The sequence below is a fragment of the Balaenoptera physalus genome (genome assembly GCF_965194825.1).
Source record: "Balaenoptera physalus genome assembly, chromosome: 12".
NCBI lineage: Eukaryota > Metazoa > Chordata > Mammalia > Artiodactyla > Balaenopteridae > Balaenoptera > Balaenoptera physalus.
Genome location: NC_138897.1, coordinates 17,863,234 through 17,935,322, shown reverse-complemented (window position 1 = coordinate 17,935,322; position 72,089 = coordinate 17,863,234). Strand labels below are relative to the sequence as shown.

General features: G+C 43.9%; 1 protein-coding gene across 1 annotated transcript; it reads left to right on the top strand.

The window, feature by feature from the left end:
- The first annotated feature begins 29,410 nt into the window (after window positions 1-29,410).
- Window positions 29,411-71,124, top strand: ST8SIA3 (ST8 alpha-N-acetyl-neuraminide alpha-2,8-sialyltransferase 3). The gene is made up of 4 exons (XM_082417758.1): window positions 29,411-54,844; window positions 56,250-56,369; window positions 58,783-59,340; window positions 61,868-71,124. Exons 1-4 carry the CDS (start codon window positions 54,666-54,668, stop codon window positions 62,148-62,150), a joined length of 1,140 nt encoding a protein of 379 aa, XP_082273884.1. The 5' UTR covers window positions 29,411-54,665; the 3' UTR covers window positions 62,151-71,124.
- The last annotated feature ends 965 nt before the right edge of the window (window positions 71,125-72,089 follow it).

The following is a 72,089-nucleotide window of genomic DNA, read 5'->3' as shown; positions in this document are numbered from 1 at the left end:
TGGATTGCAATCACCAGCTCAGTGCTGGTGTCCACTAAATGCTACTTAAATGGAATAGCAGTGGCTAAGCAGAAAAATATTTCAATGCTCTCTGCCCTTCAGTCTGCCCTCACCTTGGCGATTTTGCTGGTATCGAGCCAGGCCATTGTGTGACACACACATAATTACAATACACCCCTGAGGGTCTCTGGTTAAATAAATGTGAATGCCATCATCAGACTCCCTACTCCTAAATATACTATCCCATACTTTGGTGGCAAAGCAACGTGATGACCCAATGTGAAGTCAGGTTTTTCCTGTTGTTTGGAATTCCTGCTAATATCCATGGCTGAGAACAACATTCCTAGTCTAGAAAACACACAGCTGTTGGGTCCTTCTTCCACAGGTGACTGAGGGGTGCCATTTTAAAACCTGCCCTATCACCCCCATCACTGAAGAAAGGGTACTGCAGTATAAGAAGAGGTCAGAAAGGGGTGAAGGGGATCAAAGGAATAAACTTCCAGTTATAAAATAAGTCACAGGGATTAGCGTACTGCATGGCAACCACAGTTAATAATACTGTCTTGCATATGTGAAAGTTGCTAAAAGACTAGACCTTGAACGTTCCCATCACAATAAAAAAAAATCTGTAACGATGTATGGTGACAGATGTTAACTAGATTTACTGTGGTGATTATTTCACAGTATATACAAATATTGAATGAGTATGTCATACCCCTGAAAGTAATATAATGTTGTATGTCAATCATACCTCAGTTTTTTTAAAAGGGTCAGCATTTGGGCAAGGGCATCCTTTCTAAGCTACTCATTGGGAAAGGAAAATGAAATGCTTCCCCTCCCTGATCCAAGGGAGGCAACTGCATGAAACTTCCTTATGAAAACTGAGGTGTCTGTAGGAAGAAGAGAACGTCTTTACATAAGTCAGGTCTGAGAAACAATCTCTGCAAAACCTCCTGAAAATAAGGTCCCCATGTCTCTCCAGACAATCCATGTGGTCCTCCCTCTCCTCTACTTCCTTGGCTGTGAACTTGAGTGCCTTTGACCGTGACCTGGCCTCCCTCAAGACTCTGTGAAGCCAAACTGGCAGTGATATTCTTCATAGCCAACAGTTACATGGCACTTCACACTTTTCAAAGGCTTCCACGTACAGTTGCTCATTGAAATCTCAGAGGAAATGTAACTCACCCTAGACCAGACAGCCAGTTTGAGGTGGAACCAACTAGAAGCCAGTCATCCTAGCTCCCGGATCAGTGAGGGCGCTTCCATTGGAACACAGGCCTGGTACTCTCTTTGCCCAGGCAGCCAGCATGAACACACGACTGACACCTGGGCTTTTTGCACACGACTGGTTGGTGCAGAACCATCATTTCCCATCATTACTCTTCCTTCAACCAAATCAGGAGAATTTTTATTTAAAAAAATGGCATTTCTATAGGCAGGGTGAGTGGCCTACACAATCACAACAACTTACACTAACAAGCATCAGCCTCGTTCCAGGCGCTGGGCTGAGCCCATGATATCCGTTATCTCTAATCTTCTTCAACCCTGAATAGTAGATATCACCATCTGTCCTTCATAAACAAAGAAACCGAGGCTCAGAGAGGTTAAGCCACAAGCCTGAGTACTCCCAGCTAGGATGCGGTAGGACCTCCCACCTGGAATCAAGATAGCTCTACTTTGAGGTCAACACACTTCCCCTAACACTGGATGTGCTGTGATTACAGGGGACATACTTGTCAGGTGGTCTAAAACCTCTCCCTGTAGGCCACTCCTTTGGGCCACACCGTTACCTTCTGGAGGCTACTGTTCAAGTAAAACCTAGTTTACCTGCAGTAACATGACACAGACAAGTAGGGGTGAGGAAGGCCTTGAGGAGCTGGAACGTTGGGCAGATGCATCGTGACAGAGGAAGAAGGCTGATGGAAGGTGTCGGGGTTTGGCCAGGTACACTAAGATTCCACCACGGGACCAGGATCCCAGGGGTTAACGAGAGACATCTGGAAACAGAACATAGTATGGGGACTGGGAAGGAACAGATGCAGGCAGCTTCCACTGCTTCAGGTTTGCCTTCAGTCAGCCTTCTTTCTCAGCATCAACCTTTGGACAATTTCAAACCTATGGCTACAACATGGCTCCTCCCACTTCTAACAGGCTCTAAGAGCCGCTAGCTCAGAAGTAAGAGGAATCTTCTTCCTCAGTGGATCCATGACCAGCGTCCCTGAAGAATGTCCTGGACGCGTTGCAAGCAGCGAGTGGTTTAAACAGTCATTGCATTCACACGCAGCCCTCTTCCATCGTCATCTTTTATGCGGCATTAATTATTTTTCCTTTTCTTTCATTGAAAAAGCTTTCAACCAGGGAGAATCCTAATTAATTTGAGGCAAGAATAATTTTTCCTACATCTTGTTGCTTCCAGCCCGTGATTAAAAGGAGCAATTTCAAAGTGGGCATCTTCAAACCTCGCATGTAATATTGAGTGGTTCTGCTAAATAGCTTTCAGATGTGCTGTTCACGTGTTATTTTGATGAGAGCTGGGGATGGTGTTAATTTCTGATAGAACACTATAGAATGCTGGCTTCTCTTTCTGACTAATAGATGTCTTGGTGCCAAGGGAAGAACTCCAGCACCTCATTCAGTCAGATTCAGTTTTTTTTTTCCATAATATTGCTCATGGCCTCTCCTCTTCTGTAAATTCCTTCACAGCTTGCCTTGGGATGTATTGTTTCACATACACATAATTGATCTTTCCAACTGAATTGCAGCCTTCTTCAGAGTGAGGCCAAGCTTTTCCCTAACATTATACGTTGCATTATCTTGATGAAAAGTACCAAGTATTCTGCTTGCTTGAATAGAAAAAAGAGATGATTTGATTTTAAGCAGAATCATGTATGTTTCACAGCCTTCATAGGGCCCTGGCACCAGAAATGGAAAGCCATTCTGACCCCGAGGTGAGCATGCAGGTTCATGCCGTGATTCAAATTTGGGTATCAATTGGCACTTAGAGGGTTATGAGAGCCAAGGGTATAAATGAAATTGCCTTAGGGAGGGAACATAATGTGAGACAGGAATGAGAGCCTTGGATGGTTCTTGAACAATACCATTTAGTGACTCGATGAGCCCCCGAAAGGACAAGAAGAAAGGCTAAGACAAGGAGAAAGAACACAATAGCCTACTGCATTGGAGAAAGTGTGATCCAAAATAGCTCAACTCTGTTAAATGCTGCCGAGGAGTTAAGAGAAGGAAAGATGTCTGTTAGACCTAGCTGCACAGAGACCTTAGTGAGAAACATTTCTGTGGAGTGATGGGGGTGGAAGCCAGGAGTGGGTGAGGTATGAGCGCCAGGTAAAGAACCAAAGATAGCAAATATGATCGAGGAGAAGTTTGTCTGTGAAAGGGAGGAAAGAACAGGGTGACAGATGAAGGGGACACAGGATCTGGAGAGGTGTCTCTCCCAGTTTTCAAATGATTCCATCATAGAAGTGGGAAAGTTCAAGATGTATGATTACAGAGAACACCCACTTTAAATATGTACACTCCTCTCCCCAACCCCCCTACACACACATATACACAAGCTATAATGTAGCCATCAGTGTACGGTTTATCTGGCAGGAATATTCTCCAGATAAAAAAGTAAAATCCAAAGCTATTCCTTTGACATTGATATATCACCCAGCTATCAAGGTTGGCCTACCAATCACATAATGATGTTTGAACCCCCTCTTCTATGAAGTATAGGGGTCTCCTTCCATGGGAAACGACGACCCCAATCCCCTGATGCAAGGATTCCTAGTGTTTATATGGCCCTTGCCCTATGAAATCTCAGAGGGCTAAGTTCCACCAGGCTCCTAAGCCATGTGTTTTTTGTCTCTTACAAAAGGACCACAGTACTCCTGTGCATTTTTAAACAGTAGTTTGCACTATCTATTCTAAGTCAGACAGACAGGCCTGGGGGCAGGGAATTGTGACTTGCCATTGACAATGGCAGAATTGGGCCTGGACCCCACATTCCCCCAAGCAGGCCAGGGCCTTTCCCCAAAACAGATGGGCTGCTCCATTCTCCCCCTCCCTAGGTGACACTGGCTTCCTCCTGGACTCACAGAGAACTTTAGCTTGCAAAAAAGCTCACTAGGTTACTTTTCTGCGCCGCTGCCAGGCCCACCATTTAACAGGTGAGGAAACCAAGGCCCAGAGAGGGTAAGTGACTAAGCCAAGTGCACGCAGTTATATCTAAAACCAAATCCTCCCCGCCTCGGGCCAGCGTGCTTGTGTCTGCAACGTGAGTGCACATGTGTAACAGACAGACCTGGGTGCATCCCAGCAACGCAGCAGGAGAAGCAAAGACCTCCTTTTCTTAGAAATCTGACCGACTCCCTTCAGACCCCTCCCTGCACCAAGGACTTGACGTTGCCCCACTTAGTCCCTCTGGGAAGAGCCCTAGGTTTCCTGAGCCATAAATATTTAATCCTGAGAGATTTCCTCTCAGACTGAGGTGCAGCTAATAACGTCTAACATCTGTGCTAAGTATGACCTGAAAGGAAAGAGTTTGAACTTTCAGGCCCATCAGAGTGCGGAGATTTTTCTTGCCCCCAATCTTAATGAGCCAGCAGGGCTTTTCAAGACAGCAATCTCCACAAGTGGAAGCTGTTGGGGTGTGAGTGGTGACTTCTGATCACCACGGAAACCCCCAAATCACCACACTTATTGCTGCCACAGTGCGGAGGGCTGCCTCACCTTCTCACCCCGTTTCTCCAAAGGCGAGGTGGTCCCTGAGTCCACCAGCTTCTACCGGCCGCCCAGCATGCAGAGTCTACACCCGCCACACTGGCCCCAGCTTGCTCCCTTCATCATCTTCCCTACTGCCCCTGAGACCCACTTTTCGCCAGTCTAGAAGCTTTCAGTGGATTGATTTCTCCTTTAACCCCAACTTCGCAATGGCCTACAGCCCTCTGTTCCCTGCTGTGATCCCAATGACCTCCATCTCAAAATCCTGAAAGTCATTCTCGGTTTCCGTGGCACCCAGCAGGCTTACCTTCCAGACTCTTCCAGCTCCTCACTCCCCAACGGCGCCCCGTTCCTCGGGTCTTTGTCTAAAGCTGTGGGCGAAATGAAAGGGAAGCAGTTGGTTAGACAAGGTAATGTTACTTGTGCCCTTTAGGGCCATGGCCTCCCTTGCTTTGCTGCCTATTCTCCCTTCCTTTTGCCACTTGCCTGTCACCATCACATTAGCTGAAACTGTATTCTTTAAGGCCAAACCTCAGGTGCTTCACCTGACCACCTTGCCCTCATTTCTCTACAGCATCTGACACTTTGGACAACCCCTCCCGCCTCCAGACACACTTCCTTGAAATACCCTCTTCTGGTTTCTGTGGCTTTCTCTGCAGCCTTTCTACCACCTCTTTCTTCTACAGTCTGATGACTTCTGAACCTTTCCTCTTGGATGTTCTCAGCCTCAACATATCTACAGCTGAACTCATGGTCCCCCTTTCAAACCTACTTTCCTGTGTCTTGAACATCATTACCATCTCCCAGCCTGCCAGGCTGGGTACCAAGGTATCGTCTTCGACTCTTCTCTATACTCAGCCTGCACATTCAATTAGAACCCAACTCCTATTGAGTCTTCCTTCAGAACGTCTCCCAGGCTCGCCCTACCCCTTTCATGCCCACCCCATTCTTGCCTTACTAACTCATCCTGCTCGTCACTGAGGGATTTGCCACTTAAACACTCCCTGAGCCTTTCCAACAGCGATTCCCACTTCCCATGTGAAACTACAGTCCTTGTTCTAAACTTAAAATCCCTAAACATGCCAGCCCTATCCTGCTTAATCATCTAGAGTTCCCGTTACTCTAAAGCATGAATTCTTTGCTGCAGTCAAACTCTACTTGTTATATTTCTACTTCATGCAAATGAACATGATTGTTTGCTCTCAGGTTGCTCTCATCAACCTGCCTACAGGTTGATGGTGCTTCTTTCCACCTTAGAAACACTCTCCCTTCCCTTCCACTTGGCCTCATCTTAATCATCCCACAGGGCCCTGTTCTAGCCTCACTTCCTCCTTCATGCACCCGATGACACCTGGTCACCCTGAACTCTAGTTCTTCTTGCTCTCACTGCTGATACTTCTTCTATTAGTATATAATGTTAATTATTTTATGATGGGTGTAACTATTCAATTCAACGATGTATTCTGACCAAGTCCCCAAGCTAGAGAATACAATAGGTGAGGAGGGGATACAAAGACAATTAAGTCTGTATCACTGGCAGGCTTGAGGGCAAGGAGAAGGATTTAGTCTTCCTATAATCTCCCTCAGCCACCCCCCTCCATTCTTTAGCTTGGATAATTTATGTTTTCTCAATTTTAGGTAAAATCTATGGAGCCTATGGAGATAGAGCTTTCTCTTCCATCCAGATGGAAATTCTGGAACCTCCCTTTTTCTGTTATAGACCAAAAAGGAAAAATTGTCATCATGTAGAGTATTTTCACTGACCACAATGCAATACAGTTAGAAATCAACAACAAAAAGTTAACTACAAAAAATATTTGTACTTGTGTTAAAACAAAATAAGATGGAGACTAGACTTAAAAATCCTCCAAGCACACAAAGCCATTTAAGCCATGTAAGTAAAACTAAATCTAGCTTATTTTTTATTAACATAAGTGAAACTTAACTTACGTTATTTCTTGTAAATGTCTCTGATAAGCATAATAGAAATTTAAGTCATCTTCCAAAAAATGGTATAAGATAATCAATTTTAATCAATCTCCTGCCATCTGGAAACCCCCACTGTAATAACCAATCATTGTAAAAGTTTAACTGCTTCCTCATTTACTTATACTTTATAAGTCATCCTGTAATGTCATGCCCCTGAGTTTCACATCAATTTTGAATTTGGAAACTCCCAGTTCAAGAACTATTCATTTTTGCACAATAAACTCTTACTAAATACTATTTTACTGATCTGGTGGTTTTAATTTTGCTATTTCTGGATTTCTGACACTTAAAAATGTTAAAACATATTCTTAAGTAACTCCCAAGCTAGAGAGGAAATACAAGCAAATTACAAGCTATTTATAACTCGAAAACAAAAGCACTACTTGGCAAAATTTATGGGATGCAGCCAAAGTGGTACTGAGAAGCCAATGAATAGTAATAAACAAGTTTATCAATACAAAATATAGATTGAAGATAAAGGGACTTGACTTTCAAATCAGGAAGAAATAACAACAAAACAACAAAATAATCCAAGGGAAGTAGAAGGAAGGAAGTATGAAAGAAAAGAAGAAATTATAAATTAATCAATAAAATAAAACTGGTATATTGATGAGACCAATCTTTGGCAAGTTTGACTAAGAAAGAGAAAGTACTTGAACACATGGTACCTGAGGAAGGCATGAAGCTAAATTTCAGCCTGAATTTCAGACACAGAGCAAGGACTGTGCAGTCTCAGGCGAGTTCCTTAACTTCCTTCAGTACGGGCCCACCATCTATTAAGTGCAGATAACAAAAAATCCTGCCCCAGCAGTTGCTGTCAGAAATAGATGAGACAGCATCTGCAAAGACTCAGCACATTGCCTGGCTCAGCGAAACCGACAATAAACACTAGCTATTATGATGTCATTTTAACGTCATGGACTTAAACATATAGAGCAGTAACTCTCAGTCCTGGTTTTACATCAGGATTACTTGTGGTAATTTTAAAAAACGCTTGTTGAGTGACTATTTCTATTATTAGGGGCAATCTGATTTTCTCATTGAAGAAATAATTTTTATAATTCTCCAAATTATATTGTTGACACAACTGTGCTTCGTGTCCTCAAATTTGGGGATGTCAGATTTTGTATTCTTTTATTCTTTTTTCCCCTGGATAGTTCTTTGGTTTCTTTCCATGAAAAGCTTCAAGATTGGGAAAGTCTGAAACTGAAAATTTTTTTCAACTTTTCCTTTCTTTTCCTTTTCCACTTCCAAGAGTCCATATTTGATGGTTAGTTTGAGCAACAAAAATTTTAAAAAGGAGAAGCTGTCTTAATTTGGGTTCCCCCAGAAGCAGACCCTGAGACAAGGATTTGAGTGCAAGTGATTTATTTGGAAGGTGATCCCAGGAAGCATCAGTGGGAGTGTAGAAAACTGAGTGAAGGAAGGAAAGGAAGCCAATAAGGTAATGTTGCCACTGTGGCATGTATTTAGATGTCAAACTCCTTTTCACTATTTGCAAGTCAGGGTAACTGTAATGTCCCCACCCATCTTTTTTTTTTAAAGCTATTATTTTCTATTTATGACAATGCACTAACCAAGAAGAGAGAGGCAATCAATCACAAAACCAGCAGGATATAAACTCCTAATGAGCATCTTGGGGTTGAGACTCGCCCTTTCATTGAATAGAGCATCTCCTTGGATTCAGATAGGGGTTATCTCTGTTTTCTGAAATATAATAAGAAATGAAAGTAATAGTAATACTGTTATTTGTAGGATCCCTTTAACTTTCCAAAGGGTTGTCATATTCACTTATGCATTCATTCAACATGTTTTCACAGTGGAGTTACATTTCATAAGAAGCAGTAAGCTCTAAGAGTGTGTAAGATAAACGTGAACCTTAAAAATTTCTTATATAACCTAGAAAGTACCATATACAGGGTCTGTGCATTCACCAAGGAGTTGGTTTGCATTTGGACACTATATTGTGTTAAAAACATGCATCTTTAAACACTTGGCTGATAATCACATTTGGCACGATGAGATGCTCATTCTCAGGTGCTCAAGGGGATGAAAACTAACAAAGAACAGCAGGTTCAAGTCTATCATCTCATACTCTCTCTCTAGAGCAGGAGTCCACAAACTTTTTCTGAAGAGGGCCAGATAGTAAATTTTTTAGGCTTGGCAGTCACTGTTAAAAGTACCCAACCAATTCTGCCATTGTAGCAGGAAAGCAGCCACAGACAATATGTAAATGAATGACTGTGTTCCCATAAAATTTCATTTACAAGAACAGACAGCAAGCAGGGTATGACCCGCAATCTGTAGTTGGCAGACCCATCTTCTAGCTGTCCACCCACTGCCTGGGACTGGTAAACAAAACCACAGGCACTATTTTGATGGTTTTCTCCCTCTCTTTCTCTGTGTGGCTAAATTTACAAAAATTAAATACACAGATGATGCAAGTCTACTGGACTGAACACCTGTGTCAGGAATGATGCAGGGTGCTAAGACTAGGAAAGACAGCCTCCTACCCTCACAGAGATCTCAGGTGTGGAAGAGACAGTTAACTGTCCACCAAAGACTAAGACTCGCCCTTTCATTGAATAGAGTTGTCTCTGGTGCAGCTGCCCAGCCAAGGACTGTAGTTCCCAGCTTCCTTTGCATCTAGGTGGAACCATGTGATGATTCTCACCAATGAGATGTAAGCAGAAGTAACACGAGTCACTCATAAGCCAAGAGAGTTAAGAAGCAAGTGTGCATTCTCCTTACATTCGTCCCATGTTTTCTGGCTGGGTGTATAAGACTCCGAGGATCTAGGGGATAACAGAGCCACAAGATAGAAGGGACCTGGGTCCCTGAATTCTTACATGAAGGTGCTCATCAATCAAGTAATTGATAAATATACAACTATTGGGCTAAGGCTCTCAAACTTGAGGGTTTTATTCATCATGGTCACTAACTTTACGCTAATTCACACAACAGTCCAGCAAAGAACAGAAACTATGAAAATTGTCATTACTCAGTGTGATAAGAGCTACATTAACAGTGTGCTATAAGAGTACCAAAGAGGGAATGATGGGAGGGAAAACTTCCATTAGAAATTCAAGGGATATTTTTATCACAGAGTCAGTGGGCCCAGAAGGATTAGCCCATCTGATCTTCACCAACAGCCCTGTCATCACCGTTTGACATATTAAGACTGAGATTCAGAGCTATTGGCTTGGGCAAGGTCACCGCACCAGACTCCTGGCTCAACTCCAGTTCTCTTCCAGTGTCTCTTTGTGACACTGTCTCAAACCTCTTTTTGGAGAAGCACAAACCCATAATCTGGACAACTGATTGCACCTCCCAGGATAGGGTTTAACCAGAGCTACTTCCCCTGCTCCTCTCCACACGACCGTTCATGTCCCACTTCCAGAAGTGATCCTGCTCAGGGATTCATTAATAAGCCAACACCTTTCCTTCCTCAGGGGCCAAGCTAATCAGAACAAGCGACCTTGGGCAGTGTGAAGGGTCTTGTCCCCGGGCAGAGGTGCTCCCTGCTGCAAAGCCCACCACAGACACTGAGCGAGCCTCTCACCATCCGACAGCAGCCTGGCAGCATGGGAGTCAAAAGGCAGACAAGAGAAGGGAGCATGGCAGGGAAGAGAGAGGGGGAGATATTAACTGATTCTATTTTTTACTTTGGAAAGACATCTTTTGACACATTAAGTAAAAGAATTTTAATACATCTGCACACACTAAAAAGCCAGTTCCCGAATGCAGCTCTTCTCCGCACCTACGTTCTTCCTGGCAAGAAAAACAGCTCACACATCACCTTGCTTTTTCTTTTGCTTGAGCATCTCAAAATCAGATTTCTTTTTTTTTCCTTTTGAAGCAACCAGCTCTTGACTTGGGGGGCAGAGGGGTGGTGCGCTGTGAACTGCAAGATGAATTCACACGCCTCCCCACACACACACCACAACCCAGGGCTCTCCAGATCACAGGGCTTGTGCACATTTGAATTACGCTGAAAACAAGCCCATCTCCTTTATACTCATGCAAAGGGATGATTTCAGATGTTTGGCATCAGACAAACCTAGAATCAGACAAAAACTGGATCTAAACCCATAAGTCTGTTCTAAAGAGCAGCAGAATTCAACCAGAGCAGATTGAATTAAGATAAACAGCTTTAAAAATACATTAACTGTTTAAATTCTTTCTCCCCATCCTACTTCTCCCCTGTTTGTACCCACATACACAAACCTATTTGACTGAATAAACTTAAAACTAGCTAGAATGCTGGCGGGAGGGTACATTGGTGTGACCTTTATGGCTACAGGTATCAAACATCTTTAAAATCTACATTCCCTTTGACCTAGTAATTCCACTTCTATGAATTTATCCTAAGCTTGCATGCTTACAAGAATGTCCATCAAAGAATTTATAATAGCAAAACAAAACAAACAGAAAAACACTTAAACAATAGATGACAATAGTTTTCTGGACTACAGTGCATTTCTATAAAATGGAATAATATGAAGTCCTTTAAAATGGTACTGTTCAAGATAGAAAAATGTTCAGTAAAAACCAACTTATAAAACAGTATGTGTAGAGTATGTATATTAGACATGTCTATTTTGGCATTGGAAAGTCTGGAAAAGATGTACACCAAAATATTCAGAGTAAGTTATCTTTGACTCAGAGAAATTCACATGACATGAAAAACAATTTTTGTTTGCTTATCGATATTCTCTCATTTTTCATTAAACAAATATTACTTCCTCTACAAAAAGTAATTGAAAAAATAAATATATGAATGAAACTAAGTGTAGTGGCTCTAAAATATTTTTGATCACCATAATTCCAACTACCTGGGATGGCTGAATTCTCACTAACCTGTCAGCAGCTATAGCATTAGAGCAGAAACGGCCAGTGCGAACCACGCTGCTAACCAGTATTCAAGCCCCTAGTTCTGGGTCTGAGCTTCCAAGGCCCCTCATCGTGACACTTCCATGAGACTTTATAACATAAATATATATTTTAAAATACAGGTACAGCAATTGGAAGATACGTCTAGTCCATTCTTCCCCAGATAGGCAGAGAAAGAGAAACAAGAGCCCTAGAGAGAGGGGTCTGTTGTGGGTTGTTTGTTTAGCAAGAGGATCAAAGAGAACAAAGAATAACCTTCAGTCGACAGGTCATTGATGGATGCGCTGGCCATCTGAGAAAGGCCCGGAGTGCCTTGGATCCTGGGAAGTCAGCCAGGAACTGGCTGACAAGGAGGGCTCCGCAGCCTAGAGGCTCAGACACGGGGCTCCCCGCAGCAAAGGCTGGGTTGGTGGCGTTAAAGAAAGGCTGCAGGACCCGTCTGTTTAATCAGCGAGCTCCCAGGTGATGCCTGGAGCTTGATACGGATCACTCCAGCCTCCCTGAGATCGATCAACACGTATTGATTGAGTGCCTACTGTTTGCTGGGCTCGACGCTGGGCATTTTGGGAGATGCAGAATGAGTACAGAACAAGATCTCTGTCCTCTTCGATTAGCACTACAAGCCCATGTGTAACAAAGTGGGAAGAGCCTGAGTGTGACAATGCAAGGTACAGAAATGCAGAGGACGGGGCCCACTGAGATCAGGGGGCCAGGAGGACTTGAAGCAGAGGTGGACTTGAGCTGGAGTTAGGGGTGGAGAACATCACTGGTGGAGGGAATATGAGTATGTATTAGGGGAACACTAGCTACAGTAACAGAACACTCTGAAATATCAGGGCCTTAACACAACAGGAGTTAATTTGCTGCTAACATAAAGGCCACTGGGCAGTGGGGATGGATATGGGACTCTTCTCCATACAGTCATTCAGGGTTCCAGGCTGTGAGGGGTCCCATTATCCCCAGTACATGCCTTTCAAGGCTACTCAGAGCTTCAACATCCACCCAGCAAATGGGGAAAAGGTGGGCAAGGGTCACGTGGAAGGTTTATATAGTCCAGGGTCAAAAGGGGCTCACATCACTTCTCCCACATCCCATTGGCTTAAAGTCAGTTTACTGCCCCACCTAGACGGCGAGGGGATGAGAACTATAGTGTCAGCCACTTTCCAGCCACAACTCTCTGAAAAGGGAAACACAAAACATTAGTGGAAAGTTAGCCACGGAGGACAAAGGTCAGAGGTCGGCCCAGCACAGCAGCATGTAAAACTCAGGAGACAGTCACAGTGGAAGAGCTAGAGTCTGATATGGACTAGTGAGACCCAGGTCAGGAGGCAAGAAAGAGCAAGGTGCTTTAGGACTATTTACACAGTGATGACAGATCGTAAGCCTGGAAATCGTCATCCAGGCAGAGGCCAGCCTTGGTGACCAGCACTGTGGGGTTTGGGGACTGGAATGACTTCAGAGAGGGCCTGCACTCCTCTGATGCCACAGTGACAATCTCTTAAAGTATCTCAAACAGACCCAACACCCATCTTAGTTATATGCTTGGCCAGGAAGGCCAAGGAGTTAGCAACCCCTTCCTTAAACATTATTTGGATCTTAGAGAATGTTCATATTCCCAAAGGAAATCAAAGAGAGACCAGGGGCTTCCCTGGTGGCGCAGTGGTTGAGAATCTGCCTGCTAATGCAGGGGACACGGGTTCGAGCCCTGGTCTGGGAAGATACCACATGCCGCGGAGCAACTAGGCCCGTGAGCCACAACTACTGAGCCTGCGCGTCTGGAGCCTGTGCTCCGCAACAAGAGAGGCCGCGATAGTGAGAGGCCCGCGCACCGTGATGAAGAGTGGCTCCCACTTGCCGCAACTAGAGAAAGCCCTCGCACAGAAACGAAGACCCAACACAGCCAAAAATAAATAAAATAAATAAATTAATTAAAAAAAAAAAAAAAGAGAGCGACCAGGAGGAGCTCAGTTGGAAGAGGGGGTTCTAGGGAGTCCTTAGCTGACCTGTGAGAACCTCGTGAGTGGATTTTCAGGAAAGCCCAGAGCACCCTACCCTGAGGCTGTTGGGGGTCTCTGCTCTAAAGGCTAGCAGGGATTGAAGTCCCACCCCATCCCAGGGCAAGAGAGGGGATGAGGCACTATCCTATAACTCCATGAATTCATATAGTTATATTGTTTTCCAATGATGGCACCATGGACAGTGGCCTTAGACAAGTCACGAACCTCCCCAGACCTCAGCTCTCCAAGAGACGGATGAGTCTGACGCCATGATCTCTATTTAAAGCCCTTCCAGCTATAACATCCTGTGCACGTGAGTTCTTTCCACACAGGAAGTGACTGTGCATTAATAAGATCTTAGGAAGTTTAGAATTCAAAATTAGAAATCAAAACAGGGGGAAAGGAAAAGAAGAGGACCTTAGAGACTGATAGACTAACATTTCCCAAAACGTGTTTCAGGAATGTTAGTTCTTCAGACTCACAACAGGATGTATGTATACATGTGTGTTTGTGTGTATATATTTATCTATCTATATCTATATATTACATATAGATTATATATTAAAATTATATATAAATTTTTATATAAATTATATATTAAGATTATATTTTTAAATGATATATAAAATTTATACATAAATATATAATTATATATAATATACAGATACAGACCTATATAAAGATAAATATATCTATATCTATAACATATAGATATCTTTACAGTATATATTTCTATCTATTCATCTGTCCACCTATCTGTATGTCTATCTATTTATCTATCCATCTACAGTAAAGGCTGACGTCCATACAATAAGCCAAGCACTCTGCAAAGAGTTTTTCATGCATTGGTTTCTTCAATCCGCTCAGCAGCCCTATTATCATCATCATCCCCATGTTATCGATTTTACGATGTTTTGAGAGGCTGCGCACTGTCCAAGGTCACAACAGTTGTATAAGTGCAAAGGAAGGATGTAAACCCAGCCACGTCTGACTCTTGACTTTGTGCTTTCAGCCACCGTACTCTGATGCTTCCTGAGGGTTCTTTGGTCAAATCAGTTTGGGAATTGCTGGGTTAAACGAAGTCAAACTGGTTTGTTGCTGCAAAACTTCTCAGAGCCCTGCCTCACTATTGCGATGTGCATGGAGGGGGGCATGATGGTGTGGAGCACAGATTCGGAAGCAAGAGCCCAGCTTTGCCCCTTACCGGCTGTGTGACCTTGGGTACATCACTTAACCTCTCTGGACCGCATCGGTAAGATAAGAATAACAACAGCAGCTGCTTCACAAGGATTGAGTGAGCTAATATGTTTTGATATCAAGCCAAGCGCTATTTAAGCGTTGGCTAGAATGAGCTGTGCTGTCAGCCACACTGATCCTGGAGCCCCATCTTCACAGAGCATCTCTCAGGACAGCGGCACGATCTGGACCATCCTCATCACTTAACGATGAGGAAGCTGAGGCGATAGGCCTGGCTTAAGCTTTGAGAGCTGGTGGGGTCAGAAGTCCAGACTCAAAGCCCAGTCCAAGCTCCACAGATCCACCCAGCCTCTCCCTGGCAGACTGAGACATTTTCTACAACTCTAGCTATAGCATTGTAACTAAAGAGAAAATCACACAGCTCCAGCCTGCTTCCCCCCCTATGGTGTCCATCCAATGCCCAGGGCAGGGACTTGTTTTCACTCAGAATGAAAGGGGCCTCGCACTAAGTTTTCTGCAGCTCCTGCCTCCCAGGGGGCTGTCTCTCTTGCAGCCCCACTGCTCTGGCCTTTGAGCGACCTGAGGCAGAATGGCGCTGTCCACCAGGAGTGCTGGGCACTTGCAGCCAGCAGCACCGCCATCGCATCAGCAGCTGGGGCGGCTAGGGCAGCCCGCTCCTGTCCTAGCACCGCCCAGAGCACGCCTGGGAGCTGGGAAAGGAGGATGGAGACAAGTAATCCCTCTTGGGCTCTCAGAGGGAAGCATTTTAGAAAACAGAAAGGATTAAATGTGACAATGACCATAAATTGCAAGTAAAATCAGACAGGGGTTAGGAGGAAAATCATCCTGTTTGGATGATGCCCCTTCCATTTGTGTGATTTCTTTGTGCACCTCCGTGTGTGTGTATCTCACTGCTCTGCTCTGGCAAGTCTTCAGAGTGGTTGGGCTGTGTGTGTGTAAAGAGAGAGAGAGAGAGATCCAGAAGAGCAAGGAAGCGAGAAGGAAGGTGGGAGGGAGAGCCAGAGAGAAATCTAGGAGCTTCGGGGCCCCATCCTGTGGTCGTTCCGCAGCCCGAGGCCTTGATTCATCTGCTCCCTGCTGTTGAGCTATGCCTGTCTGGTTTCAAGGTCTGAGATCAGCACCCAACCTGCTATCCTGGCCCATCCTGACTGTCCAGGAGACAGCTCATAATTTCAGGCACAGGGCCCTCTTCTTTGTGCTGAGAACAGTGAGCAATTTCCTGGACCAAATGCTCTAGTGAGCACCGCGTCCACTTAGAGTGGAGGATTCCATGGGCTCCCCGTCCACCGAATGGCCTTGCGAAGGGTCTGCAGGCATTGGCTTGGTTAAGGGATGAGAGTTAATGGACTTCACACAGTCTGTGGGTCCCCTCAGCTACTCTTGCCCACCTTCAGGGGCACACACGTTGAGAGGGGTCTGCGAGGTGCTGAGAAGGAAATCTCTCTCTCAGTTCTGCCGACCAAATAATCACAGCCATGACAATTCAGCCTTTACGTGAGATGCTCCATATATACAAACTGACACCATTCATTAAGCATTTGCTGGCTCCTTCTCTTGATTCCAAATCAGATAGTATTTTTTATATACTAAACAAAAAAGTAACTAAATATGTACAGCTTATTCATTGTTTTCAATATACTCAGGAGGTTTTGACTGAATTAACTAGCTTTACTATTATCCCTCCTTTTACTATTTTATGCTCTGTGTAGATTCAGGCAGAGCATGAACATAGCATATGGACGAGAAAGATGAAAAACGGTAAGAACCGCTCAGCTTGCCCAAAGCAACTCGTATATCTGTTAAGTCCCCTTATTACTCGTCTCTCCCAAGAAATGTTTACGGATCAGCAGTGTCTACTGATGGTCACAGCTGCAACTGCTGAGGGTCATTTATTAAACAAGCACTTATTGAGTACTTACTAAATGCCAGATACTATGTGAGGCACGAGGGACCCAGCTACAAACAGAGGGATACAGTCAGTCTCTGCCTTCTGGAGTCGCCCTCAAGGGGCTCAGGAGCTGAGACCATAAGACCCAAACAGGACACCGAGACCCAGAGAGGAAAAGAGATTTGCCCAAAGCCATCTTGCACCTGAGTGCAGGAGCCAAAACGGAAATCCAGGTCCGCTAGCCCTAGGCCGGGCTCCCCCTCAGCGTGTGCTGTAATGTTAGAAAGTGTCCTCAGTCAGCTCCCCTGTGTCTGTGACACATGGCTGCTCATAGGACCATGACAATGGAGAGCCAGAAGAAAGTCACATTTGACGTGGCTTCTGCCCTCTGTTTGCGACCTGCACATGCAAAGCAGGTCACCAGTTTCCAAAGGGCAGCTGCCCAGGCTCGCTAATTATACATAGATATGTAAAAGAAAGAAAAGTTCTCAAACTATTCATAGAAAGAATTGCTTAAGAAAAATAATATCTTTCTCGACCAAGAGATTGGCTCTCTTTAGATCTCAAGGAGTTTACAAGTGAATTGGCCTGAGGTGGAGGTCACAGTGGACCTCAGCACAGAAGTCACTCCTTTCGAATCCCTGGTCCCTGGTCCCCCAGGCCATCAGTCTCGCCCCCTCCTCCAGCAACTCAGAGCAGGAAATTAGAGAGGGAACCAGAGGTGCGCCATAAGAAAAGAACAGATAATGACACTAGCTAATACTTATTAGGACCTTCCGTATGCCTGCAGTTTCGTTACTTTCAACATGTCATTAGGATCTCGTGACAGCCTGGGAGGTGGGTGTTAGTTCCCCCCATCTTACAAGGGAGGAAACTAACTGGGACTTTCCTCCCACTTACGCAGCCAGTAAGTAGCAGGACTTGGCTCCAAACCTGAGTCCATCTGATTCTAACGAACATCCTTTGTCTATCACACAGCAATAAAGTGGAGGAGTTTTCCTGGGAAGAGGTGATGGGAACAAGGAAGGAGCATGATTAAAGTGAAGGGTAAGGGAGAAGGCTCAGGTGGTGAATCAACAAATGTTTAATGAGCACATGCTACACACAGGCGTTCTGCCAGGTGTCTGCTGGGAGGACACAAAGGAAACCGGTCCCTCCTGGCATCTCCCACCTGGGCATGGGTCCAACGTTCACCTACTAGTCAAGCCAGGAACTGGGGCAACACTCGTGACTACCCTCTGTCCCTTACCCCCCACTTCTTGTAACTTCCGCCGTCTTGATCCTTCTGTGTACCATCTGTTTACTCTGCTCATTTGTAAAATGGGGATAGTCAGGTGCCTACTTCATTAATGCAAAAGTAGGTAAAGTAATTAGTACAGCCCAAGGCACACAGCAAGTTCTCAGTGATAGAACATAGCCAGAATAGTCATAGAAAGTTCCCAGCTCGATAATGTTAGCTGTCACTATCGTGTTTTCTTTCCCTGCACAATTGAAATGATGGCGAAAGTGACACTTGAGTCCTCAGAGAACAAGATCAAATACAGAGAAAACTAGGGGTGGGTTTGTGGCCAACAGGGCTATTCTTTTTTGCTAAATACACCTTGTGGTGTCAGGTATCTGCATTTTTCCCGTACAAGATCTTATTTTCCTCTTATCTATTCAGAGTTTATCATTTCTTCCAGATCTAAATGAAATACAAGCTTTCTAGGAATGGGCTCCCTGACAAAGTATCTTTTAAAGCAGCAATGTACAATAGAAACACAACGTGAGCACATATTTAGAAATTTTTAGTTTTATGTAGCCACATTTAAAAGATAATAATAATTATTGTAATGTAAAATTTTTATTTAACGCAATATATTCAAAATATTATCATTTCATTGTCTACTCAACATAAAAATTAATAATGAGGGATTTTACACTCTTTTGTTTGTACCAAGCCTTAAATACCTGGTGGCTATTTTAAACTCACAGCACATCTCAGTTTGGACTAGCCACATTTCCAGTGTTAATAGTCACACGTGGCCAGAGGCTACCATTTTGGACGTTGCACCTTTAGGGCAAGCTAAGACTGTTCCTTTAAAGACCAAAACATCTCCTGCATTAATTGTGGATGTGTGTGTGGATCATTAGAGTAGCAGGTGGTCTGGCTAGTCTCTCTGCCCCCAGGGATTGTGTGAAGAAGGAGCCTGTTTCTAGCCAAAGCAAATCACACAACCCATCTAAGGCCCTGATGGTAGTGCATTCATAGAGTTTCACACCCCAGCACACAAATAGGTTTTTAAAAATACCTTCAGATGTGTAACCACCCCTACCCAAAACCAGATTCACAGAGACAATACTTCTGCATCCCAATACTCCCTTTTAAATAAGCACTCAAATCTCTCACTTTCTCTAGCTCCCTGGCAAAGACACAGCTCTGAATAATTTATTCACCTTTTACAGGTTTCCTGAGCACCCACTGCTCGCTGGGCGCCACGCTAGATGAATAAGGTACGGCTCCTGGTCTCAAAACTAACTGTCAATGAGGGACACAAGTAACATTAGGACCAGCCTCTTTCTCCTGATCTTTTTTGGAATGCCAATAGGAATTATCATGAATAATGATCATTGGCTCGTTTGCTATACACTCTCTCCCCTCAGGAGCACCTAAATTAGCTGCCCTGAGCTACCTCCATTGCTTAGTTCAAGGTCACAGTATGTGTCAGTTCCCCAGGGCCATCCAGGTAACCTGGAGAAGGGATGCTTATCTAACTGTGTCTCTGACCCAGGCTGGTCTGGACCCTTGGAAGATGCAATTGCCATGTGGAGGCTGAGATGGGGAAGCCTGTGAGAGGAGCAAGTTTGGAGGTGAAGATCGGGAGTTCAGTTTTGAAGATGACAAGTGGAGGCGTTGAGATAGATGGCTACGGAATATATGAGTCTGAATTTCAGGGATGAGAACCTGGCTAGAAATAGAAATTTATGAGACATCAGCATATAGATGATATTTAAGCCCAGGAGCCTAGATAAGATGATTGAGGGAGAGAGAAGACAGAAAAGATTAGAGGTCCAAGGACTGAGCCTTGGGGCACGTGAACATTTGGGGGCTGGAGGAATGATGAGACCAGCAAAGGATTGTGAGGAAGTGTAGTTCACAAAGTAAGAAGGAAGTCGGAAGAGTGAAGTGACAAAGACCCAAGTGAAGAAAACGTGCCACAGAGGAGAGAGGGATACACTGAGCAAAGGGGATACACTTTAGTTCTGTGGCAAATAAAATGAGGACTGAGAATTGCTCAATGGTTTTAGCAACATGGAAATCATCAGCAAACCTGATGAGAGCAATATCTTTGGATTGTTGGAGGCAAAAGCCATATTATAGTGGATTCAAGGCAGAATGGAGGCTAGCTATTGAATACAGCAAGTATAGACAACCTTTCAGAGATTTTGCCATGGATGGAAGCAGAAAGATGAGGCGATGGCTAGAGACGGACAAGAGTTTTGTGTTTTAGTAAGAATGTAAGAAATTACAGCTTGTTTACATGATGATGGGAATGACCCAGTAAGGAGGGGGAATTTTAATAATGCAGGAGAGAGAAGGCTAATTTCAGGAACTATGTCCTTGAATAGAAGAGAGATGATGAGATCCAGTGTAAAAGTTGAGATTTGGGACCAAAAGGAGCATAGATTGCTCATCCATAGCAAAAGGAGGGAAAGCAGAACTTTCTGGTGTCAAAAATCAAGAAACAGCAAAATTAAAAGCACCAAATAAATAAAATAGCACTAAGAGTTTATTGTGCACGTAAGAACAGGGAGTTTCGCAACTCCCATCGCGAACTGGGAGTTTTCAAGTTCAAAACTGATATGAAACTCAGTGGCATGATGTTAGAGGGTGAGGAAGTGGTTTCAGCTTTGCAATAATTGGTTATTACAACGGAGGTTTCAAGATGACAGGGGACTGGTTAAAAGTGATTACCTTATATCACTTTAGGAAGATGACTAAAGTTTCTCTTATGATCATCAGAGACACTTACAAAAAATAATCTAGGTTATGTTCCACTTTTGTTCATTAAATAAGCTTGATTTAGTTTTGCTTAGGTGGCTTAAATGGTTTTGCATGCTAGGGAATTTTCAAGTCTGGTCTCCATTTTGTATTTAAATTTAATAATTCCCCCCTTTTGGCCATTCTCTCAGCAGGCTGAAAATATGACCAACTAGCAGGGCATTACTCTCAGTTACCACTTCCAATATAGTCAGGCCGAAGAAAAACATAATCACTGTTTCCACTAGTTGAGTCATCTGGACAGAGGGTCACGTCATCACTGTTACCATCATTGGTACGGTCACTGTTGAGTTCTTCCAGTTGTCTGATCCTGGTGTGTGAGTGGTTGCCTAAAGGCATTTAAAACCCTTGAAAGAATACAAGAATACAACTAGAGAGGTTAATATGACAACTATAAGGAGAATAATAGCCAGGGATTGGAAAGTTCCCTGGAACAGAGATTCCCAGGGGCCGATATTTAACCAATTAAATAAACCAAATAGGTTATAATCAGATTCAGGCTTTATCTTTCTAAGTCAGCCTACATTTTTTGGGGTAACGTGTAACTGGGTTTCTTTTTTTTTCTGAGTTATTTAGAGAGGAACACATGATATATGAGTAGTCACATGTCCTCAGGATTACTTGGGACAGGATAAACAGGAGAGGATATTTTATTTTAGGAGGTGATCTTACAGGTGAGCTTCCACCTAAATAAGGCCGCTATATGGTGTGGTCCATCAGGTAATTTAATAAAGGCATTTCTATGGAAATGAAAGAAAAACAAAGCTTAATAGTTGGAACAAATTATAAACTCAGTTTCTGAGTTTGGAGAGCAGCCATTTGAGAACATTTCTAGATTTGATTTCGAAGCATCTTTAGATGGTGGAATGAGGAAAGCAGTTTCAATCTGATGTATTTTCCTTCGTTGCAGTTTGACTGTCCTTGATGTGTGTGCCGGTGAACTCTCTTGAGTGGCCCACACAGCAGCAGGCATGAAGCTTGTCCATATACGATCCATTGTGGGGGTTTCTCTGAGGTTTACAGGTAGACGACAAAACCTCAAAGACAGGAACAGGACTAGAATCTGATAACAGGTACACTATAGTTTTTCTATTAAAACATAAATTTTTTCTATAGTCATCCCATTTTTTTTTTAAATATTTGATTAGCACTTAGCACAAGGCCTGGCACAGAATAAGCATTTAATACTTAGTTATTATTAATGATACTCCTTTTTTTTTTAATATTAATTAATTTATTTATTTAGGCTGTGTTGGGTCTTCGTTTCTGTGCGAGGGCTTTCTCCAGTTGCGGCAAGCGGGGGCCACTCTTCATCATGGTGCGCGGGCCTCTCACTATCGCGGCCTCTCTTGTTGCGGAGCCCAGGCTCCAGACGCGCAGGCTCAGTAGTCGTGGCTCACGAGCCTAATTGCTCCGCGGCATGTGGGATCTTCCCAGACCAGGGCTCGAACCCGTGTCCCCTGCATTGGCAGGCAGACTCCCAACCACTGCGCCACCAGGGAAGCCCAGTCATCGCATTTTTATCAAAGATAATTACAGCGAAACTAATTTGTCTGTAAAATAAGTCTAGATCTATTAAATGTGGCTTGATTATTTACATAAATGTAGCAATCATAATGATTCTACTCATATTCTCAAATATGACATTCCAGTCAAAGCTTTGGTACTAGCCAAGGAGCTTTATTGGCATAAAGTCAACCTCAGTTCCCTAAAATTGTCTGGTAATAGGGAATCTCAGATTAGATCTTAAAAAGTCTCTTTAGACTAAGAAGCCAAGTTAAGGATTTGTCTAATTGTGTCTTGTTACAAAGAGAACAGATTCTTATTGAACTTATGTAAATACATATATTGCTCTTTTATAAGATGAGAGAGCAAATCTTTTGAAATCTTCTGGAAAACCTAAGTTAGTTTGAGGTCAAAAAGAATTCAGAATTTGATTTGGGGAAGTTTGTCAAAAATGTCAAAAGATTTAAAACACTTGTTCAAATAGGATCACAGGTAACTGTGAACTAATACTCAGTTATACATTCAACCAAAGTGACAAAAGATTTCTAAGGCAAATACAGAAAGTTACATAGTCATAGAAAACAAACAAACAAACAAACAAAAACACCTAGATCATGTAAACTTGAAAAACATTTGGGTTAGTTTCTACATTTCTAAGAGTTTTAGGAATACTTAATTTATATAAGTACTTATTTTTATTCAAGCCAATTTAGTAGTGCTCTTTTTAAAATATCACATATATGTAATATACATACATAAATATATATACACAAACATATAAACAGACACAGAGACCTTATAACTTTCATTTAAAATTTTTTGCCATGTCTCAAGTACAATAATACGAAACTCAGAGGAATAGCTGGATCCAAATCGTGTTTCTGGCAGAAGGACTAAGTTAAGATTACCTGCTCAGATGCCAAAGTTTTTTACTACAGATTTTTTACTTGCATGCTGTAAGGATTTTTTTTTAAATTAGAGAAGCTATTTTTGGAGTCATTTTGTCTTTTAGAAGCTTCTGTACACCAATCCAAGAATGCATTTTCCAAAAAGCCACAAAACCCTGTCCGTATTCAGTGTACAAACAGGAAGCAGGAGTTTTTAAGGGAGGTGGAGAAAGAGTTTGGATCTGGAGGAACCCATCTTCGTCTTTAGATTCCCTAAGATGTTTTAACTAGGAGAGACCCTATTTTTCAACAGCCATTCCAAAACACAGGGAATCAGTGTTTCTTGCCTTTTGAACAGAATAGGATGACTTACCAAGAAGCTACAACAAACAAAACATAAGTATGCACAATAAAGTCGGAGCACTCAAAACGCAAAGGGAGCAAAGCTCATATCCAAGAGAGACCTGCCCCCAACTTCAGGTCGGTGAGAAAGCAGTGACCTCAGGGGCTCCGTGGGAACCAGCACCTGGTGGCCCAACGGCCTTGGAGTCGTTGGCGACCTTCTTTGACTCCTACTTCTGATGTCAGAAATTGTCAAAAATCCAGAAGTAGCAAAATTAAAAACACCAGTTCAAGAAAACCGTATGAGTAAGAGTTTATTATGCATATAAGAACAGTTCGTGAACTAGGAGCTGTCAAATTCAAAACTGGCATGAAACTCAGGGCATGATGTTACAGGGCGGCTTATAAAGTGAAAATGAGAGAGTTGCTTAACCTTTACAATATTTGGTTATTACAGTGGGGGTTTCCAGACAGCAAGGGATTGGTTAAAGGTGATTATCTCATACCACTTTAGGAAAATGGCAAGTTTCTTTACAGCATGACTTATAAAGTAAAAATGAGGAAGTTGTTTAACCTTTACAATGATAAGCCATTACAGCTGGGGTTGGGAACAGCAGGTAATTGTTTAGAAGTGAGTATCTCATACCATGTTAGGAAAATGACCAGGTTTCTTTTATGATGATCAGAGGCATTTAAAGAAATAACTTAAGTTTTGCTTGTGTCCATGAGCTAGATTTAGTTTTGCTTCTGTGGCTGAAATGGTTTTGTTTGCTTAGGGAGTTTTCAAGTCTGGTTTCCATGTTACATCTGATTTTCACACTGGGCTCAGATGCGTGTTGGTGGATGGATCTGATAGTGAGAATGTGCGCAAGCTCTCTTCCGATGGCTTCCACCTTCTCAGTGAAATAGCGAGCCAAGATCATCAACTGTAGTGTACATGGGGAAGGTTTGAGGAGAGAGAAAGTAGAAATTCATCAAATGTGAAAGTGTAAGTGGACCCAAGAGATGTAGTAGAACTGCCCACTGGAAGTTAGTGGGTGTGAGTTCAAGGCCAGGGGCTGTGTGTATTTCTCCCGTCCTGTTCAGCTGCATGAGTGCAATTACAGGGCAAGGGGACCATTGGATTTAACCAGGGTTGGAATTTTGAGAGAGAAGCTAGCAAGGGGAGCACATACGTAAGGGTGTAAATATAATTATGGGGCCACAGAACTGAAGGTGGGTAAGGAGGGAGTGAGGCCATGATGGGGGGAGATGAGGGCCAGAGAGAGGATGGGAGGCTCAATCAACTGCAGGGTCTGAGTCAGGGTTACTTCTTAGATTTGGGGAACAGACGGAGTGAAATGAGTAGATGTGATGTGAGGTCACAGAGTAAGATGACTGGGGACGAGGGGCTGGTGACTGGTAATGACAGTCAAGGGTATGACTTGGGAGGATGGTAGGGTGGAGGGTGAGATGGATTGGAAGTGGAGAGGTCAAGGAGCAGGCGGGCTAAGGTAGAAAGGATCATCTACCAAGAATTATGGCAGGAAGATCGGCAAGGGTAATGGCCAGCAGGAGGTAAAGTCTTCAAGAACGAGGGGATGTGTGCAGGGTTGGTGAATGTCAGCAACGTGGAGGGGAAGCGGGTGGTAGAGGAGGACGGCGCAAGATCAATGCCAGGACTTTAGGGGGCAACAAGCCTAACAGCCAAGCGCACAGGCCAGAGCCGGCCTGCGGGGGTTTGCATCCCAGCCCGGACGGTGATTCGCTGTGTGACTTGCCGTAAGTCATGTGACCTCTCTGAGCTTCAGTCTCCTGGTCTGTAAATTGAGGATAGTAACCAAGCTGAAACACAGTGGGGTTGTGAGGACTGAACAGACCCCAGTCCAGGGCGAGTGCCTCCCAGGTGTTTTGTCATTGTCACTATGAGGGAGGCTGTGGATATGGACGCCAAAGCACAGAGCAGCATTTATGAAGCAGTACAAGGTCATTCAGCTCGTAAGTTGTTCCAGGACCACAAACCCAGTCTGTCCAGTTCTGAAGCACTGGCGACACTACTCAGATGATAATGAAAGATAGTTACAGTCAGCACAGGTGACAGACGTGACGCTCCCCTGGCCCAACCAACTGTGAGCTGGTCCTTTGCCCCCTTCTCCCCTCTCTGTGATCAGACACCCTCTCCACGCTGCAGACCTTCCCCTCAAGGTCCTAGTGCTCTCGCTGCAGACCTTCCCCTCAAGGTCCTAGTGCTCTCGGGAAAGCACCTGACGTTCATCCCTGCTGAGATGGGAAGGACTTGAAATAGGATGCCTCTTTCCCTCAGACCTTGGCTTTGACACAAAAGGAATCAAGTACCAATGATGGATTTCCCTGACGAGAAGGGGGTGCACTGGGGATGCTGCCAGGCCTTCTATAATCCCCTCAAATCCCCACCCTGCCTTTCCTCAGGGCTTCCTCTCATGACCAACACCGGCCTTGCTGAGCAGCCTCAGTGGGCAGATGTGAAGCCCCTGATCCCAGGGTGGGTGGCAGCAGTGGGCAGTAGCCCTGGAAGGTCAAGAAATGGGGGTCAGCCATTGGAACAGCAGTGGGCAGTAGCCCTGGAAGGTCAAGAAATGGGAGTCAGCCATTGGAACAGAGATCCAGTGGCCTTACAGGAAGTCACGTGAACCCAGAGACGTGAAGCCACTAGCCTGAGGTCACACAGCTGCTTGCTGGTAGGCAAGGGCTGGAACCTAGGTCATCTGTTGCCCAGCCCTGAGGTCTTTCCACAGCCCCACACTCAGGGACAGACTCGGGAACTGACAGCCAGACAAGGACTAGGGGTGTTGTTAACCACATTTAAAACACCTTTTTAAATGAAAAGTCGTGGCAATGAGCCTTCCCCCTCACTTTGCTACACTGAGAGTTTTGTCATTGCACCATATGCCGCAAGGACCAAGTATAGATTTTTGTGACAAAATTAGCAAGGCTATTAAAGACTGTAAAGGAAATCATCAAAAAGCCAGAGTTAGAGTCAGGGCAGCTAAATAGTCCTCCTGTGCTCTGCAGCACGTCCAGACCACCCATTCAGGCCACCCATCCACCATCACTTTCCCACGCCATGCTCCCAGGTGGATGTGGCCTGGGACGGAAGAGCAGACAGAAGAGCATGATGGAGAAGGTGGGGGGAGGGGGGAGGGATGATAACAAGCACGTGTCACATGCTGCTAACTGTGTGCCAGGCGCGCTCTGCTCTCCACAGCCCTTTGAAGCAGCTATTATTATTATCCCCATTTCACAGATATGGAAACTGAGGCACAGAGAAGTAACAAGATTGAAAATAAATCAGATCCTGGCCTGGGAAGATCGAAGAAGCTTTGTCCATCACTTTCACATTTTTCCCTCCTAGCTGGTGCCGACTTCAGCACATAAACATGCTCAAGTGCCCCATTTTAATAGAAAGCTTTCCTTCACCTTGTCCACAGCATGCTACTGCTTCAAGAATTTTCTCCTTCTGCCACCAACTTGCTTGAAAGAGAAACAAATCCTCCCCGTTCCTGCTTTCTCGGCTCCTGATCCCGCGTCACTTCACGCAGGCTTCCATCCCCGCCTCACACCCTTACGATGACTCCAGTTGAACTCCTAAGGGTTGGAACCAGCGCTCCCTCCTCCCCAGTAGCCCTCGCTCTCTCCCTCTCTCTCCTGAGACGTCACTGACCACCCCTGACCTTGGCACACCCTCCTCCATCATCGGTCACACCTACATCCCCTTCTACCTCTCGGAAACAGCCTCAGTCGCCTTCATTAGCTCCTCTTCCTATGCCCACCTCCTAACTAGCTCTCCCCCAAAATCCCAAGATGGTTTTTGAGCACAAACATTTGGGCAGTGGTTCTCAGCCCTGGTGAGACATTAGAAGCATCCACCCCAATGCCAGAGGCTCTGAATTCATTGGTCTGGGATGCGCCCATCATATATATATATATATTTTAAAGTCCTCCACACAATTCTAACGTGTAGCTGGGGTGGCAATTCACTGATATAAGACACTCTCCACATCTTGGAGGAGGGGGTACTGGGGACACACTCAGGTAAGAGGAAAGGGCAGAGGAAGTCCCAAGAGGAAGGCAGAAGAGGCTGGGGAAACTTTCCCCCCACTCGAAGGGGGTGCCTGATATCCGTCCTGCTTCTGGTTCCTTAAGCCACTTCTAAATCTTTCCACTTCTAACTCTTCCCTAGTAAATCCTAGGGAAGCGCCAAGCTCAAAGCAGGCTGCTAGGAAGGAAAAAGGAGTAGAATAGACCAATTTCTCCTTGTTAAGACAGCACCATAAGAATTGTTTTATTGCTTTATTTGGAGCTTGATTTTTTTTTATAAGATCAGGCAAAAATGGTCATTAGTATTCCACACAACCACAGAGGTGACCCTTGGTATTCAAGGAAAAATAACATAAAGCAACAGACCGTTCACATTAGAATCATGTTCGATGCTACTTTTTTTCCTAACAGTCTTTTCATGATTCAAATCATTAAATGGGAGCATTAGAAGGTCCCTTCAAGGCCATCTGGCTCGGCCCCTCAGCTCATGAGGAATCAGTGAGGCTTCATTCAAGGAGCACGGACTGGCCATCAGACCGACCTGAGTTTTAGTCTCAGCTTGACCGCTTTCCAGCTGAGCCACCTTGGACATGTAACTTATATAAAGGTCACTCAGTTTACTTGTCCGTAAAACGGGGATCATGATACCCACCTCCACCACACCACAGAGAGGTCGTGAAGAATAAATGAGTCAACAATAAATGTTAGTCCTCTTAGTTGAATTTTGAATCTTGAATGTGACTTTTGACCTCGAACCCTGACTACACACTAAACATTCTGTGATAGCAGTTTGACACCATCGGTTTCTACCACTAGCACTTAGGGTGTCCTGTGGCATCAGCCTCATTTGTAGGCAGACTACGGGGCCACCTGGCAGAAGACCCATCTGCCAAAATATCTTCTCCCAGCAGTTTGTCACAGTGCCGGGAAGCCCGTCGTTACTCACGTGGCGGGACTAGAAAGCAGTGTGGTAAGGTGGGAGGGGACCCACACTGGGGTCTAAAGAATTAAACTGACCCCAGTTCTACAAATTTCTAGCTGCGTGACCTCAGGCAAACAACTTCACCTTTCTGAGCCTAAGGGTGAGGTTGATAATCCTTGCTCTGCCCACTTGCATATTATGGCGGGTCAGATGAAACTGTGTATGGCGGTAGCTCTGTCAGTGTCAGGAAGAACCATGGAGAATGTGGGGACGTTAACCTGACATCTCCATTTAGATTTTGCAAAGGCACCTCAAACCCAACATGAGTAGTACCAAATTCATGCCCATCCTGAATCCACTCCTTCTCCGTGGATCTCTGCATCTTCCAATGGCACCGCCATCCGTCCGTCCACATGGTTGCTCAGGCCAGAAACCCAGAAGTCATTAACTCTTTCCTCTCGCTCACCTTTCTCATCCAGCTTATCACCCAATACAGCCAATTTTCCCTTAAAACTATCTATGTCTATGGGCTCCATCCACTCCTCTCCACCACCACCCTAGTCCCAGCCAATACCACTGAGATCTCATGATACCCCCTCTCTCTGTTTCTCTGTTGCTCTCTCTCTCTCTCTCTCACACACACACACACACACACACACACATTAAAGCTGTTAACAAGGGCTCCAAATGCTTTTGAGATAAAGACCAAAAAAATCCTTACCCCAGCCTGGGCCCTGGCTTGACTCTCCAACTCCATTTCTTACCATTTTTCCACCTTCAGCCCTGGTCAACCAGTTGGGGCTTCTTCCCATTCTTAGAAACCACCATGCCGCAGGGCCTTCCCACATGCCTTCCTTTTTTTTCTTGGATACACTCCACTCCCTTCCCCTGATTAACTCCTGCTCTTCCTGCAGATTTTTGCTCCCAGCACCGAGTCACCACTTCCTGACCTCCCTGACCAAGTCAGTCCCCCCTGTTACCCTTCCTGTGGCCACTGTCATCTCTCCTCCATAGCACCCAGCATACTGGAAGTTTTATATTTTCTTGTAAAAGAGAATGTTCTATCTGATTTCTTGCTGACCATTATACTCACAACATAAAGCACAGTGCCTGGCACTTAGCAGGAACTTTATAAATATTTGTTGCATGAGTGAACATGGTTCACAAAGTCAAATTTGAAGTCAACTCTTAAAAGCAACAACAAACCCTCAGGTTCGTTTTTACTTTTTGTTAAATAATTTTTGAACCTCTTCTGGGCCAGGACTAGTTTGGTGCCTGATGGAATATCTTTATGCTAGAACGTCTGAAATGCTCTCCCATTCCTCTGAGCACACTTAGGCAAGCATGTCTGGTACAGAGAGAGGTTATCAGATGATTTGCCTTCCCCAGCACCCGATCCTGTTTCCCTGGATCTTCCCAGTGGCTGCTGATAAATCTGCTGACAGCTCTTCCCTCTGGCTTAAGAGCCAGACTTGCCCTACGGAGGGACTCATTTCAGGAAGCTCTCCTGAAAATTATCTGGCTGACCTCGGCTTTTCCCATTTGTAAAATCCATAACCAGTAACATAGCCAGGAACAAGGTTCTGCCCACCGAGGCCTGGGTGGCGGGTGGGGAGCCTGCCCCATCAGCTGGGAGATGATCCTTCTATCTCCTGTGAGTGGACCCCTGGGAGCCCCTGAAGGGAGCCCAGGTACTTCTCCCTGCATCCTACCCCAGGGGGCAGTGCTCAGATATGGCAATGTTTGAGAGATATATTTTTCCACAAAAAAATGAGCTTCTGACCCAATGAGATTCAAGCAGACAAAAGATGGAATGTGCTATTTTTTTCCTCCTAAGGTCCTCCACGTCACTTCCAGCAAAAATAGGTTACTCGTACTGTGGTACCTATTGTCGAAACGCTTATTTGTACAAAAGGAAATGCGGGGGTTGGGGCAGAGGCTAACTGGCAAGGAGGGGGTTGGAAAGGGAAGAAGAAATGAAGGAAGAAAGCAGAAAGAAGGGAAGAGTAGAGAGAAGATACAAAGAGAAAGAGAAATGATGGAGGGAAGGAAGCTCATTCAGGGGAATTTTTTTTATTAAATTCCAACCCAAGGAAGCTGTGTACACAGGCTCCCCGTTTTCTCCTTCTGAAGCCCGAAGGCAAACCAAGATGCTGTGTCAATTATAGAAAAAAATCAATGAAGATACTGTTCAGTAGTCCTTTTCACCATTCAGCACGGATGGTATCCTTCACTTTCTAGCACTGATTCATTTACTTTCAGCCTCTCTGGGGGCTGCTGACATATTGCTATCTCAGAAGAATCGGAAGCAAAATCACCTTTGTTTCTTCCTGCAACTCATTCCTCTGTACGCTTTGTTAGAGGAGTTATGTGACCTCGCTAGGCCTGTAGGGCTGAAGGGTGAGACCTCAGCGGATGAAGCTGAGGACTTGGGTGCCTCCTTCCACCAACCTGGCATCCCCTCTAAAGTGTCCAGGGCCCCACAAGGCCTCCAGCCTCTAGGCTTAGAACCTCTCATAGTTTCCCAGCCTGTTCCCTTCACTGTATCTGTCTGGACGCTAATAAATTAAAACCTACCCCAGTGCTAGGACCCTCCCAGCTCAATAGCATTAAGGAAGGAGCCTTCTTAGAGAAATAAAGCCATATTCCAAAGCAATGGCATTGATGAAGGAGATGTAGGCATTACAACGCGTGAAGAACATCCCAGATGCAGGCCTTGTAGGTAAGGTATGGCGGCCACCTGTGTGGCTGAAACCCACCATGACTGAGTCATTCATTTGAATTAAGTAATATTCCTCTCCTTTGGGTCTACTTTAGATTTCAAACATTTCTAGGGAGGTCAAACCTTCTGTCCCTGTACCGGTTTCCTCTTGCTGCTGTAACAAATTACCAAAAACTTATGGCTTAAAACCACACAAACTTATTCTCACAGTTCTAGCGGTCAGAAGTCTAAAGTGGGTCAGCAGGGCTGCCTTCTTTCTGGGGGCTCTAGGAAAGGATTTGTTCCTTGCTCTTTTTAGCTTCTAGAGCTGCCTGCATTCCTTGACTCATGGCCATCTTCCTCCATTTTGAAAACTGCATCATAGCATCTTCCAATCTCTGTCTCTGTCTCTTTCTGTCTCTCTGTCTCTGCCTCTGTCTCTGTCTCTCTGCTTCCATCATCACATCACCTTTTCTGACTCTGCTTCCTTTGTCTCCTTCTCTGCCTTTGACCATCTAACTTCCCTCTTATGAGGACTCTTGTCATTTCATTGGGCCCACCCCATAATCCAGGATAATCTTCCCATCTCAAAATCCTTAAATGAATTATATCTGCAAAGTTATTTCTGCCATATAAAGTAACAGATTCAAAGGGTCTGAGGATTAAGATATGGACATTTGGGGAGAGGCATTATTCTATCTACCACATCCCCCAATGTCTCATATGAGTGAATGATGCAATCATATTTCTCCTCAGCTAGGTGACAGGGGAGATCAGGGGAGACACTCAAGAGCTGGGTAAGAGAAGAACATTAGGTACTAACAGGGGGTAGAGAGTGAGGAAATGAGAGGTGGAAGTGACATAGTGTTGACTTCAATAGCTTTTTTCCTGATTTTACATGACTAATATTCAAGGATAAAAGTATTCAACAGAATGGACCCCATTGTCCCCAGATGATGCAAGAAAATAGATTTATCAAATTCTGGTATTTTTCTACAATGAAGTATTACTCTGACTAAAATAAATAAATAAATAGATAGATAGATAAATAAATAAGAATGAGCTACTGGTACATACAACATGATTGAATCTCAAAAATATTTTGAGTGAAAGAAACCACACACAAAAACTGTATTCTGCATGATTCCATTTATAAAAAGTTCAAGAATATGAAAACTAATACATGGTGGAAAAAATCAGAACAATTGTCTATGAGAGGTGGGAATTTCTTGATGGAGGCATAAAGGAATGTTCTTGGTGATGGAAATGTTCTAAGTCCTGATGGGGGTTGTGGTTATACAGGTGCATACATTTATCAAATTGTACACTTAGTGTCTATGCATTTCTCTGTATATAAATTTTACCTCAACTAAACAATTTTTTTAAATAAGAAACATAGAGAATAAATTGAAAGACTCAAATATACATGTGCTCAAACTTCTAGAAGAAGGGAACTGAGGAACTGATGGCAAGGCAATATCCAAAGAAGAAATGGCTAGGAATTGGTGAGAGATGATGAATCCTCAAATTGAGAGTATATACCAATTGCCAAGCAGAATAAACAAAGAGAAATCTCCACTTAGACACAGCATAGTGAAACTATAGGATATTAAAGACAAAATCATAAAAAGCTATCAGAGAGAGATGAAGGTAGAAAGAGAGAGAGAGAGAGAGATTACCTACAAAAATATGCTCACTAAACTGACCTCAATCTTTTCAACAGCAGCAATGGATGCCATAAGACAGCAGGACAATATCTCTCAAAGTGCTGAAGGAAAATGTAACAAAAACTATATACTCTGCTAAATGATCATGAAAGAGTAAGGGCAAAATAACATATCCTAAGTGTACAAAAGATGAATACTTTTTTTTTACCACCCACACTCCCTCTCTGCATAAATCACTTACGGGTGTCCTTCAGCAAAAAGAAAAATCAAACTAGAGGTAAGGTGTGGGCTACCCAATGAACTCAGAAATTATAGAACACATTGGCAACTTTCATTAAGTAGTAACTATAGTCAGTTAAAGAGACATTTCACTTTTATTTTAAAAGGTAAAATAATTTGAAAGTAATATAATTAGTGTTCATCGCAGAAAACTTGAAAAATACAGAAAATTATAAAGAAAGTAGAAACCACCCACAGTTCAGCATCCAGAGGATCACATCACTGTTTCCACTGACCCTGTATTTATCACTGAAGCCCTAAGCCAGTGCATATTCTTCCCCAAGAATATTTTAAATGACATACATTATTACATTGGAAGGTCATTACATAATGGATAAAACCAATCTGCCTTTTGATTTGTCTCTGTATTTTACTTTTTCCATAACATTGCTATAAAGATCCTTGTGCATATATTTTTCTATGAGTCACTTTTGGTTACGATAAATCTCTAGCAAAGACTCTTCTAGGAAATTCTGACCACTGCCTTGTTGGAGCAGATGGACCCTTTAATTACTCTCAAATGAAAGGCCTTGGAGAAGTGCAAACAGCCCTGGAATGACGATGCCAAGAATACACAATGGGAAAAGATAGTCTCTTCAACAAATGATGTTGGGATATCTGGATATCCACGTGGAAAATAATGAAATTGGACCCTGATCTAATACCATACACAAAACTCAACTCAAAACGGATTAAAGACTTAAATGTAAGACGTGAAACTACAAAACTCCTATAAGAAAATATAGGGGATGATCTTCATGACATTAATCTTAACAATAAATTCATGGATATGACACAAAGGGCACAAGCAACAAAAGGAAAAATAGACAAGTGGGATTACATCTAACTGAAAAACTTTTGCACAGCAAAGGGAACAATCAACAGAGTGGAAAGGCAACCTGCAGAATGGGAGAAAATATTTGCAAACCATATATCTGAGAAAGAGTTGATTTCCGAAATATATAAAGAACTCCTATAACTCAACAGCAAAAAAAAAAACTAATAACGTGATTTAAAAGTGGGCTAAGGGCCTGAACAGACATTTCTCCAAAAAAGGCACACAAATGGACAACAGGTATATGAAAAGATGTTCAATGTCACTAATCATCACGGAAATGTAAATAAAAACCAGAGGAAGATATCACTCACATCTGTTAGGATGGCTATTATCAAAAAAAAAAAAAAAAAAAAGACAAAAAGCGCTGTCGAGGATACAGAGAGATTAGAACCCTTGTACAGTGTGGATGGGAATGCAAACTTGTGTAGCCAGTATGGAAAACTGCATGAAGGTTCCCCCCAAATTAAAAATAAAACTACCATATGATCCAGCAATCCCACTTCTGGGTATGCATACAAAAGAACTGAAATCAGGATCTCAAAGAGATATTAGCACTCCCATGTCCATAGCAGCGCTATTCACGATGTCAAGATATAGAAACAACCTAATTGTCCATCAACAACTGAATAAAGAAACTGTGGCATGTATATTCAATGGAATACTGTTCAGCCTCTAAAAAGAAGGAAATCCTGTAATAAGTGACAACATGGATGAACCTTGAGGACATTATGCTAAGTGAAATAAGCCAGTTACAGAAGGACAGATACTATACGATTCCACGTATATGAGGTATCTAAAATAGTCAAACTCATAGAAACAAAGAAAGGAATGCTGGTTGCCAGAGGCTGGAGGGAGAGACAAGTGGGGAGTTGCTAACCCATGAGCATAAAATTTCGGTCATGCCAGATTAATAAGTTCTAGAGACCTACCGTACAATATTGTGCCTAAAGATAGCAATACTGTATTCGTACACTTAAAACTTCGTTAAGAGGATAGATCTCATATTAAGTGTTCTTATCACAATACAATTTACATTTTTTTAATTAAATAAAAAGATGTTATTGTGAATCTGCCTCGGCCACTAACCAGCCAACTGCTTCCCTGGGCTCCAGGAGGCTCCTACGTGACAATGGCGTTAGGCAGAGGATTTATCAGGTCCTCACTGCTCTGACCTTCAGTGATTCTACAGCCCAATAAGCAGCCCTGACCCTGTCTAGAAAGAACTCTCCCCTCCCCCAGAAAAGACCCTGGCTCTGACACAGTGGAAACTTCTCCCTAGTTCCAGCTCCCTGGGCAAGTGACACCAAGAAGCAAGAGCTGCTTGCAGAGAGGTGAGACTGAAACCACACGCCTGGGTGGGATCCGGTTTCCCCAGCGAAGACTGACCCTGACGCCCAGGCTCTGCTCGCAGCCTGGGCTGCTGTATGGGAGGCCAGGGCAGCTCCTCTTGAGTTCACATCCTGGGGCAGAAGGCGGCCTGTCTCCGCCTCTGACCCTTCACACCAAACAGACCCACGGGCAGATGTTCTGGTGCAGTGCTTCCCACAAGCAGATGCCAGGAGGCAAATCCTCTGGGGTCTGGGAAGAGGCATGAAAAGATCTGCAGGAAAAATCTGTTTTCACCTTTAAAACGCATGTGCTTTCTGTATTTTATTCCATACTCTTTCCATATTTATTTTAGTGTGAAAATCTTTCCCTTATTCTTCAAGTAAAATTGGTACCCCAGGAAGATGCATTTCTCTTGTGCTTTAAGTACCCCCAGCACATACGACACCTCCCATGGAGGGTACATATAGCTCAGTCAGCAAAGCAGGGGGTCGCTCAGGACTCCTCCCCCCACCCTCTGTGCTGGCTCTCAGCACCTGCTTCTGGTCCCCAGTTGTCACTCCTGCATTTACATTTGGTCGTCTCTCAGGCTCACAGCCTTGGCAGTTCCTTCAACCCAGACACCCCCCCCTTAGTTCTAAAGGACGCCCTGTTTCTGTCCTTAGACCCACAGAACCCCACTTCCCAGCACCAGTGAGGAGGGGGCATTTCTGACACCACCTCCCAAAATTCCGTGCCCAGGGGACAATGTTGGATCAGGACACCCTGGCCAGACCCCTCCCTGCAACATTTTTATGTAGATAAATCTGGCCAAAGAGAACACCTAGGGCAGCTGGAAAGATGAAAAATGGGGTAGGGTGGGGCAGAGGGTTGAGCAGAGCAACAAAAGAACAACTTACGAACTGGGATGTTGCTGGGAGAGGTGTGGTGGCAAAACCACGCGGGCAGGCAACCAGCAGCCCCGATACCTGTGCCAGCTGTCTCTCCAGGGGCACCAAGGTGTTCAGTTCCGGTGGGGAAGGGCTGGCACCTCCCACTAATGTTGGTCCAGCCAGAAGCTGACCCACCTCTCCAGAGAGAAGCCAACCCAGCTATTTGGGCCCTTGGGAAAAACCAACTATCGGCAGATTTTGCAAAAACATTTGCTCAAAGCACTGATGCCTTAGAATAATGTTTCCTTCCCCCTCTACTCCAGGAAGGGAAGCCTGGAATTTTCTTCATGGTTTCAGCCAGGAATTTCCAAAAATCAATGGTCTCCAAAGTTTTTTGATCATTCATCTCTGTTAGTAAATATGTTAGATGCACTCTTAATATATGTGTATCTAAAAACTTGTAAATTATATACAATGGTACCTATATATTTGTTCATTATAAAGCATATTCAAAAATAGGCATCTTCGAAGGATGAGTTGAAAAGTAAATACAAATAAAAGATCTAATGTTTCTTTCTCCAGCCAATTCTCTGGTACAATCCAGGTTGGAGGCCACAGCTAATAAGCAACCTCGTTGTCTGTTACTCTTTTGTTCTTTAAATTTTGTTTGAGGTGCTGTGCTTCTGTTCAGCCATTAATCTCAGACGTGAATGTCTTTGTCACCTGGATGAATGTGTCTGAGAGTGGGAAGAAGAGATGAGAGGATTAACCATCGCCCTCAACTCGAAGGACCAGCTACACATTCTGCAACAATTCCAAGTGCCTAAGTGACCACTCTGCACTGGCCCTGTGTTGGGTACGGTGGGCCAGCCCGAGCACGGAGTCTGCTCTCCAGAGCACTCCATCTCCACTGCCCTCCGCTACCCAGAACTCAGATTTGGAGCAGCCAGGAGGCAAGAGAAGTGATGGACCACAGGGCGATGACAGAAGAGCGGAGAGGTCCTGGGGTCTGAGCCAGTCTCTGAAGGAGGGGCAGGACAACGTCCACTTCGGTGCACAGTAAATATGAGTTCCCTGTAGAGAACAGCGCTGGGGGATGCCCACGGGAACAGGAGCCCCTCTGGACTGACCATTCATGAATGTGTGCCACACCTTCCTGACCAATTTGTATTTTCATTCTGGCCCATCTTAAGGCCCAGTGAGTGACCATCTGTGTTGCAGTTAAGAGCACAAAGTCAGAAAGCAGACTCCCTCAGTCCAAACCCTGCTCTCCCACGTGCTGGCCGCATGCCTGTGAACAAGCCCCAACTACCTCAGCCTGCTTCCTTATTAAATGCGGATGGATGCATTCATTCAACAAGTATTCATTTTACACCTGCTGTGCACCAGACACTATTCTGGCACATACAACAATGCTGAGGACACAGCAATGAACAAAACAGATAAAGGTCCCAGGTCTAGAGCAGAATATGTACAAGATGAGCCTGGATCATCTTGTCACCCCAGAAAACAAGGCAGCCATCCAAAGTCCTGTCAAAAGATCTTGGGACCCAAACTGAAGGGACTCCCACTAGCTGAGGAAGAGCATCGATAAGACTAACACTGGCAATGGATTGAAACGCATCACATTTGTAAAACTCCAACAGTTCATACTCATGGATATTTCTGAATGGCCACATTATGATGATGCTAGATGTATTATTCTGAAAACTGAAAAAAAATCAAGCATTTAATTCAACTTTCCTAAATGAGCTGTATCTCAAGGTAACTCAAGAGTTGATGCAGGGATGTTTCACTCTACAGGAATGTTCTGGAAAGTAAAGAAAAAAAATGATAAAATATCACCATCTTACAATGCCCACTGAGTCAATAAATCTGGGCATGATCATCAATGGCCACTCACACCCCACAAAAGAGATAACCGGACACCACGTGACTCCTGACACACAGCACCGATGAAGTACTCCTGGCAAACAGCCAAAGACCAAACCTGAATCTGAAGAAGCCTCTGGGTCTAACTACCAGCTTGCAAGAAATACAGGGGACAGAGGAACATGTTAAATGACATGATGGGAATATAACCAGCAAGATCCAAGACAAACCGCCCAGTTTCTTCAACAAAAATTACCAAGCGGGAGGGGGGAGAAAGAGGGAGGGGGAACCTCTGAACTTAAAAGAAATAATCACATGCAATCTATGGATCTTACATGTTCTGATACAAACAAACACACTAGTAAAAAATCACTTATGGGGCTTCCCTGGTGGCGCAGTGGTTGAGAATCTGCCTGCCAATGCAGGGGACACGGGTTCGAGCCCTGGTCTGGGAAGATCCCACATGCCGCGGAGCAACTAGGCCCGTGAGCCACAACTACTGAGCCTGCGCGTCTGGAGCCTGTGCTCCGCAACAAGAGAGGCCGCGACAGTGAGAGGCCCGCACACCGCGATGAAGAGTGGCCCCTGCTCGCCGCAACTAGAGAAAGCCCTCGCACAGAAACGAAGACCCAACACAGCCAAAAATAAATAAATAAATAAATAAATAATCACTTATGTGTTTAATGGGTACAGAGTTTCAGATGGGAATGATGACAAAGTTCTAGAGATGGATGAGGGTGATGGTTGCACAATGTAAATGTACTTAATACCACCGGGCTGTACACTTCAAAATTATTAAAATGGTCAATTTTATGTAATGTATATTTTTACCACAATTTAAAAAATCATTTGAGACTATTAGAGAAATTTGAACACTGACTGGATATTCAACAGTATTAAGGAATTGCTATAGTTGTATTTTATGTGTCCTTATGTCTTAGAGATACATATGGAAGTATTTATAGATTAAATGGTATGATGGCTGTAATTTGCCTCAAATTAATCCAGTGGGGTTGGAGGGATGGTGTAAATGATACAAGATTCAGCAGGAGTTGGTGATTATCGTAGCTGGATGATGGATATAAGGGATTTATTGTATAATTGAAATGTTTCATAATACAAAGTTCTAAAAAATTATCCCTTCCCTCCCAGAGTTTACATTTGACTGTGGGAAAATAAACAAATAAGTAAAATACATAAACGGTGATGAGTGTTACGGAGGAGAAATAAGCCAGGAATATAGCAGGAGGTGCAGGCTGGAAACATAAATTTGAACACTGTCAGCACATGTAGGTATTTAAGGTCATGAGACCGGTTTAGTCCATTCAGGGAATGAGTGTGCATACAAGTTAGTAGTCTGAGTTCTGAGTTCTGGGGTTCCCCGTGGTTGAGAGATTAGGACGATGAGGAGAATCCAGCAAAGAACCGAGAAAGAAAAATCAGTGAGGGAGGAGGACAACAGGAGCATGCTTCTGTATCACAGGAGCATGAAGTCCCGGAATCCAGAGACAAAAATGTTCCAAGCAGGGAGTGATCGTCTGTGTCAAAGGATGATAATGGCCCAGTAAGCTGAGGACTAAAGATGGACCATTCGATTTAGCAATAGGAAAGCCTGATTAGAGTGGGTTCTGGGGAGAATTGGAGACATCAAAACATATAACTTTTTTCAAGTATACAACACCACTGTTAACTGTAAGGTATTGTATACTTGAGAGCTGCTGAGAGTAGATCTGAAGCATTCTCACCCCAGAGAGACGGGGGCGGAAGTTGACTGTGTTAACTATGTGAGCTGGTAGGTACATCAATTATCTTGATCTTGGCAATCATTCCAAGCGTATATGTATGTCAAATCATCACGTTGTGTACTTTAAATATATACAATTATATTTGTTGATTATTCCTCAATAAAGTTTTCTAAGAAAAGAATAGACAACTCTTTTTAAGGAGTTTTGCTATAAAAGAGGACAGAAAATTGGGGTGGCAGCTGGACGAGTAAATGGAGTCAAGAGACGAATTTTTTTTTGAATTTTATTTAATTTTTGAATTTTATTTATTTCTTTATACAGCAGGTTCTTAGTAGTTATCCATTTTATACATGTTAGTGTATACATGTCAACCCCAATCTCCCAATTCATCACACCACCACCACCACCACCCCGCCGCTTTCCCCCCTTGGGGTCCATACGTTTGTTCTCTACATCTGTGAGGAGACGAATTTTTTAAAATAGGAGAAATTAAAGTGTGTTGGCAGGCTGCTGGGAGGGAACCAGCAGAGAGCAACATTTTGGTGATGCAGGAGAGGAGCAGGGCTGAACCACTGCCCTGGAGGAGGCGAGGCCAGCGACGGTCTAGTGCACAAGTTCCAGGGCTGCAGCTCATCCAAGGGAATGGATGAGAGGGAGGGTAGATGGTATCGTGTTGACGCAACATGGTGGTAGAAGACATGCAGGTGCGGAAGCTCTGTTCTGGTTGCTTTCAGTTTCTCAGAGAAGTCATCGGGTGAGAGCGAGAATGAGGAAGGTGGTGCGGAGGCTTAGGGAGAGAGGAGAAGGGGTGCCAGGCATCCACAGGAGTGGAGCAGATGAAAGGACCCGGGAAATACAGATGGACCATCCGAATAATACCCATACCTCCGGCATAAAGTTGAAAAAATTCAGTTAGATGACACATGAAAAAGTGCTTAGCTAGTGCCTGACATAATAAACACAATAAATATTAGCTTGTCATTTGTTATTACTAGGCCACTCTCCTAAATGCTCTTAATTCTTAATTCAAGAATTGTCACTATTTCTAACAGACAGGGTTGAGTGAAGTCCCACGTTGTCTCCATTTTACAGTTCTTAGGATGAAACCCTAGAAAACAGTCCCTTCACCTCAAAACCAATGGAGCCACGCCTGCTGAGGCTGTCCCCCTGCACATGCCCGGGAGGAGTCTCTCCTGGAAGGCAGCCTTCGCCGGCAGCGGGCACGGCCACAGAACACTGTGTCCCGCTTGCTGAGAGGAGAGACCATTCCGATCAGGTAGCTCCTTGGTCATTACCGTCCTTGCCTTGGAATTTCATTAGGACCTGGTGTGGCTCCTGGGCTCCCAGTTTCCAGGGGCTTAGAGTGATGTTGCCTGTGGTGCAAATACAAAATCGCAAATAGCTGCCTGGTGTGCGGACTCGGGGGATTCTGTAGTACAGGGGTCCTCTATGGTGACCTGCCAGGCATGAGGTGGGTTAACTATGAAGATGAAGATGAGCCATCCATGTGGCGACAAGAGCAGGAGATGCTGGGTACGATGGTGGGAAGTTCTGAACCAGGAGTCCCAAGGCTTCCGACATTATCCTGGCTCCGTCACGATGAATCGCATTACCTTGAACTGTTCAGGTTCCTTTTTGGGTAAATGGGAATGATGATGATGATGACGATGGTGATGATGGCTTTACTCTGATTCTAACAAAACACAGTCCCTGCCGTTCTAAAGTCAGTGCTACAAAAGGAAGGGAGGTGGGAAGGGGCAGGTTTCCTGTGTCAGCTGTCTTCTGTCTGCACCCCCACAGCCACTATTCACTCTGATCCACTCTGCTTCGTGCCCAGGGATGTGGGCCTGGACCTGGACTGCATCAGTGGGTTTACTTGCCTTCTGGCTTTAGGTCCAGCTAATGCAAGACCCCAGCTGGAGACCAGAGACTGGACATAGCATGAAGTCGGGCAGTTGTTTGCCATGAGTTGGCTACTGGAGGCCACAGCTCCTGCAGCTTGGCTTCCTCATCAGCCACCCTCTCTACACTCTGGTGGCCCCTTGCTCTCCTGCCCTTCAGGAGGGGAGTAAGAGCTCCCCACAGTCCTTAGCCCCGTGGTGCTTCACCATCCCTTACTGGTCTCCCTAATCCCTGCCCACACTTTTGTTAAACTCTCTTCAAATGCCTCGTTTGGTTTTATCTACTGTTTCCTCCTGGGACCTTGACTGAGTTCCTTTTCCAGTAAGGTCCAGACTCTCTTATCATCTCTCGACTGAGTGCAGGAATCATTGACAAACACTGACTAGTATTTATTGAACGGTTAGCACATACCAGCTTCCACTTAGGTTACAAAAAGTAAAAAGCATCACTTACTGCAAAAGACCTAAAATCTCACTTGAAAGTCAAGGCATGTGCACATCAAAAAGCACAAAATGTGCCTCACACATGCTTGATGAAGCTGAGTTCTTTCCCTCCCTACTAGAAGAAGAAACTTGCTTTCCAGTTGCTCAGCCCCTGGGCCTCTTGCCAAACTAGGTCCCCTACAAACCAGGTCCCCACAGAACCAGGAGGCGTAAGAGAGGAACAACAGGATGCCGGGTTGTAAGCTTTCCTATTGCAGCACGTACTCTATCAGAAGGTCCAGTTTGCTTACCTATGTCCCCAACCAGACAATGAGCCCTGTGAAGGCAGGGACCCCAGTCCTCTCATCAACCATCCTCTTCTCCTCCGAACCACTGTGCTGGGCTCCCAACCGTTCTCCCTGCTTCGACCTGTGTCCCTGTCCTGTTAACTATTCCTCACATGGTATCAGGAATGGCTTCCAAAATGATAAATCTAATTCTGCTGCTCCACTGCTAAGAGCACCCAAGGGCTTCCCCTGCACCCAGGATAAAGTCCAACTCCACACGCTACAGGGCCCTACGGATCTGGTGCCAACCTCACCCTCACCACGTTCCCAACCACACCAACCTTTCTGTTCCACAAACAAGCCAAGCTAAGTCTGACCCCTGGCCCACTGCACCTGCTGTTCCTTATTCCTGGAATGCCTGGCTGGCTCTTTGCTCTCCTCTAGGCCTCAGCTTAAACTCACACCCTTTATCACATCTCCTCTTACAGTTTCTACATCGCACTTAGCACCATATACTCCCACAGTATTAGCACCACGAGAGTGGGACCTTGTGCGTGTCATTCGCCACTGGATCCCCAGAACACGGAACTTGGGCAGTACGTTCTCATTAAATAAAGAGTGGGTAAAGGCCTGCTATTCAGATGAGCTCAAAGATGCTTTGGAGGAATGTATTAGGAGCATAAAATTCTTTAAGTGAAAGCAAGGGGGAAATGAACCTGACGCTTTATGTTATTTTGGCAGGTTACTGATGAGAGCTGGCTAGCCAGAAAGGAAGAGCTGAGTCCACACGTAGGGGAGGTGTTGGGCTATGCCCCTGGGGGTCCTTATAAGAAACTCTGGGGACCTTCTGTCCTTCACATAGGTTGGGTGGGGGCAGGGAGCTGTGCAGAGCCACCTCACTCTCTTCTCCCCACTCCCCTTTATTTTCCTTTCTCTCTTTCAGTCTTTCCTTCATCTCTTCCCATGGGTAATGAAATACTGGTCTCATCTAGCACTACTGCCTCTCTTTAAGACTTCAAAAGTCTCTCTTTAGGAGGTCCCAGGGACATCAGAGGAGGGACCAGATTTTTAAAAAAATAAACATCAGAGTTTAAACAATGTGGCATGGCATTATGTCAGTTAAGATGCCTTTGGTCAAATTAAACCCAGACTCAACTGGTTTAAACAGTAAAGAAGATTTATTTTCACAAATAGCTAGAGGTCCTGGCAAAGGGAAGCTGCAAGATCAGTTAAATCAATTCCCTGCAATATCCTCAAGGACCCGGTTCCTTCTGACTTTCTACCTTATCATCCCCAGTGTTAGATTTGTCCTCAGCTCTCTCCCCTCATGGTCACAAGGTGGCTGCCACCATTCCAAACCTCATGACAAACATGACAATGTCCAGGGGAAGAAGAGTGACTGTTTTTCCCTCAGGTCTCATTTTAAAACAGAGGTAATCTTTCTCAGAAACTCTCCCAGACACTTCCTTTCATGTCCCATTGGCCAGAGCAAAGCCAAATGTGGCAAGAGAATAAAATCACCATAGTGAGATTAGACTCATTGAGAATTGTTCTTGAGCAGGAGATGAAGGTTGGGGAGTTTGCCAAAGTGCCTATTCCAGGTACCAGCCAAGAATCTCACGCCATTCTGAGGTATTAGGTAGAAGGTGCACAGTTAGCCAAATTTCAATGTAATGACCATTGTGAAATGCAGAATGCAAAAGGTTGCTAGCCTATAAAATAATGGGAAAATATATCATTGATGAGAACAGAGAAAACAAGTGCCTAATTCTAACTCTTTGGTAGAGAGTGGGGAATGAACAGGAAACTGGGGATGCTTTCTCAGAGGAGATGCCAATAACAAAGCCAAGATATCTTGATATTTACTGTATGCCCAGCACAGAGCTTGGTGCGTTACATAATTAACTCATTTAATCCCTTCAATAGCCCTATGACATATGTACCACTCTTTCCCTTTTGAGGTGAGGAGACTGAGGCATGGAGAAGTTAAATAGCTTTTCCCAGGTCACCAAGTTAGTTAACTGGTCTCTGGATTCAAGTCCGGGCAGGCTGATTCCAGACCCATTCTTTTACTTAATCCCTGGACTATTCGTTCTCCTTAATCTTGAGAAAGATTTCCAAAGGGACAAGCATGAGCTCCCCATGTGTTTAAACTGAAATAGGAAGTCTAGGCAGAAGGAACAGCAAATAAGATGAGTTGAAGGAGATAAGAAGGTTCAAGTACACCTGCTAGAAAGTGATTACCTGGTTCAGGTAGGAGATGGTTAGGAATTTGGTTAGGTGGTACAAAAAGAAAGGAAGAGGCAAATTGAAAAAAAGATACAATTTTCAAAGGAAGACATACTACCACGAACACTGATATAATTGATTACGGGTATTACCAGAACAGAAGTTCATGCCAGCAGATCTTAAGAAAATGGAATGTCTATAAAGGATTCACAGGACATAGAACCAAACCTAGAAAGCCATTCAGTGTCCAAGCATGTTGGCTCCCAAAGTCACTCTGGTAGTTCCTCAATCTCTTCCAGTCAATGTTCCCCATGTTCTCCCTCCACGTTCCAAGGGAACTGAGAGCCTTTCTCCCTGGTCACCGTGTGGGCAACCAGCCAGTGGATGGGTGGACCCACTTCTGCTCCAGTTAGTGCCCAGAGCACAGCCTCAAACTGCTTCCCTACCAGAGCCACGGGCAGGGCAGTGTCAGCCAAATGGGGAGATCATGATGTAAGCCTAGGTAAAGGAGGAAGAAGATACAAGGCTGATTTACAGGATGAAAAGGATGAGGCCCTTGGGAGTGGTGAAATGGTTGGGAAACATTTAAAAGAACTAGTTTGTAGGAGGAAAGAAGATGATGTGTTCGGTTTCGAACAAGTTAGGTTTAAGAAGATGGCACATCCAAGAGATGGCATTAGAGGGACAAGACTGGAATGCAGGTCAGGACTGTATACACAGATACGAGACTCAGTCAAGTAGATGATCATCCAGTTATTGAGCATGTGTCTGTCCTAGGTTCTAGAACTGTCCTAGGTTCTAGAGCTGCAGCAGTGATGAGAATGAGGCCTCTGCTCTTGTCTGGCTTGCTTTCTAATGTTTAAGCCCTTGAAAATAAGTGACCCTTTGCACAATCCCTCACACTATTCCCTGTATCCTGTGTGACCGTGCAGAGAAAAGAGAGAGGTTGAAGTCATGTAATTTGGGAAGACAAAATAAAGATGGTGAAGAAGAAATAAGACTGGGAGGGCGCCCTCAGAGAAGAATAGGGAACCGAGAGAATGTCATTTATGGAAGGAGGAGTGAGTTTAAAGAAGAAATTAACATCCATTGGCTCCCGGCTAATAGTGAAGGAAAAGCCACTGAATTTGACAGGAGGGTTGCCACTGGGCAGCTTCTAGCAATGGTTTTTGGTCCTCACTGTGCATCAGAATCACCTGAGGCGCCTTAAAACATACAGATGCCTGGGAGCTACTGCCAAGATCCTAATGCAACTGGTTTGGGATGTGGTCTGGGCATTGGTATTAATGGCTGCTCAGGTGACTTAAATGTGCAGGGCGAGTTGAGAAACACTGCTCTAAATAAAGTGATTTCAACAGTAGAGGCTAGATTGCAGAGAATAGAAAAGGAGAGGGTTTTTTGCAGGGGAGAGACTAGCAGTCTTAACATCAGACATGGCTGTTTCGTCTCCGTCTCCTTCTGCCTTGCTGTGGGATTTAACCTCCTTGTGTCTTATCTATGAAATCAGGATAGAAATACTTGCTGTGCCCAACTCACAGTTTCCTGGGGAGGTCAAGATGGGATAATAGATGTGAGAGTACTTTGAAAAAAGATTGAAGTGCTATAAAAATGTAGGATTTATATGGTTGTCAGTTTTTTGCCCCAAAGATAGTGATTATCAATCGTAAAGACCTACGTGGAACCAGCATCCCTTTCCACTCTGAGCTCACAAAGAGAGCATCCTTTGATAAGTGCTCACAGCCACTATCTAAAGGTCTGATGCTGTCTGCAACCCTCACTTTTTCACAGCTAGCCTTACACCAGATCTATAATAGATGAAGTTTCCACAGTTTTGCAAATCCTACCTAACATTGCTAAATACACAGCCATCCAACATAAAACTAAAGAGTTGAAGGATGTTGCTGTAAAGATTAAAAAGTAAGTTTGATGTTACAAGGTCCCCATTTAGTTGTCAGTCCTAATTGTCATAGAGAATGGGGAAGGCAGAGAACAGACTGGGGGACATCTGGGAGTGCAGACAATGCTGCAGGGTCAGAAAAGCCTAATTCCCCCGGCAGATGGGGAAAGATTGTCCAAAATCTAAGCCAAAACCAGCAGAATTCAGTAACCGCCTTGGAGCCTACGTCATACCTGGATATACCTACATACGTAATATATGTCATGCCAGGTCTCCAAGAAATGAAGCAACCTTCTCAGCATTCCGCACTCTGATTGCCCTTGAGGTAGCACCTTGCCCCCAGGTGAGCAGTGGTACCTGTTGATGGTGACTAAGGTCCAATTGGGAGGCTTTCTGTAATCCTAGATGATCACAGATGAGAAAAATAGCATTACAACATGCTCTCTACTCACTTTTGTTGGATATTTTCCTTTGGGAAAAATACAAGATCAATACAATTCTTTGTGAAGGACATGGCATACATAATGGTTGAGTTTCTTTTTTCTAATGAGCAGCTTGAACTCAGAGCAAGAATAAAGCCCCTCCACGGGAATTAAGCCAGGTGTCAGATAACAGGTGTAAGCATCGGAGAGATGCTGGGGAAGATCAGGTACCTCCCTCTCGCCTCTGAGCCTGCCCTGGCTCCTTCTACTCGGGTTGCTGTTAGGGAGAAGGTGGTAATTACGTTCTCCATCTGCCTGCGAGTCTGCACCCAACCTATTCTACCTGCAAAAAAGGCTTGCATCAAAATTGCCCTCCTCCAAACACTAGTACAGACACCCAAAGCTAGACACTCCCTCATCTTACACCACCTCCAACAGGACTTAGAGTCTTTGCATGTAAAACTACCGAGCAAAATAGAATGTTGAAATAAAGATATAAAGGATTCTTCCCAAGTTTACATCGATCATCTCACCCATTGACAAGCCACTTTCCTCATGTTCAACCATCCTTGTAAAAAGCTGACCATGAGGAGAAAGGGATACAGAAGCCAAGGTGGATACTATATCCTTGGCTCCTTTTTAAATGAGAAATATTCACTTTGAGGAAGCATCTTTCATGCCCCAGTGTATAGACCCTAAGCTTCTGGCATGGAAGGCAACCAGGTTTGGTGAAAAGAGGAATAACTATGCAGTCATCCAGTCCTATATTAAAATCCCATTTTTAAAATAGCTGCTGTGAACTTGGCCAAGTAATTTAATCCCCCTTAGTCTCTTTTTCCCTTATCTACGGCAAGGAATAAAATACTATCATATAGCATTACTGTGAACATGACACAGAACGTGGAGGTCCATAGTATATAACATGATGTAGCTCAGTCTCCCCACTGCCCTACTGAGACTGAGTTTTTCAATATTGGGAAGTCCAGTGACCACTTATTCCTGTAAATTCCCTGTGAACACAATATGAGAAATCTCAGCTAGAGGCATGTGCTTATAATCAGGAGAGGGGTGGGTCCACAGACTGGGGAGGGGATACTTAGCAGTCCATCCTTCAACAATTCCTACCATTTCCTCTGTGGAAGCTGTACTCATCAATAAATCAGCACGTGGTAGTGCATTTTTTTAAAATTACATGGAAATTTTATCGCTTTTTGTTATAATAATATACAAACAAAAGTGTTTTTCCCCCTGCTCTCAAAGATATGTTGTTGACAATTACAGTTTCCGAAGCACAAGGAACAAAAAACTGCCCAAAAACTCAAGATGAAGGCTAAAATGAGATTTTTTTTAAAAACACCTCCCCTGATGGTACCTAGGAAATGTCACTGTGGCTGCTCTCGCCGTGGGTGATTTCCTGTACCCACAGTCAGTGCGATAAAGAGACACAATAGACATAAGAATAGCTTAAAGCTTAACTGTAAGATTATTTTTCAAGTAGCTTCTCCAAGTATAATACCTTAGCTTCTAGAAAAAGTAATCGCTGCAAACATTTGAAAAGTCGAAATTCTATGCAAGGACCCAGGAGATTAACACAATTGAACGTAATAGCTCTTCCCAACGATTTCCTAGGGATTGGACCGCAAAAAGCCTTAAGACGGCTTTCCAAATATATTTTATTTATTCATTGAAGAAAAGGCTATTTGAAGTTCTTGTATTCCTTTCACATAGAGATGCTTCACTGAGTTTTAAGAGAAGTCTGTAGGCGCAAAATGAGTAATTCTTCAGCTTCTGGAAAATGTAATCATTGCAAACATCTGAAGTGTTAAAATTTTATGCAAAATGTCTTTTGTAAAAGATACAGATAAAAACCTTGAAACAAAAATCATTTCAAACTGGTCTCAGCATTTATGTTTTAGAAATTAATACAGGGGACTTCCCTGGTGGCGCAGTGGTTAAGAATCTGCCTGCCAATGCAGGGGACACGGGTTTGATCCCTGGTCCAGGAAGAGTCCACATGCTGCAGAGCAACTAAGCCCGTGCGCCACAACTATTGAGCCTGAGCTCTAGAGCCCACGAGCCACAACTGCTGAGCCTGCGAGCCACAACTACTGAAGCCCGCGTGCCTAGGGTCCGTGCTCCACAACAAGAGAAGCCACCGCGATGAGAAGCCCGCACACCGCAATGAAGACCCAACGCAGCCAACGATACATAAATGAATAAATAAATTTTTTTAAAAAAATATTAAAAAGAATAAAATAAAATGAAAATTAATACATACTCAAATGCCTATGAATGCACAGAGCATCTCTGGATGGCAACAGTAGCTGTCTCTAGGGAGATAAGGGTAGGAGGGCGTTTCACTGTTCACAGTGCATACCTCCTGTGCTTTATATTTTGTATTTAATTAAACGTGTTCTCTTCAGTAAGCAAGCCAACTCGTGCATCCCATTCAAGGTGAATGATCTTTCCCTACAATCAGTACTGGAGACCGACCTTCTCCCTAACCTGCACCTCAGGTATGCTATAGAGCAGAGAAGCTCCTTGCCTTCTTTCCACACCGGGCATCAGCAGTGTTGGGTGCTGTGCTGGCACTAAAGTATACAATGAAAATAAGATGCTGTCTCCTGAATGTCCCCACGGGATGGCTGGGCACCCCCCCCACCCCTGTGCCCAGGCTCCAGCCCTACTCAGTTTTCTCCCAGCCACAGAGCAGGCCACTGCCTTTCAGATGTATCACTGTGGTCTTTTCCTTGTTGCCACGCACCGCCCCCCCAACCCTTGTGATTAAATGGCTTTTTTAAAGAGGCTAGTATGCATCCTCTTCTTCAGTAGCCCTGAGACACAATGACCAAGGGAGAAGGTTTAAAGCCCACTTCCTCTTGGCCCTGGAATACCAGTGGACACATTAAAGCCACTAGCTGTGTGACCTTGGCAAGTTGCTTAACTTCTTTGAGCCTCAGTTTCTCATTCTTGAAATGGCGGCAGTCATTATACCATCAGAGGGATGGAATGGAGATTGAATGAGATTAGTTATGTAAAATGCCTAGTATAATACCCAACACATAGCAGGTGTGCAATAAAAGTGAGATGACCAAATCATCATCATCTTCAATGGTAGTAGCATTAACTGGTTCTTACTGTCAAAGGATGATGCTTTCAAACTTCCCAGGCCTGCACACTGTCCAGCTGTCTGTCTCTGGACCTGCTTACAAGCAGTATGCAGCAGTAGAAAGGGTGGGCTTTAAAGTCAAAGAGGTTTCACCTTGAGCAAATCCTTAACATCAGTTTCTTCAGCTATAAAGTGAGGAGAATTATACCTTCCTCACCAGATGGGTGCAAAGATTACAGATAATGTATAAAAAGCACCTGGCATTTAATAAGTGCTCTATACATGTTGGCTGTTTTCACCTTACTCCAAGGGGGCTTATTTATTCACTGGCCCCAACACGCCTTTCTCTCTTCTGCCTCTGCATCTTTTTTCAGCCTCGTTGTCCCTGACTGCCCTGCCCCTGTTACCATCTCCATCTCTGGAAACTTCCATGTATCTTTCTAGTTTCATTTCCATCTGAGAGCTTTCATGAAGCTCTCTTTGACCACAATGGCTTTTCCCACCTATGAACTCATGAAGTATTTATCTTCTGTGGGGAAATAGGAGGTAGAAATCCAGAGGACCCCAAGATCTTTCCTCTGTGGCCACTGTTAGACCTAGTAGAAATGAAGGAGTCAGGCAACAGTGTACAGAAAGAACTCCATCTCATGTGGCTTGGGGACAGTCCATTGGGAAACTGCTGTTTGGGAGTTTCCCAGTGGACTGTCGTCTGGAGGGGTCACTTGCCCTTCCAAAAGTCAACTCCATGATGCCTTATTCAAGAGTGCTTCATAACAGAAAATGGTCAGTTTTTTTCATTCATCAATTGAGGCACAAAACAGGCTGGCCGGCCACTGGACACATCAGCTGACGTCCACATGAGCAGTCACTGTTTCCGTCTCTCCGTGGGCCTGACTCCAGCTGCTCCTACACCCATTCGGTTCAGATGAGATTGATCCGTTCCTCTCTACAAACTCTGGACAGTTCTGAACAGCACTGCTGAAGATACAGCATCTCATCAGGAGCTTCGTGGGCTCTTCTTTGTGGCAGTCAACTCACACCCTTGCTGTTCCCCAAGCCCACCATAATCTTCCCTGCCTCCTGTTTTCCCTCTACTTGGGACATCCTTTTTAAAGTTCTTTACCTAATGAACCCCACTCATGATTTAAAATCCAGCTCAGAGGTTGCCCTCTGTGAAGAGCCCCACCACCAACCTCTCCAGACAGAGCTTATAACCCAGTTCTCTCATCAATCCTTTATTGTTGAGCTCTTCACATAGTACTGCCAGAATGCTTACTCCTCTCTCCCCTCACAAGACCATAAGCATTATGAGGTCAAGAATAATCTTATAACCCCTGAGTCTGCCTATCAGAGTGTCTGACAACCAACACATTTGATTTAATGAATTGATGAAAGAAAACAGAAATAAATGAATGAATGATGTCATTTCTAACAAAAGACACCGTCCCTCCCAGCTGTCCCATCCAAGTGGGGCCTATAAATTATTCTTGGTAGGTATGGGTTGGTGAGGAACTACACATGGGTTGGTGAGGAACTACACAGGGCAACAGAGCCATGCTTGCAAAATGTGGGTACTTTTTGCAAACAAAAAGTGGGAAAGTACTTGTATCCAAAAATAACGACTCCCCTAGAAAATATTAAGTCAAAGGAGTCTTTCATTTCTGTATTTCTTGTATTTACCCTCCTGAACTACTATAGAGGTCTGATTTCCAAAGAAATCTGAAAAAGTGATATTTTGTAAAAGTACCCTATTTTTTAATTTACTAAGTAGCTATAATCCCAGGCCTGAAAATTACCATATTCAGTAGCTGCAGTTGCTCTTTGAAGCAGCATTCCCAAGATTTTTTCCTCTGGTAATTACAGAGCAATCCATTGTCACCTTTAGGCCTGGCATAGGATTCCTATGTGCCTGTTTATTTTCTGGCTAATTTGGTTCCTTTACATCACATGACCTTCAGTGATCCATATGCAATATGGGAATTATCCTCGTAGGACTTTCTTTAGAGGGTTCGCAGAGGTGTGCTAAGCATAAGTAATACATCAGTTTTTAAATCCAGGCAGAATGAGTCCATATTATATGTTCCAGGAAAGCCTGTAATGCTGTAAGAGAACCAAAGAGCTTCTCAATCTTTGTCATTTTCCGTAGGAAAATGCCTCACCAAGTACATCCTTTTCTATGCGCTCTGAAGCAGGATATTTATGGGGTCAGAGAAAGACACTAAAAACTTGCCCAAGCTGTTTAGCTCATATTTATTAACTGCTTAATACAAGCCAGGAGCTGTACCTAGGACTTTACATGCCTTGTTTAATTTTCCCCAAAATCCTGGGAGGTTTTTATTTCGGTTATGTAGATAAGGAGCTTGAAGCACAGAGATGCTGACAACTTATCCAAGGTCACAGAGTCAGCGTTTGAGGTCCAGTCTGCTGACTTCAGAGCCTGGAGCTGTAACCAGTACTCTGGCCTCCATGGTGTGTCCCCCTACTTCTTGTTCAAGAAGAGTTTTTCCAATCTGTGTAATTCCCAGACAGCTCTCATAAGATCTTATCCCCTTTGGCATTTTACACTATATTCATATGAGCTCTTTTTCAAAAAAAATAAAATAGTATTTATTCAAAAAATATGCTTCAAGTACTCATCATGCGCAGACATGTAAGACTTCTCTAAAATTTTTACATAGTTAAAAAGTCCCATGGGGAAAGGACTGTGTCCTCTTAACCTACATTTTTAGATTTTGATGTAAAATATCTTGAGTAGGTGAAAAATTACTAGCTCTCTGTTCCACTGGAAAAAGACAGCTGCAATCTGTGTGCTGCTCTCCACAACCAGACGTGTTTCATAGGCAGCCCATTAGGTCTTCAAACACTTATTAAGCCTGCCTCTCCATAGACAGTATGCGGGGAGTATGCGGAAACAGGGCAGAAGAAGACATGGTCCTGGATCTGCAGGAGCTTACAGCCCAGGAGCTCACTGCTTTGAAGAATTCACAGCCCACAGACAGACCATAACATCAGGTCCACCAAAGCCCATAAACCCAGAAGTTCAAGAGAGAAAGAAATCATAGCCACCTTGGAAAACATCAACTTGCTTTATTGGAAAGGCTCCTAAAGCTGATTTCTCACCTCCAGCTTCTTTCCTTAGTGCTTACTGACCATTACTGGGAGGACCAGGCCAAGGGTGAAGCTAGGGGGAAGACGTCACAAGTTACTTGCAGAGGCCAGAGCTAAAGAAACATGTAGGTTGCCCTCTGAGCATCCAACAGCATGACAGAAAATGAATTAACTTTTATTTCCAATGTATATTAAAACAGATAACATGTGCATATGCTAAAACAAATTGAAACAGCAACACAAAGTGTTAGGCAGTGAGCTTTCCTTCCACCCTCGGAGGCAGCATCTCTTACTTGGTTCTTGAGTTCCTCCAAAAGAGAGTTCTGGGTATTTATAATGGACAGAGGTTTATGATGCCCCAGCTCCTGGTCTAAGCTAAGCTAAGCTTCAGGGCAAAGTTGAGTGGCCCATCCTGAAGGCCTGGCCACAGGGATGAGTCAGAAAAGTGGGCAATGGAGAGTTTAATCAGAGGGAACTGCTCCAGTCCTGGTTACCTCTGGGGCATGCTGGTTGCCCACGTGCAGGGTGCTGGAAGTCAGACACTGGGAGGAAAGGGAGGGGGAGCCGGGCCCTCCACACTCACAGCTCACCTTACAACAACTCTGCCAGGCACCACCCGTCTTTTAGAGAGAAGCGCAGTATGCGCTGGGCACAGGAAGCAGACACGGGAGAGATTACGGAAGATTCCGAGGAGGTTTTAAGCGCTCACAAGGCCCAACCGCTATTTAGGGCTTCCTTGCTGGGGTGCTGGGGCAGGTGCTGATCCGTGGGGCCCGGGGCTGTGCTCTGTGGTGAGGAGAGAAGCTTTTAAATCTCCACTCCTAAAACCACTCTCCCTGTATCTCATAAGCACCCAGCTGTTGTGTATCCTCCAGGACAGCAACTCCAGTTATTTATCTCTATATTCCACGATTAACTTATAAAGTAATGAATTGTCCATTGAACTAAGTTTGGGCGTGTGTCTGGCCAGAGCCACCTCCTGGCCCGCACCCTCAGCTGGGAAGGCCATTGACGTGGGCTGCAGCCTTCCAGCCTCAATTCCCCTCCCTCTGCCACCTCCCCTTCATCCCTCCCTCTTCCGCCCCTCCCCCGGTTATTTGGGAGATTAGAGTTCATTAATTAAATCCTGTGCTTAGATCGAACTGTAACGTTATTCCAATCACATTTATCTTGCAGGCGGCAGAGGAGACGGCAGCCTCGCTGGAAACGCGCTGGGGAGCCTGAGCCGGCGGTCGGAGACGCACGGCGCGCAGCTACATCGCCACGCCGCCGCGCAGACCCTCCATCTTCCTGCTCAGCCTCCTGGCCCGCTCGCCCCTGCCTTGGGGGCCTGGCTTCTCTCTGGGGCTCCTGCCCGCCCCTACGCCCTGGCCCTCCGCGGCTCCCCTGCCCGGTCCCCCTCCCCACCCCCCCGGCACATACGCTGACACGCGCGCGCGAACACTCACACACACCGACACGCCAGCGAGCTGCTGGCCGCTCAATGGACCGCTTTCCCCGCTTTTCCTGATCCCAGCGCAGCCCGGGATGAGAAATTGCAAAATGGCCCGGGTCGCCAGTGTGCTGGGGCTGGTTATGCTCAGCGTCGCCCTGCTGATTTTATCGCTCATCAGCTACGTGTCCCTGAAAAAGGAGAACATCTTCACCACTCCCAAGTATGCCAACCCGGGGGCGCCCCGAATGTACATGTTCCACGCGGGATTCCGGTGAGTGCGGGCCTCTGAGCGCCCTCAGGTATCTGGTTTATGGGGGCGGGAGGTCAGAGGGGGGTGTTTTGCCTTCTCCGAGACACTTTGGGCAAGAAAACTGCGTGGTCCTTCCATTCCTCACTCTGATTCTTACACCACCACCCCTCCCGTGCTTTTTTTTTTTAACCCAAAGCCCCTAAAAGCCGTTGTCCTAATCAATGTGATTGCATTCTCGAATTCTTCTTCGGCATCCCTTCCCCCATTTCAAAAATGGGGGGAGGGTTTAAGGAGAATGATGGTGGAGGGAGAGGCCTTGTGTATTTGGGAAGGGGCATGGAGAGATGGACATGCGTTAGGTGAGTGCCTACCCCGCGCCCTTGTCCGCAGACTCCACGGCCGGGCTCCGGGCGGTCCGGGGCGATTTAATGGCGCAGGCGCCGGACTCCTCTTGCGCTCTCCTCCTTTCCTCTCCCCAACCCTTCACCCCATCAAATGATGCGCGGGTCTGTTCTCCTGAAGCCCCTGGGGTATTCGACCTCCATCCTTCCCGCCCTCCCCCGCACACCGCGCCATCGCCCCCCACCCCCACCCGCCTTTCCGGGATTTCTGCAATTCCCCCGCCCTCTGCGGGAAGCGAGCCTCCTAAGGGCCGCCTACCCTCGCCCCAGCTCCAAGTCACCAACGGGCGCAAGGCTGGACTGAGAAGGCTCCGGGCGAAGCTTGGCGCAGCTCGTCGAGAGCCTCTGCCCCAGTGTGCCCCCCTAGGAGCTCCCCCAGCAGAGCCTCTGAGGGGCGGGTAGCAAATACAGAGTGCACCCTGTGGTCCAAGCCAGGCCAGAACGCGAAACCTAGAGAAGCCCCACCTGGGCAGAGGAGTGGAGTTGGCCAGCCGCCTCCAGGGGGGTCCCCAGTCAGGGGACAGGGAGTGAAATCAGACCTAGGCGCGGGAAGGAAGAGGTTAAGGACGGAGCCACCCCCAGCCTTCCCCTGGGTCTCCGGTTCATCTGCCCTTTCTACAAAAATCAATCCGGCCGGACCGCGGGGGCGGCGCGGGTAGGGCGAGCCGTGGTGCGGCCGCTGTCCGCGGTGCTGACTCCCTGGTCCTCTCCGCGCATCAGTTTCCAGCAGAGCGCCGGGCTCCCGCCCCTGCTCTCTGTAAGACGGCCATTTTATGGTCTTTCCCGCACCCGCAGGGATGGACAATGGAGACGGATTTCCCTCGTTTTCTTCCTTCCTCCCGGGTGTGTGTGGGGAGCAGAAGCTGGACCAGATGAGAAGGGGCTCTGGGGCGGGACGTAGCCAGTACGTGTTCCAGCCGCGCCCCATCCCCGCCCCGCTCCCAACCGGCTGGACTTTAATGGCTACCTTGGCTTCCCCTAGCTGAGGCCAGCACGTTTGTCTGTGTACTCATACTCCTCTCCAGGTCACAGTTTGCGCTGAAGCTTCTAGATCCGTCCTTTGTGCCCTTTCCGCATTCTCTGACTCATGAACTCCAAGCCAGACCTAAGTGGACATTTAATCGGACAGCGTTTTTACATCAAAGGTAGGATAGGGGGAAAAGATCCAAAAGGTGTTCTGAATTCTGGAGCTCAAAAACAAAACAAAACGAAATAATACAAAACAACAAACATCTACCCCCTCCCCAACCCGAGGTGTATTTGCATTGTCTTCTTGGCCTGACTGAACAAAGGCTGATTAGTAATCTTTTTTAATTTAAACATGTAGTGCCCTCTCATAAAAAGAAAACATCAAAAACACCAATTTGAATGGAAGGGAAAAAAGATATTTCCAGTATCCTCCCTAACTTGAGCTTAATTGAGCACCATGATGTATAGTTAACATTATGGCTAATACTGCCAAAGCCATTTATTTAAAAAAAAAAAAAAAAAAAAAGTTAAGTACAAAAATACCAACCAATGCATTTTCATTCCCCGACTAGAAAAAAAATTTTTTAAATAAAGTAAAAAAGTATTGTCCCACTGAAACACAGAAGACACTACACTTCATCCCTAACAAATTACTAGTGAAAATCTCGGCCCAAATATATGCAGGTATTTTATGGTTTTGGTTTTTTACCTGTTTCTTCTCATTAAACTTTTATAGCTTTTAACGTATTGCGAAAGCTACCCAACATTGTTCTTAATTGTCTTGTAGCAGCTTCATTTATACATGAAGGAGTTTTTGTGTTATGTGTGTGGGTTTTTGTTTTGTTTTGTTTTGTTCTGGAGGTGGGGAAGAAGGATGAGATTTATACAAACGTATTTATTCTCCTCAGTGATATCTGGTCAACTCTTAGGAATCACAGATAAGTCATTTCTCCTTCCTCTTTGGTGGGATTATTATGCTGCTAAATGGAATGTGAGCCATCTAGTGTATTCATTAGGGGTATGAATACTTATTTTACGAATACTTATTTTACCACTCTATTTAGGGTGTTGTGTTTTGGTCATAGAATTTCTAGTTATTGCACTCTTTTATTTTAATCTAATGATGGAATTAAAACAAATTCAGTAGCTATCCATGGTGTCATGAAAATGTTTACATGAAAGGTTGACACACGGTCACATGATTATGATTAAAATTTTTTAAACATTAATTAGAAGTTAGTCCATGACAATAATTGATTAATTCTAAAACTCTGCAGTTTTTTTTTAACTTTTGTGGTTTTAATCCAATATTAATTTTATAGACAGCCCAGAAAATTTTCATGGGTCGAATACAGTATACCTTTTCCCCAAACATGTTTCTGACTCAATAAAAATATTCTTCCCACACTAGGCCATGTGACCCAAATAACCAGTTAGAACAATATTGCCTTCTCAAAACATCCCTCCTTTTAATCCATTTAGGTAAGCTTTAATTAACTTTCCCAGTATCACTTTAAACTTACTTTACCTTTGTAACAGTCTGTAATGAACACTGTTAGTAACTTTGGAAGTTCTGGCTTAAAGCTTTCAGTTTATGTTTCTCTGTATTTTGTCAAATGAAGTAATTTTTAAAAAATAAGATTCTAGGTAAAATGATGATATGCAAAGCATTTAGTTTCATTCCTGCTATTTTTTTTAGGCAAAAGACACAGGAGGTTCAATGTGGTTTCTTAGAACTGAAGAACCTACTAGCAGAGTAACATATGACCGGTCTCTCTTAAATATTTTAAATAGCAGAGACTAAGAGGATAGGCTTAATTACACTAAATGCTCAACATGAAAGCAACCAGAAATTAGTGCTAAGTATCACCCTTGCCTTGTTTATCCTCTGAATTCTTAGAATATACACACATTTTCAGGATTTACAATAGCTTCCTTTTCTAAGAATTAGGTTTCTCTAACTTAAACGGGTTTCTATATAATCAAGTAGAAAAATGTTCCTTTTTCATTATTTAAAGGACGTTAATGAGATTATCATCTCATTTCTATTAAATATTCAACTACACCCACTGCTATTACCATTTTCATATTTTTATAATAGATAGTATCATACTGACTCATATCTGTTTGGCTCTTATTTGGACACCAGTGATGTTTGATATTCCTTGAACGCTGCAGTCCAATAGCAAACAAGTAGTCCCTAGTTACAAACTCTTAGTCACCAATGTTTGTGCATTAATGTGAGCTCTTTGGGGCCTGTGTAAATTGTCTCCCTGTATTTTCTGACACAGTTTGGCCTATGCCTCCCCCTTGATCAAATACACTTTTCAGGTAGAGCAGAAAACCAAAGAATTGGCAGCTAAAAACCATAAATTACAACATTTACAAGCTTCAAAGGACTATACCCAGAATTTGAGAGACTAGCACATGTTTGTAAATTCTGAAGCAGTTCTTCCGTCAATTATGAATGTATAATCTTTCTTGGGTTCAGTGCCTACGGTTCTTGTCTAAATGAAATGGCGTAAGACATAAGATGGAAAATCAATTCTTTTGAATGGGATATATTTAATGAATTTCTTTTTATTTTAGGCAAGAAATTCTTCAGCATGTCGATGTAATAAAAAATTTTTCTTTGACCAAGAATAGTGTTCGGATTGGACAACTGATGCACTATGATTATTCCAGCCATAAATATGTTTTCTCTATTAGCAATAACTTCCGATCGCTGCTTCCAGATGTGTCACCCATTGTGAATAAGCATTATAATATTTGTGCTGTGGTTGGAAATAGTGGGATCCTGACAGGGAGCCGGTGTGGACAACAAATAGATAAGTCAGATTTTGTTTTCCGTTGCAATTTTGCCCCTACGGAGGCTTTCCAAAGAGATGTTGGAAGGAAAACCAACCTTACCACCTTCAACCCCAGCATCCTGGAAAAATATTACAACAATCTTTTGACCATTCAGGACCGTAACAACTTTTTTCTCAGTTTAAAAAAGCTCGATGGGGCCATTCTTTGGATCCCTGCATTCTTTTTCCACACTTCAGCAACTGTTACCAGGACACTAGTTGACTTTTTTGTTGAACACAGAGGTCAGTTAAAGGTCCAACTGGCTTGGCCTGGAAATATAATGCAACATGTCAACAGGTGTGTATATTTTATTGCCTTTAACTCATACCCTACCAGATGGCAAATCAATATTGTAATCTCTTGGGGGTGGTAGCGAACTGATTAGTTAGTTGTTGCGGTTAGCTTAGTACCTTAGAATGAACGCTTATGTTTTGTAATGAATGAATGGATCATTCTAGGTAAGAAGTTCAGTCTCCTACCCCAGCTGGTAACCAAGTGTCAAATGGAGGGACTGATGTTTCATCGGCTTCTCCTCTCCATTCCCTGTCCCCTTCCTTGGTGGTAAGCCTAACAAGCAGTCATGGAAATCACCACAAATCAATAATTTTCTTTTAATGGATAGCTGTGTCCCAATAATGCCAATGACTAAAGTGGACAAATCAATTGCTTTTTTTAAAGATGCAATTGACTTTAAATGTTCCTTTTTATTTGATATTTGGGTGTTTTTTTAGATGTCCAAGATTAGAAAACCACCTAGACAAATCAAAATTGTATAAGCTGCTTTTATAATTCGAGATTTGAGTGCCAAAACATGTGAAAAGTATTTTATCAGCTCATCGTTATCCTTTGTAATTTGAAAGACAGATTAACCAGGATGCAATATTTTCGTCTAGTCCGATGAGTCTTAACTCTGGCTGTACCTTAGAATCACTTGGAGAGATTTAAAAAATACTCTTGCCTGCGCTCTAATTCAAGAGATTCTAATGTAATTTGTCTGGTGGGGGAGGAGAGAGGCTCAGGCACTTGGTATGTCTTAATAACTCCCCAGCTGATTCTAATAAGCAGCCAGAATTGGGAGCAGGCATCTGTAAAATGCAGGGCATTTTATAAAGCAAGATTAATTGCAGAATTTTTTTCTTTAAATAATCTGAGGAAATTGCCTCAACTCTAATTTCCCCTATGAGAATAGCCCCAGTGTCCTAACGTACTGTCCAGATGTTACTGCAAGTTAGAGTGGGTTCTAGGAGGTCTGGTAAACAAGGATTGTAAAATTTTTATCCCATGGTAGATGGGTACATAGTAGTGTACCTGTAGTCCTCTAAAGTCTTCCAAATTTAAGATCTGTGTAGTTGACCTCTCATATAAGGAGGAATTATCGTGTAATCAACTGGTATGTATCTAACAGGTAGGGTGATGCCAGAATTTACAGTCCACACTGGAACCTTTTCTTTGAAAGAAAAAGGGCACTATTAAGAATTACAACAAAGACAATAGGCAAAAACTGGGACTGTTCCAGTTTCCCAGGATGTATGGTTACCTTCTTAAGAGGTAATATAACCCAACTCCTAAGTTTAAAGATGCATTAACTGAGGTACAAAGAACGAGTTATTTACCCAACGTCACTGCCCAAAATGGGCAGAACCAGAATTAGAAGCCAGGCCTCCTGCCAACCTGCCCTGTGGTCTTTTGACCTCATCGTTTTGCTCCCCTCTTGCTCTATTTAAGTACAGCTGTACCAAAAGAAACATCAGAAGCCATTCTAACTCCTTAGGTAAGAATATTAAAACAAAGACTGAACTTCTGAATTTCACCTGGAAGGGAAATGTCCACGTGTAGCCTTCAGGTAGTGAAGCAGGAACTGCATGTGACAGAACCTTCAGGAAGCAGCCTGTGTGGCCCACCTGGCCCCCAGCCTTTCAGCAGGTCGGGCTTGAACATGCTAGTTCAGGGAAAACTTGGAGGAAGTACAGTCCATGGAAACCTGATTCATGAACAGTTTGATTCTGCCTACACAGCCAGTCACAAAGGCACACGTGTGTGCGTGCACGCACACACACACACACACACACACTCCACAGCAGTCTCAGATATTTGGCAGTTTAGGTAGGAAGGCTTCAAATTACTATCTAAATATGGAAGGAACAACCATAATTTAGCCTTTTTTAAAATTCAGAAAGTGTGTAAATACTTTTCTTAGGTTCTGGCACGCCAAAGAAGGGCTTGGGAGCATTTGGTTAAGACAAAGGAACAGGGAATGTGATTTTTTTACAAGCGGGTAGAAAAAAAATAAGGCCCTACAATCTTTCCAAACCCAAGAAGACAGATTTCATCTCTAAGTTTGGATAAGGAAGTAACAGAGGAGGCCCCCTTTGATTAAGCAACCTCCTCCCCAGCACAAGGGCCCTTTATGTGTGAGAAGCACAGTCATTCTCACTGGCGGGCTTTTATGGCATCACCACTGAGTCAGAGACACCACTCTTTAGGACAACCCAGAGCAGGGATGGCTTCAAACATGTGTGACTTCTATAGTAACACACGAGCCCACGCTTAGAAAGGCCGACGCTTGGTTTAATACTCTGCTGTTGCCCTCTTGAAATTCTCAATAATTTTTGAAGTAAGGGCCCACATTTTCATTTTGCACGGGGTCTCACAAATTATGTAGCCGGTCCTGCCCTGAGGTGTTTTGTGGTCTAAAAGACAGATTCAAAGCAAGTACTGGTTAAGTTACCTGGATAAATTCACTTCCCAAACCAGTCACAGTGACCCAGCTGACCAAAACCTTCAACACTGGCCTCTGAATCCACCTGTACTTATTGTTCCACAGGTACTGGAAAAACAAACATTTGTCACCCAAACGGCTGAGCACAGGTATTCTTATGTACACCCTTGCGTCAGCAATATGTGAAGAGATCCACTTGTATGGATTTTGGCCTTTTGGATTTGACCCCAACACAAGGGAAGATCTTCCATACCATTACTATGACAAAAAAGGAACCAAATTTACTACCAAGTGGCAGGAGTCCCACCAGCTGCCTGCTGAGTTTCAGCTGCTGTACCGAATGCACGGGGAAGGGCTCACCAAGCTGACTCTGTCACGCTGTGCCTAAGAACTGCGAACAGAAAGTGCCAAATGGCTGACTTAAAAGTGCCCCAACTCACACTGAATAGTCGACAGAATAGAACCCTAGAGAATTTCTTATAAGGATTGTCTGCCACTTAAAAGGAAAGATGTCTTCTCTCCCCCTTTTGCGCTGCTCTTTTAAGGGTCTTAGCAGGACAGATGCTTGGAAGCCACCTGACTTAAACTTGATTGATAAAGGGAATGTTGCACCTGGAACTATGCTGCTAACGAAATGGTCTGAAGTATTTTCATGTTTGTATTTTAATAATAAACTGCCTCCCATTTTTTATGAGGATTAGGGCTGTAGTTTCTGCAGCTTTGCTCAGATACAGTCCTCGTAATCAGAGGCCTCTGGCCAATTTGAGCAGGATTTCAGTTTTGCCTGGGTGGGATCAGACTCTTTAAAATGATAACATAAAAGACTGGCTTGCGTATATTGTCTCTCTCTCTCTCTCTCTCTCTCCCCACACCCCCCCAACCACTCCCCTGACCCACCCCCTCACCGTGGAGTTTAATATTTTTGCTAGGAATCCTATTGAAATAGCTTTGCTTGTATGTCTTGCATCTGTAATTGATATGTTCAAGGCTCTGGGTAACTTTGATATTTCATGACAAACTGAGCAAATCATGATGGGGATCCCCTTATGATTACTTTTATAAGAAATGCCTCTTATGAAGTTCTCACTAGTCCGTGAAGTCATTCTACAGCAGCGTGGTTCCTCTCTGGCGAGACGTGTATAATACAGTGCCTCTTTCACTACCACGAAAAAAGCCTAGGTCGTGGGCGGCATCTCATCTCTTGGCGTGAGGGCTGTTATGGCAGATCATTTTGTTGCCACGTCTGCAGGGCATTGCAGCCTGGGTTTAGTGCCTCCCACAGTCCCAACCCGAGCATTGGGCTGGGAATTCTCTCAGAATATAGAGGCAAGGAGTCAGCTTAAAAACCTGGAACTTATAGGAAAAAGGAAGAAGAGGAAGGAGAATACTTAGAAGTTGTTATGGATCCCGTATCCCCTAAAGTGTTGTAACTATGATTAGGGCCTCTGAGAACCAGCAGGGTTAAAGCAGAGAAGATGCTCTGAGGCTGGCCAGGTCCCCATGTGAATAGCACTGAGGCGAGGTCATCTTGAGTATCACTGTGTCCGTCAGCACTGCTCCAGAACTTCAAGACAATCGTAGACACCAGATATTCCCTCTTGCCACGGAAATTGGATCTATACACCTACAAATTAAGCATTTTGAAAGGAAAAGCCACTGTGTAGTGGCAAGATTGGTACTAAATTAACCCTTGGAATTGGAGATGTATAGGCCTACTGCAGAGGAATTCACTAGCCGTTCTCTTTTCCATCATTTCAGCCTTAGGAGTAGAAATCACATCACTCCTGTCCCTGGCTTTTCACTGAGCAGCACTTTGTTCCTCCAGTTCAGCCCAAAGCCTGGCCAAGTTGATGTTAAATTTTAATAAGAGTTTCTTTCTTCTTTCCAAATGCCAGTCAAGCACATTTATAATACATTTAGGTGGGGTAGCTTGTTCTTTTCCAGAAATCTTCATCTAGATTGCTTGTCATGTTACAAATACTGTTTCAAATAATTACTATAGTTCAGTAATCAGCTCACTGCCCCTCCTTGAGAAGGTATCATCACGCCTAAAATCAAGCCAAATTCAGTAAGGAAAGACTCAGTCCTTATGCTCATGTTCTGCCTGGTCCTAAAGGGGGGCTGTTTTATTCTAATTTTTTTCCAGAAAGCTAATCAGAGCAGGTTACGTAGATCCAGTACTAACCAGTGAAAGAAAAATCATACAGGTTCAGACGTGTTACCAGTTGTGACACGTCTCACAATGTTGTGTGAATGGCAATCATCCAAACAGACAGGAGAAAATAGGAATAGATGTTTTGAAATGGGAAACACTAAAACAGCTTGATACTTGAAATAATTAGAAGGGGAGATATTAAAAACATTTTAAAATTCAATGGTATAATTTGATGGGCACCGAAACCACATGCTTATCCCCTATCACTTTAAAGAGGAAAGTACTACAGTTCTCATGCTGTTCTCTGTGAGGGTCACTGAGAGACGGATAACTGACAGGAGTGTTTAGTTGGCTCTTCCTAAGCACTTAGTTCATTTGGTCACAGCTAAGTGATATTAATGCCAATATTATATGAGCCAGCTTCTGACTCTGGAGTTTTAATCCCAATGTGCCCATTAGATTTCACTAAATATAAATATGTAGACACTTTGAACCAGGAAGGTTAAAAGAACAAAAGACCACAATCCCTAAAACCAGTTAATTGTTCTATTAGTGGACCATTTAAATTAGATCTCATCAGAATGGCAAGTTTGGGGATTTTTTTTTTTTAAGTTTAGGGAGATTTTGTAAATCTTACTTCACTCTTGGCTCCATTTTAACCTAGAGTGAGAGGACTTTGCCATCTCCCAACATCATTTCATCCATCACTTTCAAAAAACTCACAATGTTGAAGAAACAGACCTGTCTCCCGGAACTAGAAGAACTTACAGATCAGGCTCAACCCCTGTTTCCAGGTAGGACTTCCTGGAGCTGATCCAAAAAGACCATACTTCCCTTTTCTTTAAAAAACTCTGAAGAAAATCCCAAGTCCTCCTATAGTGGTTAACCACAATTCTCATAATTATAAATTCTTTATATGCAGCCTATATCCTCCTTTTGCAAAAAAAATTAGATTCAATATGTGAGTAAAGCATTTATCCCAGTTTTCGGCATGTAGTCTGCACTCAATAATATATGGCAGCTTTTACTGTTATTTTTATTGTTAGTTATGCCCTTGACCTACAGTTCCAGCATAGAGAAAAACAGCCTCTAGCTGATCATACAAAAACTCTTCTTGTTTTTAAAGACCGTTTCAAAGATTAAACCTATAGAACCACTGTCGTGACCAAAAGGGTTGGTGGGTCCCGTGAGTCCAGATTAGAAAGGCAGTGGTGTAAGTAGCCAGAGCTCCCAGGGCTGTGTGGTCAAGAGCAGGGAATTGGGCAGACGGGCCTTTTGGGTCCTCCCTCCTGATTCAGCTACAGGTACAAACCCCTGGCATTTGCATTGCCCTTGCTCTATTGGTTCTAGGTTAAGTGCATCCTTTTGTCAGAATCTTTCCTCTTTTCAGATACTCACGGCAGAGCCCACCCCCAGCTATTGGAATAAATATCACCATAAAGCCCCCAAGTCTGTCTACACATGACACCAATACAAATGACCAATTCACTTGCAGAGGGAAAAAAACCCACAAACGTTTAGCCACCTGTTTAATGCTAGTCCCTCAGTTTTCATCAGTTGTTCTGAGTGTCACGTGCAGACATGCAGATCCAGGCGAGACAGAGTTAAATTGTGGTATTATGAACCCCTCCCAAACCCAGAAAACATTCCCCGTATTTGACGATTAAACGTCTATGCTTCCTCCGCCTTTGCTCCTGGGTCTTCACTGTCCTTGATCATTGTACAAGTGCCATGCGTTTAGTAGTGTGTATGCCTAGCAGTGCCGACTGTGACCGCTGTGCTGTCTGTGTGTAACTTTGATGTCAGGCACTGACCATGGGGCTACCAGCCAGGATGTGCAAAAGAAGAGGCTCCCCCAGCCTCCTTGTGCCCAGGCCTCCAGTTATCCATGAATGTGAGTGCCAGGAGTAACCTAACTTGGTGGGGAACCTGAGGAATGGAAGAGCATTTCTTCTGACTTAGGGCAAATTACTAATTATTAGACACTCACAGACAGTAAAGAGGTGTTGACTTGAGGGCAAAGGTAGCAGGGACAGAATTCTAGAGCCCTAGGACTCTGGAAATGGAAGAGCCTTTGAGTGGCTCTAGTCCTAATTCTTGACTTTCCAAATGAGACATGGAGAAACAGAAAGGCTAAGTGATTTTCCCAAGATTGCACAGGAAATCAGTGGAGAGATTCTGACTCCTCATCTAGTACTTCTTGGCTTATCAGCATCAAATAAAAATGGGCTCAAAGGGAAAGTGATTATGGTCTTGGGTTCACAAGGCACAGAAAATAAGTTATAAAAGCTGTAAAAGAGGAAAAAAGATTCTCCCCCCACCAAAAAAAAAATTATTTCTCAATGCAAAATGGAAAAGGAGATGCTTGCCTAGGTATACAACAGTCCACTGGTAATAACCTACATTCTCCCCTAAAATGAGAGGAAACCTACTTGGTAAATCATGATTCTGATAAATCTGGTAAATCACAATTCAGTTACTGACAGTTCCCAGTTGACAGATGGACTCTTATCTAATAATCTATTCGTCTTAATAAAATCGTGTTTTAGTAATATGTATAGGTAATTTAAAAGTTGAATACTGAAGATGGTTATGTACTTCTCCATATGTATAATTTTCAGTTGAGGCCTCTTGAGGTAAAAATACATTTTGTCAATGCCTCCCGTATTATAAGTAATTTCAACAGCAGACTCCACATTATTGCATTTAGTTCAATATGCTAAGAAGATGTGCAAATAATAATGAATAATTAGAGCTGGGTCTTCATGTGCAAAATGAGAGACTTAGCAATTTTCTGTACAATTCTGGATCCTTAAGTCCTTTTCCCCTCAGTTGTTTGAATGTGCCAGGCAAAAGCTTCTGTTTAGCCTCTACTTCTCCCTGAATGTGTAGAACTATGCTTTTGCTTACAAAGTTGGGGTTATGTGTATGTGGCTGAAAAGCCCAGATGGAGGATCATAGGTGCTGGGGACTTAGAGCCCCTGGGCCACCTGATGGACCTGTCTGGGCTCTGTGGCCCAAGTAATCAAGGCCACAGGTGAGTTGATACCAAGGACCAAAATGACTAAATATGCCTCTCTCACACTTTGATTGCCTTGCCACATAGATATAACATTTGAAGTGGGAAACATTTTAGAATGTCATTATTGTATTATGCAGTATTTCTTAAAATTTCTTTTTATTCTGATGACTTATTATTGAAGATATACGTGTTTGAACAGATGTTTTTATCCTCAGTGAAGCTCACTCTCTTGTTGTTAATTACAATGGAATCACAGTGAAGAGCCCGTCATGGAATAACTGACTCCAGTTTAAGATTACAGCGGGGTTATGGGGTAAGGACGTGGATTATGCCACCGATCCACCGGCAAGCAAAGCTGAATGACAGGAGAAGCTAATACAATCCCTGCTCCCCACCCCAGACCTTTGACTCAGAATGTCCCGGAATAAGCCCAGCTTACACAGATTCCCGGGTGATTCTGTTGTGGCCACAATTTGAGAAACAAAAATATAGAGCAAAGTCATATATACCATGTTGACCAAAGTAGCTGAATGCTTATCACTCCTCATGCAGTTAATATCAGATCTGTTCCCTGGAGTTATCATGGCAATATAGACACAGTCTTAGTGACTCAACCATTCAACTATTTTGGCTAAACTGACCAGTCACTAATTTGTAAGTGAACAGTTACTGGTTAATTTAGTCAGAATGGATGCAAGCCTGAAGACAGTCAGAGCGGGGAACATAGCTTTAACATACTTTACCTCAAGGCCAGCTCTTTATATTTCACTCTTTGTATTTCAAACTAAGAGACAGATCTCAGGTCACTCATATTTATAAATAGATAGACTGAGAAACAGGGAAGTTAAACGATTCATTCAGATTCTACTTAGATGTCATTCCCAGAGCCTAAAATATTCCTCAAGTGGTCTGATTTCTCAACCCCCAGGTAATGCCCCAAATGCACACATCTTCGGGTTAAAATGAAACCAATCAAAAAAGAAAAAAAGAAGCTAAAGTTCTAAGACCAAGTGAGTATAAGAGAGGTGGCCAGTTGGCACTGGCTGCCTTGTGCCAGCCTCTGTTGAATGAGGTGCCTCCATCCTAATGAAGCTGTGGCCAGGCTCCTTACTATGGCTGTGCACATGCAAAGCCTTTAATCATCAGAGATACTAAAGATCTCCTTTGAGTTCCCTGCTGTGGGGTTAAGAGACAGCTTTAGCTCTTTGGTGTGCTGCTAAATGTTTAACAACTGGCTATGAAGAATGATGAAGCCCTGATCTGTAGGACTTGCCAGTTTCCATGGTGTAAATACTCTCATCATAGCCGATTTCAAACTACTAACTTGATGTCAACCAGCTGAAAATGTCACAATATGTTCTCAAGAGCCACTCTGAGCTGGCTCCAGCACAGCACTGCCTGAACAATTTCTGAGTCAGTGATACCAAATAGGAGGACTAGCAGTGGCTTGGAGGGACTCCCAAGGGCCCCCCCCTCCGCACAGAGAGGCGTTTCCACCTTGATCAATTCTGATTCTTAGTATATTATTGGTCCTTGAGGCTAAGGACCCTAAGGTGTTCAAAATATTCCCTAGCCATGTGACTCTTAGGAAGCACTCAACAAACTCCTCAGAACCTTAGGAAATTACTAGCCATGGCTTGTCTGATTTCTAAAGTTGACCTTTCAGGTAAACATTCTTTAACTGCCAGTTGAAACCACGTTTGGCTGATCTTTTCTTACATCCTATAGTCCATCGCCTGTTTCCCCAGTTCTCTAATTTTCTCTGTCCTCTCCTCAACCTTCTGGCACAAGATTGACAGGCATCCAGAAATTAGTGCCTGCAAAGGAGCAGGGGAAAAAACAAGACATCCAATACGCTTACCTGGACCCATTACACCTGGAGAGGCTCCGTAGTTCAAATGTCTCTACCTCACCAGGGGGACACTCAGCTAAGCATCATGCCCATACCTGGGGCTTGAGTGTGCACTCGGCTGGGCTTTATCTGCACTCAGAAAATTCCTAGTGGGCTAAAAACACCACTAAATAAGAATACTACTGGGAAAACTGTAAAGGAAGGCACCCTATGATGCCCTGCCCTTAGCTAAGCTAGTGTAAAGCTGGACCCTGAAAAAACTCTACCAGAAAACATTTGGCCACTGCAGTCCCCGGGCATTGAGCACGACTCTCCTTCTTCCTCACCACTAGTTATAAGTGAAAGCCCTATTTCCTGAATATCTAGAAATCAGATACCCTAGTGAGCCACAGAACAAGCTTTGTTTGCAAATTAAAGGTGTTCTGATGTAAGTCATTCTTAGGTGGGTTTAATTAAATCCTTTGGAAGGTAATGCTGGGGAAAAAAAATGTACTTAATTCCTTACATACAATAAGTGGCCATAGGTTTTTATTCTGCGTGTAGTAAATCAAAAACAGATCATAAAGGACCAAATCCGCTTTCCTTGCTGTAGCAGAATATCCCATAGGTTCTGTAAAACCTTTCTAGACTGTGAATGTTTGAAGCTCAACTTGGACATTTTCTATATTATGTTCCAAAGGCCAGGGTATGCCTCTGTTTTCTATTCTTCTTAACAGTTACCAAAATGAGCTTGTTTCTCTATACTTAACACACTACATTTTATTTTAAATGAGTCAGGTACATGTTAAAATGTTTTCTTCTGTATTCAGAACAATTTGCATGGAGCCTGGGCACAAAGTAGGCCTTCATCCTCTGGCTCTTTTCTGGACACCAAAGAGGTTAAGTCCGTAGTTACAAAAAGAAGGGATTTGACAGCAGCCCCCATTTTATTATGAATAAATTGACAGCAAAGCCAGCATTGAGGAACCAGCCACCTCCATAACATCTTTAGCTAGGGAGGGTGGGGAGAAAATCTGGTAGATAATGGGACAGAGGTTTGGTCAATGTGTGTAAGTGAAATAAAGTCATTTAATTATTTTCAAAAAGGAAGGGGAGATTTCCCTCTGAAATCTAGAATCCAGACCATTTTGCAAGACTTAGTATAATTGGTATCTGTGAGAGAAATACTCTTTCACCCCGCTTCAAGATCCAGATCTAAGCCCTTACTAGGCAGAAAGCAGCCTTACAGCCAAGAGCCCTGGCAGGGGTTTATTGATGGGTTGAGATCCAAACATGGAACATCAGCAGTTAGCACAGAAATTCACCCAGGACACAGAACAAAAATACCGAAGCATCCCAATGCTGCTTCATTTACTCACATAGGACAGTCACCTAAGTCCATAGCAGAACTTCACTGATCTAGACATTCACTCAGGTCTAGATTCTAGGTGAACATCTTCAACATGGACATGAGACAACTGAGGTTCAGAAAGTAGGAAGCTTATCTGCCCAGCTAGTTAACTGGAATTAGAGTCTGGGTCTCCCCACCACTGATTCTACTACACCACACCATACTGCCTCCGTTCTTTAGAAGGGAAGTTGACAATCCATCATGAAAGCATAAATCAGAAAACAAGGCAAAAGAATGTTTATGGTATCTTCTCTCATTTAACTACTTGGTTTCACCATTTCATTTTAGCATCATTTTAAGGAATGTTATATCAGTGTAGGATGAGTAACAAAGATCTTTATGGTGTAATGATGGAACCAAAAGGTCAAAAGGTAGGAGAACAGTGAATGTAAGTTATTAAAGAAATGGGGAGGCAGCATGTGTCAGGGAAAATAAGTGCTTCTTGTGCTGTCATAACCATGGAGCCCTCCCCCCACGCACCTAGTGCATTTGTTCCGGAAATGCTATTTTATGCTGAGAGACTGGCATTGAAGACTTCACTCCTTCCCAGCTAAATCAGAAGACCTCTTGCTCTTTGGAAGAAGCTTCAACCCTTAGGACCCAGACTCACGTCTCTTGTGAGAGGCAGCCTCAGCTGCTCTTAGAAACAAGCTGCCAGACTGACAGGGCCATGGAGACCTAAAGGAAGCCAGCATGCTGGACTGAGGAACATGTAAATAACCTCCTGCCTTCGTGGTGAACAAGGACAATCATCTTTTTCTTTTGTAAAGGTAATCGCGTGTATATTGTGACTGTAGTTTATGGAGAAAATGCAGTGATTTGCTTCAACAGCTCCCCAAATGTACCTGTTAAGCGTGAATGTGCCTGCCTCATTGCCTCGTGTGCCAAACACAGTACTGAATGCGTTGTTTTTAAATAAACTGTTTTATCGTGCACTGGAAAACACTGCTCGGTGTCTCTGCCCCGTTCGGAAGACCCCACCACAGCCACACGCACACACACACACAAACACACTACATCCAACGAAGACATTAAATGCATCCTCCTTTCTTCATTCCCTGTGTTTTGAGGAATTCTCCTTGGAGATTTGTAGAACTCCAGAAAGGTTGAGCTTGGCTGTCTACAGCCATGAACTAGCCGCAAATACTAATAGCTCCCCGATGCCCAATTTTCCCCTAGGTCCTTTAAATGCAAATCATGCAACAGGCCTTAACATTGTTAAATAATAATACATTACTCTTGAATGTTACAGTCACATACATCATTTTATTTCATCACTAATCAGGTGAGAGAGGGATGCTTAAGGACGCGGTTCATGCTGCACTGCTAGTGGCAGAGTTAAAATGAGAAACTGACTCAGTCCAGGGCTCTTTTCCTTGCATCTTCACACCGTTCCAGTCACTCTTTAGACCAGCTGCCCTGAATGCCCCCATCAGCCTCCATCCCCTTACCCTGTGTTATTTTTTTCAAAGTATTTTCTTTCCTCACTTGAAATGATAGCATTTATTTATTCATAGTTTTTCTGTGTCTCCCACTATATTATAAACTCTACTTTCTCCAAAACAGATAAATTTGCCTGCTTTAATCAGCCTATGCCCCCAATGCCCATAACAGTGCTAGGAACTTAGTAGGCTATCAATTGATATTTGTTGGCTGGCTGGATGGATGGATGGATGGATGGATGGATGGATACACCATAGAGTCTGAATATCACTTCCACTCATGTTTATCTCCCTTCCCGTCTTTGTGCCTCCACCACAGACACCAAAAGTGCTCACTCTGCTCTGACTCTGCTGCCTCAGATAGCACCATGAATAAGTATCTGTTGACTGAACGAATGAACAGTCCCAGAATTGTTTTTCTCAATATCTATGCTCCAACATTAAGAATGTCCCAGCATATTAATGC

Coding starts and splice junctions, on each gene's coding strand:
- ST8SIA3 (XM_082417758.1), top strand. CDS start 54,666: ATGAGAAATTGCAAAATGGCCCGGGTCGCCAGTGTGCTGGGGCTGGTT. Junction 54,845..56,249: donor ATGTTCCACGCGGGATTCCG/GTGAGTGCGGGC, acceptor ACTCCTCTCCAG/GTCACAGTTTGCGCTGAAGC. Junction 56,370..58,782: donor ACAGCGTTTTTACATCAAAG/GTAGGATAGGGG, acceptor TTTTTATTTTAG/GCAAGAAATTCTTCAGCATG.